The sequence below is a fragment of the Arvicola amphibius genome, chromosome 5 (assembly GCF_903992535.2).
Source record: "Arvicola amphibius chromosome 5, mArvAmp1.2, whole genome shotgun sequence".
In the NCBI taxonomy this organism is placed as follows: domain Eukaryota; kingdom Metazoa; phylum Chordata; class Mammalia; order Rodentia; family Cricetidae; genus Arvicola; species Arvicola amphibius.
Genome location: NC_052051.1, coordinates 122756467 through 122828101, shown reverse-complemented (window position 1 = coordinate 122828101; position 71635 = coordinate 122756467). Strand labels below are relative to the sequence as shown.

Below are 71635 nucleotides of genomic sequence, written 5' to 3'. Positions count from 1 at the left end.
CTAACCCCAGGAGCCTGGGAATCTAGCTGGAGGGGACAAGAGAGGTGCTGGCAGATGAAGCAAAGGCCACCTCTGCTCCGCTGTTTGAAGCTTGCCCTTGGTAGGAAGAGGAAAATGATTTAACTCCAAAGGAAGTCTTGCACAGTGTATGGGACTGGGCACTGTAATATTAGAGCAAGCCTATTGATAGGAAGCGCTCTGGGGTTCTCCTGCCTCCTCTTTCCTGGAGATTACAGGAATGTGCCACCATGCCTGCTTTAGGCAGTACTAGAATCAGATTCCTGAGCCCTGTGCATGCTGGGAAAAACACTCTACCAACTGAACTGCATCTTCAACCCACACAAATGGTTTTCATCAGCACATAGTAATTATAGAAAGAGGAGAATGTCTTTATAACATTTCCATTCACGAACATAATGTACTTGGATCGCATTCACCTCTGCTGTTACCAGCTCCTATTCGCCCCCTTTCCCTGCCCACACCCCTAACAGCCTCCCTTCCGGGAGACTTTAGGAAACAGGTTTCAAAGAAACAGTTGGCCATCTTCAAGCTTAGTTTCTTTCCTCCTTCCCTTCTTGCTTTCTTTTTTGAGACAGTATTTTGGTTTAGGTTTTGGTTTTTTGTTTGCTTGCTTGTTTTGTTTTGAAGCATCGCCTGTCCTGGAACTCACCGTGTAGATCAGGCTAGCCTTGAACTCACAGAAATATATTGCCTCTGCCTCTCAAGTACTGGGATTAAAGGCATGTGCCACCTCGCCCAGATTCAATTTTTTTTAACTATTTCCTACAAGTGTGCTTGTCATGTGTGTTGATTGTTCAGCACTAAAATTGACCTGCAAGTATGTTAAATTCAGCCCCTGTAATTATTTTTACATTTTCTAGCTATTTTTTAAAATAAGATTTTTAAAAAAAAATGATCACAAGGTGCATTTGGAAAGTTAGAATCCATTTCTTTCAGCCCGGGTGTGTGAAATGGGCTACTGAAACACAATTAAATTGCAATAAGTACGATTATAAGTAATAAACACATCGCGGAATAAGTGAGGATGTGGGAAAAGCCCTATCTGTGTGCATCTCGCTTCTGTCACCTTACAGAAAGTAGCCATGGAACCAGTAATATGACTCAGAGGGGGAAGTGCCTGTCATGTAAATCTGACAATCTGAATTCGAGCCTCAGTGCTCACCACAGAAGGAAAGCCTACTGAAAGCTGTTCTGACTCATGCACCCTGTAAGACATGCACACCGGCCATGTGCATGCACATGCACCACTAATAGTAAACAAAACAAAGTATAGAGGCATTGATGCAACTTTTAGGATTGTTGGGACAGTTAAAAGTAATCATACTGTAACTTGGAGTAAAGACAAGGTTCAACAAATCAAAGATAGTATTATTATTAAAATAGATGAACATAGATGTGAGAAATCTCACTTTATTGGAAAAAGTTACTTATATCATTATATCCCTTGTTCCTGTTATCAATATTGTGTAATGACAGGATTTTGAATATTATTTTTTAAATGTATTTATTTTAATTTCATGTGCATGTGCATTGGTGTTTTGCCTACATGCATGTCTGTCTGAGGGCATCAGATCCCCTGACACTGGAGTTACAAACAGTTGAGAGCTACCATGTGGGTGCTGGAAATTGAACCTGGGTCCTCTAGTGCTTTTAATCACGGAGCCATCTCTCCAGTTCAAAACATACACTTTTTTTGAGATAAGGTTTTTCTGTGTAACTTTGGCTATCCTGAAATTCACTCTGTAGACCAGGCTGGCCTGGAACTCAAGAGATCCACCTGCCTCTGTCTCCTGAGCACTGGGATTAAAGGCTTTCACTCAGCTACTTTTGAATATTCTTATGGAAAATGTATATTTTAAAAAATACATTTTTATGGAAATAAATTGAAATAATGTCCATAATTTTCAGGAATTTCAATAAGGCATAGTTTAAGTTATGTCTTAGTCAGTTTTCTATTCCTGTGAATAGATACCATGACCATGGCAACTCTTACAAAAGAAGGCTTTTTATTTGGGCTTACTTACAGTTTCAGAGATTTAGTTCATCATCATTATGGCAGAGAGCATGGCAGCACAGAAGCAGACATGGTGCTGGAGAAGAAACTGAGAGTACAGCATCCAGATCCACAGGAAGCAGGAAGAGAGAGCCACTGGTCCTGGTTTGGGCTTCTGAAACCTGAAAGCCCGCCACCAGCAGCATACTTCCTTCAACAAGGCTGCATCTGCCCCAATAAGACCACACTTCCTAATCCTTCTCAGGTAGTTCCACTCCTTGAGGACAAGGCATTCAAATATATGAGCTTATAAGTGGCATTATTATTCAAACTACCACAAGTTGTGAAATATTTATCATCAAAACACGTGAGATCTGGTTAGCACCGTCCCCCGTCATCAGCCAGTAAGAATGGAATAGCAAATTCCACCCCCTTTCGGGTAGTAAAATGTTACAATTTGATGATGGTACTTCCTTTAGTAAATAAGTAGGTACCTGAAGACTGATTGTCTTGGACTTGTTTGTACAGCATCTGTAGCGAAGGTCCAGATGTTCAACATGTCATCCTTTTTAAGATGAATTATCTTGGAAATTGTTCTCTCTCACTGGAACCTAGGGTCTGGATCCCTCAGAGCAGTTCTGGCACCCCTGAGCTGTGAGCAGGAGCCTTAGAAAATAGGATAGTAGGATGTAAGGATGTACAGTTCCATATTTTACTTTCTGCTACCAATTCCTTTCCCCTACCTTTTCTCTCCTCCTCTCTCGGTGTTATTACATAGCCCAGGCTAGTTTGTTTGTTTGTTTATAAGATTGATTGATTGATTGATTGTGTATACAATATTCTGCCTCCATGTATGCCCACACGCCAGAAGAGGGCGCCAGATCTCATTACAGATGGTTGTGAGCCACCTTGTGGTTGCTGGGAATTGAACTCACGAACCCTGGAAGAGCAGCTAGTGCTCTTAAACACTGAGCCATCTTTCCAGCCCCCAGGTTAGTCTAAAACTCCAAATCCTCTTATTTCTGCCTCTCAGTGCTAGGTGAGATTGTAGGTGTGTGCACCAGGCTTAGCTCCAGGATATATGTATATATATATGTATATATATATATGTATATATATGTATATATATGTATATATATGGTTCCTTGTGTTGATGGCTACATGTGGCTGGCCATGTTGATTGTATGTGACTGGCTGTGTGGAAGGCTACGTCTGTGAAAGCCCACTAGGCTTCCACTTGTGTACTTCAGTGTGTAGTTTTGCCGTAATTATAAAAGAAGTCAGTGGTTGCCATTTGCTTGTGGAATTAATTTTACACTATTAAACTGGGAAGATAATATGCAAAGCTCTATCCCTTGTAGTCTCAAGCTATGTTCAGCAAGGTTTTTTCTTTTTAACTTATTTTGTTATATGATTTCTTTCATGATCCCATTAAATCAATGAATACAGGATTTTTTTTAAAAAAAGATCTGTTTAATTATTATGTTTTGTGTATGTGTGTAGTAGCATGAGTTTTGTGGACCACATACAAGGAGGAGTCCATGGAAACCAGAGAAGAGTATAGGATCTCCTGGAACAGGAATTCCAGTTGGTCGAGAGCTACCTGATGAGGGTCCTGGGAACTGAACCTGGGGCGTCCACAAGCGCAGGAAGTCCTCTTATCCACCAAGCCGAATTTCTGGCCCCCAGACTCTCTGGTTCTCAGTGATGAGAAAGACACAGATGATGGTTGATGCTGTGATTTTCCTCTGTAGCTAGATGAAAGGAGATGCTAAATTTCAGTCAGAGATGTGAAAACAGCAGTGTGCGGTGTTGTGCGTCTGACAGCAGCTCTCTTCCACATTGCCTCTCCCGTTTCCATCTCCTCTGGTGTTTGATCCCCCACCCCCACCCCTAGTTTGGGCTCAGGTAAGCCCCAGGACACTCTCAGCTTTAGTGTTGTGTCGCTCTCTTCCTCAAACCCACAGAGATAGCAAGTAGTCTGAATGTGTGCAGGGCAGATAAATCCGACAGAAGAGAAGGTGGGTAACACAAAGCCCGAGCCCTCCCTCCGGGCGTTCGAATATAACAGTTGCTTCTCAAAAACTTACGGTAATGTTCTAACCAAGTAAAGATTAGCTCAGAGCTGGTCGGAGTGTAGCCAGTGTTCAATCAGCTGTCAGTTCTCCCCTGTCCCCTATCCGAGATCTCTGTAGAGTTTCCTGTGTGGAGAAAGTTCTTGCTGATCTCTGATTCAAACTACAGCTGGTTCTGAGGTTGGCACTTCCTGCTTCCTCCAGCTGGAAACCATCTGGCTTCTGTCTATGCTCCCTGAGATCTTGGTTCAAGTCTGTCTGTTTAGATTTGTAGCTCAGGCTACGTTTGACATGGCACTGCTGTGATCCAGACTTCCCTCTCCCTGACTGTCAAGCTCCCTAGGACAGGGAGGGCATTTACCCTGCTCCTCTCTGCATCTTCCTTAGCACCCTTGCTTGGTAGTCCCCAGAACTGGGGGCTCGGAAGACTCAGGGTATCCCTGCTGGGCTGACCTCTGCCTCCCACCACTCTCTGTCTTATACTATCCTACTACTGATGAGCTCTAATCTGTTTGCCACTGGAAATAAAACCCCAGTATCATTTTCTCTTCACTGGGGGCCTCATACGATAACCGTAAACCTTCCAGAAAGATGGTTGATGCTATGTCAAGTGTTCAAGGAATGGCATTCACTCCTTGGCTCGTTTATTCATATCATCATTCAAAGATTAGGTGAGAAGCGAGGCGGTGGTGGCTCATGCCTTTAATCTCAGCACTTGGGAGGTAGAGGCAGCCGGATCTCTGAGTTCGAGGCCAGCCTGGTCCACAGAGCAAGTTCTAGAACAGCCAGGGTTACACAAAGAAACCCTGTCTTGAAAAACAAACAAAACAAGAAAAGATTAGGTGAGAGTTTGCTGTACAAAACAGATCAGATTAGAAGTGGGTATACGCAAACCATGATATATGTTTTTGATGTGGTTTGTGGGTTGCTTAGGAATAAGGGGAGCAATGTCTCTATGAAAGTTGTGGTCCATCTCGTGAAAAATGGAGCTGTTCAAGTAGGGTTCTATTAATATGGACAGTCATCAGTACCCACAGACTTCTCTTCGGCTAGGAAGTTACATTTAATAGCATACAAAACAATAAGATCTTGCTGTATACACAACAATGTGACCTTGAGCAAATTCCTGAAGATCTCTGAGTCTGCCTTGCCATCTGTAAAACTTGTATGATAATGTCATCTACCGCCTAGTTGTTTAATAATTACTGAGATCAATACACGCCATGGTTTGAGAACGGTCCGGTGTAAAGGAGTCTTCTTGGGGTGATGGTCCCTAGAAAGGCCTTGAAGACAGAAGAGGCAGAACATCCTGGAAGAACCCATCTCTGGGGTCGCTGGCTTGCGATGTGAAGGCGTCAACACACATCCTTTCTAGGATGAGCTACCATTACCAGAGCCCCAAACCCGGAGAGGGCATCAGATCTTACAGAACCCCCAGAAACAAGAGCCAAAATATGCCTTTCTTTGCTTTAAAAATAACCTGGCTGGTGTCTCACTGCTGTGAAGTGAGGCGAATTAATACAAAGCCTATGCGGTCTGTAGCACGGAGTCCTGGAAACTGTAAGAAACGCTCTGTGAATATTAAAGCTCGGCTAAAACCCAGCATCTCTCGAACAGCTACTTCTTAGGAAACACTTGCCTCGTGTGAGGCACTGGATTGGGTCTTGAGAACATAAAGACGAATAAAGCATTAACTTTTTCTCAAGGTGCTTATGAAATAATGTTGTTTTTCAATCTGTGGAAAGGAGGTCCTGGGGAGACGTTTTCAAAAGATCCATTTGTTAGTCAGACTAAAGAATTAGTCTGTCTCAAACAGGCAGGCTTTATTTTGAAAGCATATATAGTAACTTTGAGATTTATAAGTGTTAAAATCAGCTAAGAGAACTGTATTTCATATTTTTTTCCTTACCTGTAATCTCAAACAATACTAAAGGACCATGTATGATCATGTGGCAGTACCAATTATTGTCTGCAGGATATTAAAATCACTTATTATGATGAAATTGGTGGATATAGTGGTTGAGTAGACCATAGCTTCTCATTTCTGCTTAGGTGTGAGGGAACCTTTGCTCCTGAAGACATTAGGGTATCAACATACAGCAGGGTAGAGAATTGTACTCAAGGGAATATTGATCTAAGAGCTTATAGGTAAATTTCAGGCAACTATAGGCTATTGAGTAAATAAAGCCATAGAGCATAAAACCAGAATTAAGAATAGACTACTCTGTTCACACACCACTCAGTACTCAGCCTGGACTAACCCCTTCCCCCATGGCTCAAGTATTTTCTTCCTTTCTTTTTTTAAATTTAACTTTATTTTAAATTTTTATTTGCATGAGTATTGTGCCTGCATGTATGTTAAGTTCACCATGTGTGCACTGCCACAGCAACCAGAAGAGGGCATCAGATTCCCCTGAAACTGGAGGTATAGATCGTTGTGAGTCACCATGTGGGTGCTGGGAAAAGCAGCAAGTGTTTGAAACCACCGATCTCTCTAGCTTATCTGGTATTCTCTCTCTCTCTCTCTCTCTCTCTCTCTCTCTCTCTCTCTCTCTCTCTCTCTCTCTCCCTCTCCCTCTCCCTCTCCCTCTCTCCTACTCCCTTCTCCCTCTCCCTCTCTCTCTCTCTCTCTCTCTCTCTCTCTCTCTCTCTCTCTCTCACACACACACACACACACGCACACACACACACAAGTTTCTCTGTGTAACAGTCCTAGCTGCCCTGGAACTCACTCTGTAGACAAGGCTGAACTCGAACTCACAGAGATCGACCTGCCTATGCCTCCCAGGTGCTGGGATTAAACACCGCCCTGTATATTTTCTCTAAAGAGTTCCCTTTATTAACTCACAAAGCTGCTGTGGGCTGATGGGCAATGATGCTTTCTAGTAGTTAGAGATACTTTGCTGCCAAACATAATGCAGGTGGACGCCGGCTTTGAAAATAACTAGATGGGAGAGCTCAAATCACACAGAGAGATTCAAGTGTCTTCACTACAGTGTGTCCCATCGGTTTGCTCGAAGAACTAGATGAAATGCGATCGAAGCTCCCTTTAGTCATCTGAAGCTTGTCAGGGCAGTGTTTGTCATCTCCCACCATGTTCACAGTGTTCACACAGTTAATGCTGTCTTTATCCCATTAAATTTTTTAATTTAAAAAAGCAATAGAATATCATTTACCCCGGTGATACAGTTTGAGAAGTGACTGTAATAAGATGAGTTGTAATCAGGTACAGGTGTTCCAAGCCTATTAAGACGGACTGCCTCAGAAAGACCAAGTGAGGCTCGGAGAAGCCAGCCAACTGCAAGCCACAGCGGGGGAGGCCAATCTGGCTTCCAGGACTCTAAGAGAAGAAAACCTTTCTGCTGTTAAGCCACCCAGCCTGTGGTACCCTGTTACAGCACTCCCAGAGAGTTAACGTAGAGACAACGTTCCCTAAATGAATAAATAGCCACAAAGGGCAGAGCACTGCTACCATCTACAATGCCACTCAGAGTCACTCACCGCTTAGTGTGCTTGAGAAAGCCAGGGTTGTTTGGAATCCCAACTGCTTCCCAGATGGGGAAGAGGGGAAGCCTCGTGTCTTCTCCATAGTTGCAAAAATTCTGTCAGTGACTTAGTCTGCAATATATGTATTATTTGTGTGTGTGTGTGTGTGTGTGTGTGCGTGCGTGCATGCATGCATGAGCACATTCATATGTATGTGTATATTCAAATACGTACTTAAAATATTTGTAATTCACATGTATTGACCAGATAAGGCAGTGTTAGGGATCCAAAGTGTCTTCTAGCTTCCCACTTAGGACCAACCAATGATTCAAACAATTTATGGGAGCAGAACAAGTGTTTGAGGGGCCTTCTAGCTAACTCTATCACCCAAGAAATAATAGGTAAGAACTGGACCCCTAGCTAGGAGACAAACAGACACAGAGCAAAGGAACAAGACAAAGCCTCCAGATGCCCAGTCAGTCAGTCTGATTCTCTGCCAGTCAGCAGAGAATACAGTGATGCAAATAGAATGTTCTAGAAACCTCTGGAAACTCCTAGTGCAAGCAGCAGCTCAGCTGTGGACAGAAAGGCCACAGTGACCATTCCCCAAGATTTTGGGTTTGGCTGTTTGTGGTCACTGTTTCTTTTTTGAGCAAGTCCCTTCATCTTAGGGGTTGCTCTGGCTATAACCCTCTTAGTTACATATTATGTTCGGATGCATAAATTTTGGTGAAACCTCAGCCTATAAATAGGCCTTTTTTTTCTTTCTGTGCACTAGGAGTTTGGAAAGTCTACTGAGAAGAAGACCAGAGTCCACCTCCACATTCTGGTTTCTGCTGTCCTCCTGCACCAGGAGGACTGTGACAGGAAAGCTTCGTAGTCCCTTTCCCAGTCAGGTGCTTCTCATAATGACGCAGTTTATAGGAAGCAAAGCCAGTCAAGCATCCCCTGTACTTCACACAAGCTTGCACGTGGGTGCAGCAACAACCAGTATTTGAAACGCCCGACTTACCTGCCATGTAGCTATTTATATCCAGGCACTGTCTTGTTTCTATTCACTTTAGATCAATGGCAAACTCACACCCTCAGAGTCTACTGTGCGCAAGTCCTTGCTCCCACCTGGTTCTGTCCCATGGCCTCAGGTCCTAGATCCATGGGAGGAGCAGTCAGATACAAAGGGGCTCCATGCAACATCTACCTGTAGTGTCTATTTGGCTCTTTTAATTATCTTTTAATTCTAATTTAATTTTATGTGTCTAAGTTATTTGTCTCCATGTGTATTTGTGCAGCATTTTTGTCCTGGAGTCTGCAGAGGCCAAAAGAGCATGTCAAACCCCCTGGCACTGGAGTGACAGACAATTGTGAGTCACTATGTAGGTTCTGGGAATTGAACACTGGGTCCTCTGGAAGGAAGCAAGAGCTCTTGACAGCTGAGTCATCCCTCCATCCCCTTTGTTTGGCCCTTAGAAGCAACTTCAATATTGACATTTCGTTTCTCCTTGTGATCTGTCTTCTCATCTGCTTTCTGTGTCCAGTGGCCTCCAGGAGAAAGATTTTATCTAAATTATATTATTATATAAACTATAAAGTATTATAAAAAAGAAAAGCACACCCACTCTTGCAAACACCCCACCGCTCTTCCAATATGTCCCTCTGAAGAGCACAGTCTTGTAGAAACTGCTCTTTTCTGGGTGCCCCGCTCTCCCAGGAAGGGACGGCATCTCTGTCAAGGGGCTCCAGAGGCAGTCCTCTTCCTTCTTTCTTGTCTTCTGACAAATGTTTTCTTTTCCTTTTCTTTGTTGTTGTTGCTGTTGTTTTAACAACAGAGGCTCACTACATATCCCAGGTAGGCTGGGAGCTTACTATGTAGATCAGGCTGGCCTCAAACTCATAGATTTTCCTGCCCCTGCCTCTTCTCCACCCCACAACCCCAGTGCTAGAATTAGAGGCGTGTATCACCATGCCTGCTCTCCTAAACAAATTTCCAAAACAACTTATTTGCTGATGATCTTCTGTCATAGAAAATCTAGTCACTTGTGGATAAGTTGTAGCAAAGAACCAACCTTCTTATTTAAAAGTAGCGGGAAGTCAATTTTTCTAGCCTTATTCCTACCCATTGATTGTCATTGCTTTCTATAATTACTGCCAACCTAACAGGGGTCATTTGCTCATTCCTGTTCAGACATTTATGGAGGAAGAAGCATTCTTCTGGGAGGGAATCCCTCTACCAACAAGTCACTAGAGGAACCAATGTGCGCATGCTAGGGGAAGGCAGTGACATAAGTTCCAGCCACCTGCTGAAGCTCCCAGTCCTGAGAGCCTGGCTGACAGCCTCTAATGTGGCCTCTGACCTTGCCACTCACTGGCACATGTTTCCCCACTTGAGGGTAGGCAGGACGGGTGACTTAGTACCAGCATAAAATGCAGTCGAGGTGATGAATTTCTACCTCTATGGTCATATTGCTGTATATGGTTCCATCCTGATGTCTGAGCCACTGTGGATCTGTAGCTGACTAAGTAGCTTGGAGCCTATAAAGTGCCCACGTGGCCAACATCTAAGGGCAGAGGGTCTCAGTCCTACATCTAACTGCAGTCCACCAACAATCTGTGAAGCTGGAGGTGAATGCTGCCCCAGTTCAGCCTCTAGGTAGGAGAGCAGTGGCTGGCATTTGGAGCAGAGCATTTGGATGTAAGAATAGAGAACTTTTAGAAACTTGAAATGTGGACGTTGTAAGGGAGCAAATGGCTGCTGCTTTTGTGATTATTCTGTGGTTAGAGAGTGAATTCAGAGACGTTGAACAAGCGCCATAGAGAAGCCGTATTCTGCAGGCTCCCGCAGCTGGTTAAGATGGCTGCCACGACCCAGCCTGAACACACCCCTTCGAAGACTTCCATCTAGAGCTCATCCGGGCAGGTACATATAGCATCTGTAGCTCCAGGCACTCCTTAAGATCAGAATGACTATAGAGAGTTATTTGAAACTAGACTCCAGACGAGGAGAGAACCCTGGAGTACTGCGCTAGTCCAGTGTGTTTCCCTGGAGAGGTCACAGACTTGTCCACACCCATTCCAGTCCCATACACTTCTGAGGATCTTCCTCTTAGACAGCCTACCCATCACAAGTTCCACTGTGAAACTTATTCTTCTTGAACAAGGTACGGGCTCCCAGCAGTCCATATAAGTCATGCAGTAATTTCACATTAATTAATTTCTTTCATTACCCTAACAGATTCCCCTATCTATGAAACAAATCTAACAACAGTGCCTATTTTATTGTTTTCGTGAAATGAGTTAATGTATGTAGATTGTGTAAGTAGCATTTGCAAAGCAGTGTATGAAATTATCATTGACATGATCTGTGGTGTTAATATTACTATGACTTAGACAAGAAGTTGGCCTTTGGAAATACAGAGATGTGTAAGATAAACACCTTGTCGCTGGGTCCTCATCTAGTTACTTGAACATTAAGTCCTGAATGGAGAAATCAGGCCGGGAAGTTAGATTAAGGGTTAGAAAGTAGGCATTTGAGAGCCCCGTGGAGAATGAAAAACACATTCTAGGTGGGTGAAGGCTAAAACTGGGAGTCACAAAAGACTGGATCCAATAGCAGCCTCTGTCTGCTTGGTGTTGCAGGAGTCAATTGGTTTGATGGAGAACAGATAACACACTCTACCCGTTGCGTCACATTTACAGGGTTGTGCCAGCTACTGCAATAAAAGTAAACTAAAATAAAAATAAAACTGTGTGTACAGTTGCCATAGCCAGAAGCAGCAGACACACACATGGTAGTAGAGAACCTAATAATATTAATGTATTGGCTTCAGTAAGACAGGAACTCATTGAGAAGTTAGCTGCGGCTTCTTTCAGGAGGCTGGTGGGAGCTCTAATGGGGCAAATGATCCCTGTTCCCCCAGAACACTGTTGCTTCTTACAGATGGAACAGGACACAGCAAAGACTTCTCGGAGCGAAAAAAGAAGTGGGGCGGTTGTTTAAAATTAATTTCTTGGACATCAGCCTAGGCCGTCAAACAAAGATGCTATTCAGAATTAAAGCCTGGGAGTTTCTTGTCCAGGATAAAGGTAATGTGAGCTTGGGGCTTGGGTTATGTTGCGGTATGATGGATGCCAGTGTGTTTCAGTCTCTGTGGCTGAACTCATAATTCCTTCTTTTCACCTCTGCCCTTAGAACGCCATCAGGAGATAACCTAAACATTTTCTGTGTGTGTGCTAATAGTAAATCACTGAGTGCTGGCTAATAAAACCAGGGAAGGAATGGCTAACTGTGCGAAGGGACAGCAGAACTCATAACACAGTGGCTCATGTGGGTTCTTGTATGGAGGGGATGTTTGGATCACTTCTAAAATAATGTGGTGCCAATAGAATTTCTATTAAGAAACGAGAAACTGCTCAAACCCTGTGCCTACAGCAATAACTAATTTCTTCCCCAAGCCCTCTTTCTAGCTAATGAATACATCTTACTTTTTGCTTTTCTGAATTGAAAGGATACAAAAGAATTCTCTCCCATGCTTCCACTGAGCTCCTCCGTGGAGCTTTACCAGTGAATGTTTCTCACGCGACTGCAGCTGTGTCCAGTTCTTGTCCAGGTCTACCCCAGGGTGTCTTGATTTCCATCATTGATACTATTCTCCAAGCTTGAGACCTTTATATATCAGCTAGTGATGCATAAGCCTACATCAAGTTTACTGTTTTATCCATTTCTCGGGATGCATCATCATGAGGTAGATAGGCCTGGTGGAAGGTAAGCCTTGGTATTTGCTACCCTGAATACGTTGTTTGAGAGAGGTTTCTGTCCCGCCTGGTCCCATAGCTGTTCAGTCACAAAGAAACAAACAGAGGTCTACATTAATCATAAACTGGTTGGCCTATAAGCTCAGGCTTCTTATTAATTAATTCTTTCATCTTATATTAACCCATTATTCTTGCCTGTGTTAGCCATGTGGCTTGATACCTTTCATCAGTGAGGCATTCTCATCTTGCTTCCTCTCTGTCTGGGTAACGACTGCAGACTGAACCTTTCCTCTTCCCAGAGTTCTCCTATTCTCATTGTCCTGCCTATACTTCCTGCCTGGTCGCTCCACCTATACTTCCTGCCTGGCTACTGGCCAAGCAGTGTTTTATTAAAATACAGGTGACAGGGTACAGACCATTGTTCCACAGCAATTGTTTGAATGCCCCTGAGTTTTAAGCCTTAAAAGAACAATATCTCTTCCCTCTAAAATAATACAAATACTTAATTGAGTGTGATTGCTTCGTGTTCGTTTGTGTAAAGATGATATTCTGTGTGTAGTACAGCAATCCATAATTATCAACTATTTATATCATAGTTTTATTTGAAGGCAGGCAAAGGAGAGTGGAAGAAGACATGCTGTTTAGAAGTGTATGGACAAGGGAGGGGCAAAATTTTACAAAAAGGATATAGACTGATTTCTTTGAATCATCATCTCTCAAAGACTTGATATTGGCTGCTGACAACTTGTGCCAATGGCTTCTACAAAAACATCATGTCTGTTCCCCATTCAATTTCTAGTATTCAGTGTTTTTAGAATACTTTATAGAAGTATTCAGGATAGTGGTTCCCCAATGATACAAATGTCCAGGTCTGCATGTGTGACTACCATCTATGGAAAAAGGGACTTCACAAACATGACCAAGATTCTGAACCTTGATATGATGCATTTTCCCTGGATTATCTGGAGAATCCTAATTTACCCAAATGAACCTTTAACAGTGGAAGAAGAGAGTCAGGCAAGAGGTACAGCAAGATAAGAAAGGAGAAATTCGGTACTCTAGAGGAACTCACACTGTCCATGAAGGCAGAGGAAAGTGGCCATCAGCCAAAAGAACGCTGGCAGGCAGTTTCTGTGGCCTGCATAAGGCCCTCAGCTCATAACTGACAGGGAATGGGAACCTCGGCCTGACAACTGCATGGAACTGGACCTGCCAACAACCCATATGAGCAAGGAAATACATTGCTCCAAGAACATACAATCCACAGAAGCAAGACAAAAAAAAACATTGATTTCACTCATTCACCTTTCAAATATTCTTGAAGCAACTATCATGAGAAGGTCCTGAGCCAAGGGCATGATTGAGACCCTGTTTGAGTTCTCAAAATATTTATAGGAAGATAATGGGAGAAGCAGGAAAAGGGTGCAGACTCTCAAAACAACATGTTCTGATTTAATTCTCTGAACTCCTCAAACTCTCCTCTTGCCTACTATTTCAAAACAGTCACAGAGGAGGTGTGTAATGTTTGCCAACTCATTGGCATGGATCTAGCGCAAGCCAAATAGAGAAAGACACTGTTTTTCCATCCTCGGTCTCACTCCCTTCCTGTGGGGCTTTAGCCATTTCATAAACACCCTCATCAGACTGCTGCTCCCCCGGGCCACAGTGACATCATTTCTGCTCAGAGGTGTGCCTCAGAATCATCTGGAAGGCTTATTAAAACACAAGTTCCTGGACCAATCTCAGAGGGCCTGACTTAGTAGATGTGGGTGGAGTCTGAGAAGTATTTCTTACAAGATCCCAAAGAACCCCTCCAATCCACAGACTGCACTCTGAATGTGTTTGACAGATTGTTCCTAGGTTATCAATAAATCAGCCTGATGGAGCATGATGGTTAGAAGGAGGCAGATCTCAGAAAAACATGTCACATGCTGAATCATTGGCTATGTGCTTTTGGATGTCTGAGCCCCAGCTGTCCTCTCTACTCAGGTCCTTTCTATATTTAAAAAGAAATTATTTTGTTTACTTTTCTTAAAAATTACATGTTTGTGTGTGTGTTCATGAGGCATGTGTACCAAGTGTATGCAGGAGCCCGCGAAGGTCTGAAGAGGTCATCAGATCCCCTGGAACTAGAGTTACAAACTGTAGTGACAAACTGTCGTGTGGGTGCGGAACTCTTAACCGCCTCTCCAGCCATCACCACCCAAGTTCTTCCCCACCCTTACTCTCCTCAACAACCTGGAACGCCCTGCAGCTTGCTGCAAACTCAGACCACTGAGAAAGACAAGCTATATGGGGTCTGGAGAGATGGAGCAGTAACTCAGAGCATTGGCTGCTCTTCCAGAGGACCTGAGTTTGATTTCTAGCACCCAGAGGGTAGCTCACAACCATCTGTAACTCAGGTTCCAGGGAAACAACACCCTTTTTGGCATCCCAAAGCACTAGGCAGGGACAGGGGGCACAAGCATACATGTAGGCAAGACATACACATAAAAAGGAGAGAAAGAGAGAAAGAGGGAGAGAGAGAGAGAGAGAGAGAGAGAGAGAGAGAGAGAGAGAGAGAGAGAGAGAGAGAGAGAGAGTAGAAAGGAAGGAAGGAAGGAAAGGAGAGAGGGAAGAAATGAGAGCATTCGTGGCCTTTCCTTTAGGCCCTAAGCACAGACAGAGTGGCCCAATGTCTTTGCCACAGTAAACAGCTTCCTCATGGTAAAAGCACATTTTCAAAGCCCTGAAATCTCTCCTTATGCAACTTGGCAAGAGCACAGAGCTTGTGTCCGACTGAGAGACAGGCAAAGGGATTACACAATGTGCTCTAGAGACACCGAAAACTTCAGGAGGCATTGCAGCCTCTCCCTACCCCCAGCCTCTGTGACTGTCCCTTTACCAAATCCTGTTGTCCTTTGTTTCCCAGTTGCCATCCTGTGTGTTGTATTCAAACCAAGATGACACATATAGGTATACCTTTGCTAAATACTGCATGATAAAACTGGACAGGGTACGTGGAAAAATTCTGAAATAGTCACTTTTAGACTCTCCTTAGCTTTTCCCACTGTGATGAAACTCTTGAGTCCAAAAGCTTAGGAGGAGGGAGATTTTTCTCGGACTCGATGTCTCTGAAGTTTCAATCTGAAGTTACTAGTCTGTCTTCTCTGGGCCTGTGAAAGGCAGAACCTCATGATGAAGGGTATGTGGTGCAGCCAAGGTGCTCACTACATGGCTGTGGGAATTAGAGAGAAACAGGAAGGAGCCAGGGTACCAACATCCTTCTGGAGGACGCACTCCAGAGACCCAGCTTCCTATTAGGCCCCATCCACTTCCTAAAGTTTCCACTCCTTCCCAAGAGTACCCTTGTCTGATCACCAAGCCTGTAACATACAGGATTCTGGGTAACATTCAGGGTCTCAATCACAGCCACATCTAATAACAGCGGTTGATACTTTTAAAAGCAACTCAGGAATTAGTATCATCAACTTCAACATATCATTAATATAGTAGAGTGGAGACTGTCAGAGGCATACACCACACTGCTGGCAATGTAATTCCATACCAGTTAGTGCAATGCCACATGCAGAGAGGCACTAAGCAAAGGTCACCAATTGAGTTACTATCATATTAGCTTTTGAAAAGACCTCACAGTCTTTAGTTCAGTGGGATCTAAAGGAAATGCCTGCTGAGGGTATTAATAGATGTTACTAAGTCGAAAAGAAGCCAGTGTTCATATGCTCATTATAAATGAAACAGAGCCATAACCAGTTCCGTTCCTTAGCCCTCGGTAGTTAACTCCTGTTCTGCCCATCTTTTCGCTCAGTTATTTGTGTATCGAGGAGTTCATGCACCCATAGAATATGTTTTGATCAAATTTACTTGTTTCCTCTCCTCCCTTATGCCCCATAACACTTTTCTCTCCCAGTTTATGTCTGTGTTCTCCCTCTCAGCTTCCTGAATGTGTCCTCTCCTCTTTCTCAACACTGACTGGGTCCACTTATTGTTTCCTGAATGTGCATGTGTGTAAGACCATCTACTGGAGCATGGGTAGGCTTGCAAGGGCCACATCCCTGAGGAAAACTCCATCTCCCTCCCTGCTCCATGCTGGGATTTTGTTAGGCTTGACCTTGCTCAGGTCTTGTGCATATAGTAGCAGCCACTGTGAGTCCTGCTGTGTCCAGCAAATACTGTTTCGCTGCAGAAGTTCTGACTCTTGGTCTTCCCACCCCATTCTATAATGACCTTGGAGAAAGGGGCATGAAAAAGGCATTCTGCTAATCTCCAAGTAAGAGACTTCATGTAAGAGATGTTGGTCACTTCTGAACTCATCTGCAGAAGCGCTGAGACTCTGTGAAGGTTGACAAGCTTCAGGCCGTGGAAATAACAATGCGCCTCCATTTCGGTGAAGCTAGGTATTTGAGCCTGCTCTCCTATGGACTCAAATAAGCATCATCAGGTCTTTGCTGAAGAATATGTGAGCATTTCCCCAGAATTTTTCATCTGTGGTTTGTAGCAGGGATCTTAGGTAAGTGTTAGGGCAAAATAGAAGTCATCCACCCAGACAAAACTTAATGGTCCCAATTTTCATGTCAGCCAGAGCCTTCAACATGAAAAAAAAAAGAAAATCTTGATTGCTGTGATTAATAAGTATCTGAAAATAAGAGCAGAAATAGGTTATTAACACTTAGTCTAAATGTAATTAACTTGAAAATTAAATGTGTCACTGTAGTTGTGTGTTATTTGTGTTTTAATAAATAAAACTTGCCTAAAGATCAGAAGACAAAGCAGCCACACTAGTCTGTCATACAGGCCAGGCCAGGCGGTGGTGGCACACACCTTTAATTCCAGGTCTTGGGAAACAGAGGCCAAGGGATCTTTGTGATTTCAAGGGCATCCTGGGCTACACAGATTGAATCTGTCTACAAATCCCTACCTGAAGGGCACTGTGAGTACACAGCCCCAGTCCACCTGTGTTTGTGAAGTCATCACAAACTACACCAGTATAACACAAACGTCCTAAAGCAAGCACGAAATAGCAAAGAGTCCTTTAGATGGCATCATCATCATGAGGGACACATCTTTGCTGTCACACTTTAAATCCTTGGTTCAATATACTGTGATATAGAAGCTGTGATGACCTGGATCTGAACTGTCTCCAGTGGCCATGTGCCGAAGGCTTAGATACCAACCGAAGGCAACACTGGGAGAGGGTAGGTACTTTAGGAGGTGGGGCTAGTTGGAGGGAGTTGGTGTCTGGAGATGTGTGCTAGAAAGGGGTATCTTGTCTCTGCTCCTCCCTTGCTCTGCTTTCTGGCTGCTGTAAGGGGAGCAGCCTTGACCCTCACATACCCTGCTTTATTGAAAGCCCAGAATCAACAGAATAAATTCACACGATGGGCAGAAGTCTCTGCAACCATGAAGCACAAAAGCCTTTCTTCCTTTAAATTGATTTTCTCAGGTGTTTTGTCACGGTAATGGAGCGCTAACAAAACAGGGCTGGGATCAATTGATTTTGAAACTTTATTTTAATGGGAGTTCTATCAGAAAGAAAAGAGACTGGCTTAGTAAAAACAACATAACATTTTCAAAAAAAATATGTGCATTTAGTTCCTAGAAGTCCACCCCTCCCCTTATGCAAAATACAGTAATTCTATCCCAGTAACCTCAATTCATTAGCATCAACTCTGAGAACGAAAGTCCCAAGTTGCAGGTAAGTATCACCTAAGTAAGACTGGATGAGGCTCAAGGTAAGATGTCGTATGGAACAAATACCTCTCTAACTTCATGTGTGACTAAGTGAAACCACGCAAGTTACATACAGCAAGACAGTGACGGGTCTGACCCATCTTTCCTGTAATATGCAATAAAACAGGGGTGGGCATGATACACCTTGCCCCAGATTCTGTTGCTACTAAGACTGTGTGGTGGTTTGAAAGAAAATGGCCCCCAAAGGGAGTGGCAATATTAGGAAGCGTGGCTTTGCTGGAGTGGGTGTGGCCTTGGAGGAAGTGTGTCACTATGGGGTGGGCTTTGAGGTCTCCTGTCCTCAAGCTACTCTCAGTGTGGTACACATTTCACTTCCTGTGGCCTGAAGATCAAAACGTTGAGCCCTCCGCTCTTTCTCCAGCACCATGTCTACCTACGTGCAACCATGCTTCCCACCATGAAGATAATGGACTAAACCTCTGAACTCTAAGCCACCTCATTGAATGTTTTCCTTTATAAGAGCTGCTGTGGTCATGGCATCTCTTCACAGCAATGGAAACAATAAAACAGGCTGAGATGAAGGACTGCTGTGGGAGCACATTCTGCTTCTTCAGCCAATAGCCTTTAAGATACCAGCCCACTGGGCGTGGTCTCTTATAGTTTAAAAAGCAGCGGGAACCATGTGCCTGCTCTCGCTTCTGAGTTTGGAGTCTTTACTGGGTGGGAATAGGGCATCATAAGGTCTCGCGTGGCTACTTCCTGCTGATTTCGGAGAGTTGAGAGGCCTGACCATGTACTGGAGTGTCTGATTACTTTTGTGTTTTTTCCAGGCTCTGTGGAACTGGCTAGCTGTCAGCACGTACCTCACAAGGATGTTGGAAAGGCAGAGAATTATGTCTGGAAAAAATTTTAGATCCCAGTGATTAAGGAAGGAGAGTCCCAAGATGGAAGATAGAGGGGTTTGGGGCAGGGAGGAGGAAGGAATTTCCCAGGAGTTCCTGGGACCAGGAATGATAAGAGAATTAAATGATACTTATTCTTGGCAAGTCTGGTCTGTTTAGATAGGTCCAATTGGCTCCCTGGAGCTTGTGAAAAATGTTTGAAAAGAAATAAATTTTCAACATATTAAAAGCTTACGATTACGATGATATTGTGTTGGAATGGAAGACAGTGGGGAGGATGGAGGAAAAGAAGGGGGAATTGTTGGAAAGGGGAATTATTAGACCCCTTAATGTTTCACCTGAAGCAAATCTTAAGGCACTTGTTTTCCTTTAGCATCATGGTATTACCTTAACACACAGGAGACACTGCTGCAGTCAGTGATAAACCTGTTATTTTAAAATCTGTTTTGTGAGGTTTTGGAGTTTGGGGCTGTGAATGTCTCCAAACTTATTATTGTTTCTTACCACCTGGGCTTTTGACACTCCTTGTACCTCTGGCTCTATGTTTAATGATGGTCCCTCTAATAACAGCTGAGTGGTTAACTGGAAATGTAAGTATGACATTGGAAATATAGAGAAGTTGGTAAAGCAGATAGGCGAAAGAGGAAGAGGGAGAGTATATGGAGTTTTTGGCACAGGAGGGTTGAGTGCGGTGATGAAACTTTTATTTTTCTGGACCTGAAGAAAAAGTGGCTGATCTTGGTGTCCTCTGGAACTTAAGGGAACAGGGCCCTGTTTAAGTTACTGTATACAAGAGGGTATCTTGAGCTGGAAGAGTAAAAGGGGACAGGTGGATCCAATGAGAGAGTCCCTCGAGCTTGGCAGCTGTGGGAGTTACAAGAATTACTTTAAAGGGGCCCTGCCATTTAGAGGAGAGAGTGAGGGGTGTTGGTCTGGGGGAGAGAATAGTACCTGATATCCTATTTTAATCAGCAGTGGGCATGAATTAGCACATGGTTGAGATAATGAGTAGTTGGTAAAATCCCACAATAGGGAGCGAAGATGGGATAACAGGGGAGTGAGCAGGTGATCAGGAAAGGGAGAGGTTTTATGTGAGAGGCCAGGGATTAAAACTAGCCACCCATACATGAGTTCAAAGGGCAATATATATATATATATATATATATATATATATATATATATATATATATATATATCCACTATAGCTTGTCCTTGAGGATTATAAGCTATTCCTGTTTTATGAGAAATAGAGAACTCAGAGCAAAATTTAGCAAAGCCAATGCTGGTGTAAGTTGGCCTATTGTCAGTTTTTTACAGTTTTTGGAACTCCCATGTGGGTAAAGCCTGGAAACAGTGGCTTTTAACATTCCATATTTTTTCTCCAGTATGGGCTGAGGCAAAAATAAGATGAGAATATGTATCTACAGTTACGTGTACATATTGCATACGCCCCAAAGAAGGAACACAGGTAACATTCATTTGCCATAAATGATTAGGATCAAGACCACGAGGATTAACTCCCAAATGGGGAACAGCTAAAAGTTCTGTACACAGAGAGCATTTTTTAAACAATATCAGTGGCCTGCTCTCGAGATATCTTAAAATAAAGTCTTAAAGATGCAGCAATGAGATGAAAATGATTATGAGCTTTATCTACAGCTTTATAAGATTCTTGACTAACTGCACAAATTTGGCGAGTAAGCTGATCAGCCAATGCATTTCCCTTGCTGAAGGGACCGGGAAGGTCGGTATGAGCCCACAAATGCCTACGTAAATGGGAATGGGTCAGGCTCAAAGCAATGTTTGGATAGCCAATAACTGCATCTGAAGTTGAGATACAGAGGTAATGTAAGCTGCAATTTCCAAAGGTGCAAGGATTTTGCTTACATATTGAGTGTCAGTAAAAAGGTTAAATAAAATATCAGCATATTTCTCTAGGGCCATTTGTACAGGCATCAATTCAGCCAGCTGAGCAGATTTAGCAATAACAGGCAGAATATCAAAGTCAGGAGGGGAGGCCCCCATGGCTCTCCTGGTGGAAGACCCATCAGTAAACACATTCTGTGCCTCTCTGCCAGAGGATGTAAAGAAATAACTTTAGGGAAGCATATTGGATGATTTTTGAAAAAGGTGACCAACTTATCAGAAAGATAAGGATTATCAAACCTGCGGGGCTTAGTGCATTTAAAAAAGGCCCTATATTCAGCAAAATTTTGCAGCCAAGTTATTTCTGCCTGGGTATATAGTGTAATAACTTTATCAGGTAACACTCCGCAGTGAAAACAAGTCCAGAACCTAGCTTCACCTTGACTCCCCCCTAAGGGCAGAAACAATTACTTGTCCCTTCACATGAATGCCATAAATGTCCCTGCAGAACCGGATATAGTCATTCAAACTCCTATTTCTATGGTGACGTATAGCTTACTGACTCTAATTGTTATCATTTTCATAGGCCAATTGCTTTATGACAGGCATAGCTGTGTCCACATCCCCCAAAAATGCAACTTCCCAGCTGTAACAGGTAGCCAACAAATTCAGGATAAGGTTCTGAGGGTCCTTGAAGGATCTTAGACAGTTGTTCCCCTGCTCCTTTATTAAGTAAAGCTATCCACACTTTACGGCAGGTATCTGAGCATAAACAACAGGGTCATAAGCAATCTGTGCTGCTAAACCGTTAACATGTCAAGGTCACACTGCAAAAAACCCTCCGCATCTGCACAATCCTCCTGCATTTCACCTATTCACAACAAGCAATCTCCTCCAGAAAGAGAGGCTCTGCAAAACTAGACGTGTTGTGGGTTTTTGAAACCTCAAAACTTGCCTCCAGTGACATATCATCTCCAACAAGGCCACACCTTTGTTGTGGGCCCCACGTTGAGGGCCATCTGTCATTGTTCCATGTTGCGGCAACATCATTTGGGGTCCAGCCTCGATGGGTTCATACATTCCAGGGTAGGGATATATGGATTATTAATGTTAGGCAGAAAAACAGAGCCACAAAAGAAGTATACAGAGTCACAGGTTAGAGTCGGGAGGGCAACTCAGTGAATCTGCCATTTCTTCCCCTTCACACTTCGTCAGGTCACAATGAGACAGCTTCTGATCCATCATCTTACCCAAACCTATCTATAGGTAACTTCCAGGGAAATTTCAGTAACAAAGTGATTTCTAAGCATTTGTTTTCAAATGCTCTTTTTCAGTGATGGAGTTTTTCTTCTTTTGTGATTGTAGTAGTCAGGGTTCACTTGAGAAACAGAACTGGTAGAAACACACACACACACACACACACACACACACACACACACAATTTATTCGAAGGACTGACAGTGTGTGTTCTGACTATTCCAACAATGACTGTATCCAAACAGAAGGTCCAAGAAACCAGTAGAGTTGTTCAGTCCACAGCTGGCTATCTCAGCTGGTCTTCAGTATATGCCAGAGTCCCAAAGCAGCATGCTTTAATGCCAGTGAAGGAATGAACTTGCCAATGAGAGCGAAAGCAAGCAGACAAAGGGCAAGAGCGCCTTTCTTCCCTGTCCTTTCCGTAGGCTGCCAGCAGAAGGTGTGGCCCAGATTTAAGGTGGGTCTTCTTACTTTGAGTGATCCAATCAGACAAAAGCCCTCACAGGTATGCTCAGCTGCTTGGGTTTTGGTTCATTCCAAATGTTGTTCAGTTGACAACCAAGAATGGCCATCACAGAGGTTAAACCATTATCTACCTTGAAGCAACAGACTGTGTGTTTGTCTTTTGGGAAACATTTGCTGGTTGGTACAGCACTGCCAGATAATGCGTCCTCATCAGTGAGGTCAGGAGCTTTGTGACCTTTGTTGTTTGGTCCTGTGTTTGTTTGTCATTCCTCTTTTCAACTTCCTTGCTCCGGAGTAAGATGAAACTGAGCAGAAGAGCTTTTGAGTTCATTTCTTCTCTTTCCACATAGCCTATGTAATTGGGTTCTGCTCTAGGTGGTAACACACAGGACATAGTGAACACAGAGCAGCACTGATGCTAAGCTGTCCTGTCTCCTTCCGGTGTTGTCAAGGTTCTCCAGAGAAGCAAAACCCATAAGGGTGTGTGAGAGAGCACGGTGGGTGTTAACTGGCTTGTGAGGCTACGGGTTCTGCAAGCCAAAACTCTGCAGAGTAGGGCAAGATAGAACTTCCAGGAGGAGTTCAGATTACTGTGTTGAGTTTAAAAGCAATCTAGAAACAGAATTCAGCAATCATTGGAAGGAACCCTTGTTCTTTTGCTCTCTCTCTCTAAAGCTTTGAGTCTATTAGATGGGGCATACCTATGTTATGGGATAATTGCCCATCAAACTCTTTCATTCCAGCGGGCTCCCAGGAGCAGCAGGGATACCCTCCACTGCAGTTTTGAGTGTTGTCTGGACTGTCTGAGGACGGCCTAGGAGACAAACCCAGGAACACCTGGGTTAGTAGTTTAATGACACGGACCAGTGATTGGGAACATGGTTCTTTTCTGAGCACTTGTTCTTGGCCTGAGACCATACCGATGAACTAAACAGATGAGATCTTGCAAAACTTATGTTCTGGTAGGTGAGAGTTTCAAAGTCTACAGATCAAACTCAGCTATGTGCTACAGAAGAGCAAGAGACCAATGAGGAAAGAGAGGGCCTTCGAGCTGGGCCTTTAAGAGCCCACACATGATTGGCAAATTCTGAAAGTTGTTGAAAGTACAATTTAATGAATCCTGTTGAACTACTTTCTAAAAATATAATAACAAAAAATTCTTTTTGCTATCAACTCATAGACTACTTCTTATGGCTTTCTATTTTATTCTGAGACAGTTCCATGTTGTCTTGATTCCTCCATAGTTTATAAGTATTTTATTTCTCTTTTAGCTTAGTCTTTTTTAATGAGTGTGTGTGTGTACCATATGTGTTCCTAGTGCCAAAGTAAGCTAAAAGAGGCTATTAGACCCCCTGAAACTGGATATAGACAGTAGTGAGTTGGCATATGGGTTCTGGGAAGCAAACTGGGCCCTCTGAAAGAGCAGCAAGCACTCTTAACTATTGAGTGTGCTCTCCAGTTCCAAGTATTTAAATTTTTAAAGCTACTAACCAGAATAGTTATATAAAATGCAATTATATGCCCTGAGTTTTAAAATATCTAACAGAAGATTATATCATTGAAGATACCTAGAAGATAAGAATAAACAATTATAGCATTTTTCTGACATTCAGCAGCACAAAACTATTTCATGCCTTAAAAATAACAGTGGTATTGATTCTATATGCAGAACCTCCAAATCAATGAGAAACTTAAAATAATTGGTAGCAGGTACTTTTTGACATTTTTCAACTTATTTTAATGTATACATAATGATACACATTTACAAGATTTACAGATTATATCACACAAACTGGGACATTGCACACACAGGATAATAGGAACTTTAATGGCCCTTTCCCCCTCTCTTCCACTTTAAAAATACGATTACGTCTACCCACTCATATACCCAGCCACTCTGAATAAATAAATTCTCTAATCAATGGCTTCCCTTGGGAGAATCCTGTTGTTGCTCTGAGAACACTTTTTCTCCATAAGCTGCTAATTAACTTGTTTTTTTTTTTTTTAAGGTTTCAAGCAGGAATTATCCAAGACAAAGCAGTTCTGATACAGTCAAGCCTACAGCCAGAGGAAAGTAAGAAGACATGTAAACATTGTGAGTCTCAGCATTGCAAGCTCTTGCACACTACATGCTGGTAACACAGACACTCTGTGTGTAACTCAGCATCTGGTTTGAGTTCTGCAGCACTTTGCCTTCAGTTAAAAACAGACACAACACTGCCAAAATTCTCCAAGAGAGATGAGTGTAGCAAGATTCACTCAGATGGCAGAAACAGCAAGCTGCCTTGACACGACACCTTTTTTTTATTTTATCAGTACATTGAAACGTGGAGTCTAGTACTTTGAAACCGGTTAGTAGCCAAACATTAGGAAATACAAAGGTCTGTTCTTCTTCTCACAGGACACTAACAACTCTTGCCTCATCCTGTCTTTCGAATTATCTGTGAAAATGACATACGTGTGTTGTTCCAAGTATGTCTCTGAGACAAATCTCAGTCAAGGTCATGTGAACCCACAGAGGAGGTACCAATGACCAAGTGTTAGGTGGAAAAGACTGAGCTGGGATGAAACGAGTTTACCCCCTTTTCTACAAGTTTTTCTGCACACAAATACTTAGTGATGGCAGGAACTTTAGAGCTCTGGTTCTTATCGTCAGAGCCCCTTCCTTTAGGTGGCTGTCCTAGTGACTTCTCTATTGCTATGATGAAATATCATGACTAAGACCGCTTAGAGAAGAAAGGGTTTATTGGGGGCTTGCATATAGTTTCAGAGGTTGAGACATGACCATCATGGCAGGGAGCGTTGCAGCAAGCAAGCAAGCATGGCAGTGGAGTAGTAACTGAGAGCTTACGTAGTCAGCCAAGTGGATTGGTGTTGGGCTTTGGAAACCTCAAAGCCCACACCCAGAGACACGCCTCCTCCAACAAGGCCACACCTACTCACCCTTCCCAAATAGTTTCCACTAAATGGGGAGCAAACATTCAAACATGAGTTATGGGGACCATTGTCATTCAAACTACCACAGTGGTCTTCCTTTTTGTTATGTGTTTCTCCTATCTTGATAACCAGGCTACAATCCACAGCCCCAGAGAAGCTAGGTAGCAAGGAGGACCCAAAGAGGGATGCACGAATTTCCCTGGGAAGGGGAAGTAGACGAGATCTCCTGGGTGAACTGGGGGTGGATTGGAGGATGGAGAGATAATAAAATAAGGGATTGAGTTTGTCAGGTTGGGATAGGGATAGAGGGGAAGAGTAATGAAAGAGATGTCTCGATAGGAGGACCATTTTGGGGTTAGGGAGAAGCCTGGTGCAAGGGAAACTCCCAGGAATCTGCAAGTATGACCCAGCTAAGACTTCTAGCAGTAGTGGGGAGCGTGCCTAAACTGACTTTCTCCTGTAATCAGATTGGGGACTGCCCTAACTGTCATCAGAGAGCCTTCATCCAGTAATTTACGGAAGCAGATGCAGAGATCCACAGTCAAGCTCTGGGTTGAGCTCCAGGAATCCAGTTGAAGAGAGGGAGGAGGGATTGTATGAGCGAGGGAGATCAAGATCATGACAGCAGCACCCAGAGAGACAACTGATCTGAGCTAGTGGGAGCTCACAGACTCTGGACTGACAGCTGGGGAGCCTGCGTGGGACAAACCTAGGTCCTCTGTGTGTGGGTGACAGTTGTGTAGCTTGGTCTGCTTGTGGAACCCCTAGCAGTGGGATCAGGACTTATCCCTGACCCATGAGCTGGCTTCTGGGAACTATTCCCCATGCTGGACTACTTCGCCCAGCCTTGGTGCAAGGGTAGGAGCTTGGTCTTGCCTCAACTTGAAGTGCCATGCTTGGTTGACTCCCGTGGGAGGCCTGTCCTTTTTCGGAACAGAGGAAGAGTGGATGGGGATGGGGTAGATAGGACATGGGGGAGGGAACAGGAGGATAGGAGGAAGGGGAAACTGACTGCTATTGGTATGTAAAGTAAATGGAAAAATTTAATAAAAAAAAAGTTTCCCGTATCTCACCGTGTCCTACTTTGTTGAGAGCAGTGAGATCCCAGATCCTGAATTTCTTGTAATCCCCTGATCTGAGTGCCTACAGCTGCTCTGAGCATGAGACCTTCAGGAGTTCCTGATGGCAGGAGAGTGGTTTCTGATGGGTTTGGCTGGGGCATGGATATCTCTATATAATCTGCTCCTGTGTAGTAAGGAGCAGACGGGCTGTGTCCAGCCACTCGGCTCCTGGTCACCCGGCTAGCTTTACCCCGAAATAATTACATGGAAACTGTATTCTTTTAAATACTGCCTGGCCCATTATTTTCTGCCTCTTACTCACATCTTGATTAACCCATATCTAATAATCTGTGTAGCACCACAAAGTGGTGCCTTACCGGGAAGTTTCTAGCGTACATCCATCTTGGGCTGGAGCTTCATTGCGTCTGGCTCCCTTAGGAGAGGTATAGCATCTGACTGAGTCATCTACCTCACTTCCTTCTTCCTGTTCTGTCTACTCCACCCACCTAAGAGCTGGCCAATCACATGGGCCAGGCAGTTTCTTTATTAGCCAATGGGAATCCTCCATCATTTCCCCTTTTTCTGTTTAAAAAAAAGAAAGGCTTTAACTTTAACATAGTAAAATTACATATAACAAAACAGTTATCAAGTAAGAATTAGTTATAATATTTATATCTACTTTATCTTTTATCATAACTAAGGAAAACTATAACTATCTATCTATTCTTCAACTCCATCAAAGACTCCAGAAGGATATAATATTACCTAAGTAAACAAGAAATAAGCAACTTCTAAACTCTAGAAATGACAGAGACATCTCGCTGCCTGGACAGTCACCCAAAGTTCTTTTGTACTGTTGGGGCATCCATCTTCGGCCTACAGGCCCATAAATATCCATCAGACATTTCTATGCAGCAGGAAATTTTGAAGGCAGTTCAGTCACTATCTGCTGTGTCCTTCAGAATGTCTCGCAGACTCTTTCTTGAATCAGGAACCCCAAAAGATCATCTCATATTTAGTCCTCTCTCTGTGGGTTCTTCGTGTCCAGTTTATGCCAACAGTTCAGGCAAGAGCAGTTTCTTGCCCAAGTGGCTATCAAACTCCATAAGGATCCTCTTCGATGCCCATCTTCCTCTTGAAGTAGATTGGTGCTGCCAGGAGCTGACGTGTCTCATTGTCATGAAAAGCCTTAAGTTATTAAAACATCTAAAATGCGATATTCTGTAGTCTTTGAAAGACATGAAGAATGCCTATGTAACTTAAATATATCTCTAAATAGCTAGAAAATCTAACTAACATAACTACAAGTTTTACTAATATTAATAACTATCCATTAACAACCTACATACATTACATTTTTCTTTTTTCTTTTTTTTTTTTTTTTGGTTTTTCGAGACAGGGTTTCTCTGTGGCTTTGGAGCCTGTCCTGGAATAACTCTGAAGAGCAGGCTGTCCTTGAACTCACAGAGATCCACTGTCTTTGCTTCCCAAGTGCTGGGATTAAAGGTGTGTGCTACCACACCGTGAACTCACAGAGATCTGTCTATCTCTGCCTCCCAGGCATTGGGATTAAAGGTGTGAGCTGCCACACCTTGAAGTCACAGAGGTCAATCTACCTCTGCCTCCCAAGTGTTGGGATTAAAGGTGTGTACCACCACAACAAACTACTTCCTTTTTTTCTTTTTCTTTTTTACTTTTAAGAACTTTAACCTTTAGCTTGAATGTATTTTTAACACATAGTAAACCATTTAGACATTTTCTTCGACTTTGAATCTTTCTTTTACTGTATATCTCTCTTTTTGTGACCACATGAGACTTTAATTTACGAAACAATATCCGTAGGACTAAAGCCATGACTTTGGTGGCTGGATCCAGCCTATTCCTTAGCTTTCATGCGATTCCAGCCTTGTGGCTGAGGTACTGACCAGAGCCATGTTTATCACCACAACTCTGTGGTGGTTCAAGGTCCCTGCCAGCAAGCAAGCTGCAACAGTGTTAAACAACAATCAACAGCTCCATAGTCAGGACCTCCTGCTTGAAAGAGTAAGAGTTTGCCCTGGCAGGACGGCCCAGAAAGCTGGCATTTTAAAACAGCACAGCTTTTTTCCTGCTACGGCTGAAAACCGAAAAACGAATGTTCAGACGCAAGAAATTGCTGCTGCCAAGAAGCCATGCTTTACTCTATTCTTTCCCAAGCTTTCTCAAGCTTTCTGTGGATTCAGTTATCCACGTGGGCGCCATTCTGTAGTAAGGAGCAGACGGGCTGTGTCCAGCCACTCGGCTCCTGGTCACCCGGCTAGCTTTACCCCGAAATAATTACATGGAAACTGTATTCTTTTAAATACTGCCTGGCCCATTATTTTCTGCCTCTTACTCACATCTTGATTAACCCATATCTAATAATCTGTGTAGCACCACAAAGTGGTGCCTTACCGGGAAGTTTCTAGCGTACATCCATCTTGGGCTGGAGCTTCATTGCGTCTGGCTCCCTTAGGAGAGGTATAGCATCTGACTGAGTCATCTACCTCACTTCCTTCTTCCTGTTCTGTCTACTCCACCCACCTAAGAGCTGGCCAATCACATGGGCCAGGCAGTTTCTTTATTAGCCAATGGGAATCCTCCATCACTCCTGAACACAACAAAGGGGGCATTCTTGGGGAATTCAAGGATGACCCGTGTCTCTGTCTCTCTGTCTGTGTGTCTGTGTATTTTAACCTCCAGCCCCTTGCCCGAATCTCACGAACTGGGTAAACGCGCACCGAACGCAGACACCAGGGCCTGGTGCGCGGCACTACTTCCTTGGTGGAAGTTGCCAGGAGGCCTTAAACTACACCAGCAACAGCACTTCAGTACACAAATGGGGTCAAGACTGGTTTGTTTTGGTGCTACCAATGGTGTGACTCTTTATATTTCAGAAATCTTATTTCACCCTCAGAAAACTGTAAACTGAGACCAAAATCTTGCTCATTGCACTAAGAGGGGTTTTACACTCACAAGCACAGCATCGATATTCACAATAGGCAACAGACGGACTGCCCCGGTCACCCACCTATGAAAGAGGAAGCAAGATATGAGGCGTGCCTGCAATGCAATATCATTTAGTATTAAAAAAAAAAAAAAGGAACCTCTGGTATGTGCTACAACGTGTCTGAATCTTGGGACATTACACTAGGTAATACAAGCCAATCATAAACAGACAAATACTGTGTGCTCCCATCAATAGGCAAGTACTGAGATAGTTCGTGTGAACAACAGACTACGAGCATCTAGAATACGTAAACAGTAAAAGAACAGCCCAATTAGGACATGGGAAAAAGACATGAATAGCATGTCACTGGTGAGGACGGATCTCCAAAGGAAAAGCAGCATTTGAAGACATTCAGCCTCATTAGCCTTAATAAAAATTAAAACCACAGCTAACTGTCATTACATGCCCATCGGAACAGCTAGAAAAAGAGTAATGAAAATCCCTAAAAGGATGCTGGAGTTGGGTCAACTGCGGGCAGAAATACAAAATGCCCCAGTCATACTGAAAAATATTTTTGATAATGTTCTATAAAATTAAAGTTTATGGCCTCATGATTATACTCTTGGACATGTATTTTGAAAGAATGGCAACGTGTGCTTACAGATAAATAAATAAATATGAGTATGCATAGCATTCTTTCTTTCAGAGTCAGAAAGCTGGATGTGTGGATAGTTAAATAAACTATGGTATATTTACACCAGGGAGTTCTATGCATAAAGTCACTTGGATGACTCCATGATATTACACTGAATGAAGAAGGGCCAACTCCAAAACATTTTTTCATTATGTATTTCCACTTACCTAACATGTTTTTTTTTTTCATGGTTTTTTTTTTTTATATTTAAAAATTTCCATCTCCTTCCCTCCTCCTCCCCCCTCCCTCCTCTCCTCCTCCCCCTTCCCTCCCCTCCTTCTCCCCCTTCCCTCCCCTCCCCTCCACCCATACCTCCCCTCCCTCCCTCTCAAGGCCAAGGAGCCATCAGGGTTCCCCACTCTATGCTAAGACCAATGTCCTCCCAACTCCCCCCAGGTCCAGGAAGGTGATCGACCAAGCTGAGAAGGCTCCCACAGAGCCCGTCCATGCAGAAGAATCAGAGCCCAGAATTACCTAACATGTTTAAAATGACTAGGTTTCAGGAATAGAAGACAGATTAGTCATTGCCAAAGCCAGAGGACAGGGAGGGACTCAAGAGCAGAAACATATTTGAGGAGTAGAAAACTTTCTTATGCCTATCTCAAACTTGGCTCAGTACTAGGGGCCCTGAAGACTCTGGAATCTCTCTAAGGAGCTGGGTAACCTTGGGGAGGTGTGTGGTGCCTGGCGGTTAATTTCAGCACCTCCAGAGCAGAAAAGAGGCTGTGGTGGTTGTTCTCTATAGCACCCATCTTCAGAGGGACCTTGGATTCCCAAATATTGTCAGAGAAGGTTTAAAAGAGGATCCACTTAACAGCTCCTGTCTACAGCTAGCATCTAGTAATCACTAGCATGGGACAGCAAGCAGAACTATCAACCGATTGCTACCTGATTATAAGTCCTGCAAGGATTCCTCTAGCAACCCAAGCAGATTCCTCAGATGCCACTAAAGGCGAAGCAGAGGAATGACTGTGCTCTGGCCATCGACCCTTCAGTGCTATTTATGAAGTTCAGACGTGATCTTCAAGAGTCTAGAGATTTGCAGTGTTGGCTTCGCCCCCAACACAACTGTATTCCATCATTCACGGTTGTCACCATTTTGACTATCTGGAGGCCACTGCTAAGGATCCATGAAATGCTCTCTTTCTAGAAGGCCACAGGCCACTTGACCCTGGACTCGTGTGTTTACAGAACCCCAAGTGCAGCTATTAAAGACATTGCTACCCATTTACAGACTGGCACTGGTTTGTTTTGTGCCCACATGTCTATTTAACCTCTGTTTCCTTTGCAGGGAAGAAAGAGAATTTTTTCTCTCCCTTTTCTTATTGAAATTCCAATTGCTCCCACAGAGAGATCTCTCTGAGAAGCCACAGGGAACAAAGGCAAAGTAACTCGTACTCCGTTGCTCTGTCTGTTCTGAATGGGCATGAAAAATTCTTCTCTTTCCTCCCTGGTCTAGATTTGGCTGAAAGTGTTTGCCAGGTAACAGGAAGCCTATGAGAAAATCAGAGGCTTCAGTCCCTTGTGCCTCTCCCAGCCCTCAGCTCAAAGACACTCAGGGCTTGAAATTTTTTTAAAAGCTCTAAAATTCAAGATCAGATTTAAAATTCTGAAATCAATATCATATTGCTGTTCTGTTCAATGTTATTTATTCATTTATTTATCTACCTTTTTAAATTTTTAGACAGAGTCTTACTACATAATCCTGGCTAGCTTGTTTTTATATAATCATTAAACACGTGGCTCATGGCTTTCTTTGAAAACAAGTATTACTGGAAAATGTGCATGTTTGCAGATACATAACATTTTGCTTTATGGTTTCAGGGAGTCTCAGACCAGCTAAACTGCCTCAGCCAACCTGGGGACAGCAGCTGTGAGTTAGAACTTTAATATTAGGTGATCAAGAGAAGGTAATAGTCAACTAAATATGTAAAGCAAAGAAGTGTCTGTCTTATGCTCCAAAATTCTGAAATAAATAAAGACGATTTAAAAATATTGTGCCCCAATATAGAAATAAAAGATTAATTCCAGTGAATTACAGACTGGATTTTTTTTCAGAAAGATGAAGTCAGAAAGATTCATATTCCAAACACATGATTGCTGACAAAAGACACAGGTCCCAGACATGCTATATGTCTACATGTATGTATTGTACATGTATGTACACCCACATGTATGTAATGAGATTGCTGAGAAAAGACACAGAGACCAAACATGCTGTACACTCACATGTATGTAATGGAGTTGTTGCAGAAAGAAAGGCACAGGGTCCAGACATGCACAGAGTCCAGCACCCATAGCTGATGCAGGAGGACCTGGAAGCCTCCAACAAGGCAATTTTCCAGGACTGGGAGGAAGAGGAGCCAAGCTGGTCATCGACTTCTAAGGTCTCCCCAGTGCTGTGAATCAGAGATAAACAGCAGTAGTGTTCCCAGACAGAAAAAGAGAGTGGAGATTCTTGGGCTGTATAATCTGCACAGGACCAAAAAGTTGGTGGTACCCTCAGGATGGAGGAGCATCTCCTTTGAAGTACTGCACCTCACTTCACAGGCAGTAAAGGAAGGGAGACTGGATGCTCTTAAAGATATACAACCAAAGGGTTATCAATGTCAAAAAGCCAAGGGAAAATCCAAGCAGCAGAATTATCCTCCAGAATTGATGTCAGAGAACAAAGTAAGATTTCTAATTATTATTATGATTTAGGCCAGGTGGTGTGGTGCAGACCTTTAATCCCACTCAGGAGGCAGAGGCAGGCAGATTTCTGTGAGTTTGAGGCCAGCCTGGTTTATAAAGAGAGTTTCAGGACAGCCAAGGCTGTTACACAAGTGCTGAAGATACAACAGAGGAAATAGACCTTCATGCTTGACGTTACACTGCCGACAGATGGTAGAGGGGCTCCAGGCCTCCTGGACTCCAGGGTGGCACTTTTAACCACTCTGCATTAGTGTTTCAAGTTTACCAAGTGCTGTGACCCCGTGCCTGCAGCAGGAAACACTACATGCATGGTCTTGCCTTTCTGAGGAACAAGGACCTCATTGGGGGAAGCACAGAAAATTTTAAATACATAGCTGCAGTTTCTATTCCACTGAGAGTTAAGTAGTTTAGCTCAGTTGATTAAAAAAGAATTCTACAGGGGCTGAGGGAAGATGGCTCAGTAGTTAAAAGCACCAATCACTTCCAGAATACCTGGGCCAGCATCTCCATGAAGGCTCGCTATTGGCTGTCGCTCAGACCTCAGGGTATCTGATGTCCTCTTCTGGCCTCCATAGGCACCAGCACACATATGGTGCACAGGCGTACATGCAGGCAAAACACCATACTCATAGAACTAATTGTAGTAGGAGGCTGTTTGTTTGGCTTTTGGCCATCAGACTCAGAAAATAACCACACAGAAACTGTATTAATTAAATCACTGCTCAGTCGATTACTATAGTGTATTTCTAGTAAGCTCTTACATATTAAATTAACCCATTTTATGACTTTATATTTTACCATGAGGTTTGCAGCCTACTGGCAAGGTTTTCGCTGACAGCTTGCATCTTTCCCCACTGGTGGCTACATGGTGTTTCCTTACTCCGCCTCCTTTTTTCCAGCATTTGGTTTAGTTTCCCTGCCTAGCTCTACTCTACCCTATCACGGGCCGAGTCAGATTTTTTATTCATTAACCAATAAAAGCAACACATAGAGGAAGGAATTTCCACACCATTTCTCCTTTTCTGTTTAAATAAAAAAGAAGGTTTTAACTTTAACATAGTAAAACATATGTATATATTACATTTAACAAAACATATCAAGTAAGAATTACATTTACAATATTTATATTGACTTTATCTTTTATCATAACTAAGGAAAACTATAATTATAACTATCTATTCTTCAACTCCATCAAAGATGGCAGAAGGATATAATATTATCTAAGTTAACAGGAAGTGCATTGTAAGTAACTTTTAAAACTCTAGAATTAATGGAGACATCTCACTGCCTGGACAGTCACCCCAAGTTTTTTTGTATCTTTGGAGCATCCATCTTTAGCCTACAGGCCCATAGTATCCAGTAGATTTTTCCAGGAAGCAGGAAATTTGAAGATCTGTTTTGCCTTATAATGATAAAATCCATTAGTTGTTTTTGTGTGTTTGGGTGTGTGTGTGTGTGTGTGTGTGTGTGTGTGTGTGTGTGTGTGTGTCCTGAAGAATGTCTGGCAGACTCTTTCATGAAGCAGGAACCCTGAAGGACTGTTTTACCTTCTTTAGGCAACTTTCATACTCATTTTTTTGTGGGTTTTTCATGGCCAGTTTATACAGCAAGCAGTCCAGGCAAGAGCAGTTTCTTGCCCAAATGGCTAACAAACTCCCTGAAAAGCCTCTTTGATGCTCATGATCCTCTTGAAGTAATTGGTGCTGCCAAGAACAGATAGATGTGTCTCATTTTCATGAAAAGTCATAAGTTGTTAAAACATTTTAAATGTCATATTTTGTAGTCTTTGAAAGATTTGAAGAATACCTATCTAACTGAAATGTAATTTTTTATATATAGAAAACCTAACTAACATGGCTATAAGTTTGACTAATATAGATGATTATCTATTAACCTGAAGTTTTAATTATGACTATAATCTTTAACCCCATCAAAGGCCTGAAAAGGGAGATAATATTACTGAGTAGTCAGAAAGTGCAATCAAGCAGCTCCCAAAATGTACAGTAGATGACAGAGACAACTGGCTGCCTGAGCAATTACCCAAAGTCCTATTTGCAATGTTAAAGCAGCCAACTTTGGTTCAGGCAATACATGCAGGCAAAACACCCTACACATAAAACTAATAAATACATGTACATATTTTTAAATGAGAAAAGAACCTACAGTCTATAGGCTAAACAACTGCAACAAGAAGAGCCTGGACTAGAACCAAAAAAAGAGGAATAGTTGTCTCCACCATGAGATGGGCAGTTTATGTGGTGAAGAATCAGTCTGACCTTTGCTCCCAGGAAATGGGCCTTTGGAATCCCCCATGGCATTGGCTTACCTGGATACCTTTGGAAGCAGTAGACAGTAACATGGTGGTTTCAACTCAACTTCTGGAAGGACTGAAAACTGAAAGTCAACCATGTGGACAGCCAACCACATCTCTGTGACCAAGTCACAGGCCAACCTCTGGACTTGCAGGATGGTGAGCTTCCTTGGTTGGCAGTGAACAGTGGATGCTGCCACACACTGTATAGGGGCAGGTAAGCTCGGTCCACAGCATCTCTGGTAGCTCCCCAGGCCAGCTCTCGTGGTCCATACGCTGTTTGGCAGTTACTAATCTGTAGTGTTTCACTGTGATGCCCCATAACCATGAGAATATCTGTCAGGATTTCATGAGTCCCTTGAATCTTGGAGGACTTTTGAATTTGAGAGTGGTTTTCATATTCCTTTTACACTTGCTGTGCAATGGTGTGGGGTTCTCTGATTGTAGTTCTCGTGGATAATTGTGGAAACTATGCCTTTCTAGTCTTCAATTTACCTCCTGTAGAAAAATGGGGACATAATCTAATCCTCCCACAGGGAACAGTACGCAGGGTAATACAACTGAAACAATGAATCAGCAGTCGTGTTATCATTGGTGGCAGGCTACCTGTTTTGAGGAGTTCCAGGGGAGTAATGCTTAGCTTATCCATAGAGGGTAACAATCCAGTCTTTGGACAATGCCAGATACACATAGCTTTGAGTTCCACGTCCACTAATAACTAAGGTTTGGGGGCAGATCATTTAATCTCTCATCTTTGTGAGCTTCACCTATAAAATAATATTTAGATTACATAGTGGATATAAACACTAAATTAGACTCCATTTAACTCATTTTTTATCATTGATTAGTTTTTACTGACATTAGTTTTTATTTTCAATCAACTGTGTGGAGAGGGTTGGGGCACATTAGCATATTTTTTACATAAAATCTCCATTTCACAAATCTTCTCATTTCTGCTCTGATAGAATATTAAGTAGCTACCTATATTAATGAAGTATGGCTTTAATACCTTAGATTTCCACATGGTTACCCTTAATTAGGATGGCATTTTTTCTTGTTTGGTCTCTGTTTAAACACCAATTGGTTGGTTGGTGGCTGATTAAGTCAATCATATCCATACCACTAATCACAAGGGGATTCTAATAAGAATTCATGATACCACTAATCACAATAATAAGAATTCATGAAATCATGTAAGACTAGAAATCAACGAGGGTTGGGGAATAGTGTAGCCAGTGTTGCCTGGGGAAGGCATGGCCCTGGTGCCGACAGCTGGTGAGCCTGCAAGTCCTCTTCTGAAGAGACTAGAGCAGTACCATTTCCAAGGCTGCCTCTGTGAATGGAGACAGCTAGAACATTTTCCAGCCACCCAGACCCAAATAATCACACAGAAACTGTATTAGTTACAACACTGTTAGGCCAACGACTCAAGCATATTCCTAGCTAGCTCTTATATCTTAAAGATAACCCATTTCTATTAATCTATGTATCACCACGAGACTGTGACCTCCCAGTAAGGTTCCCGAGGCGTCTTTCTCCCTTGGCAGCTATATGGCATCTCCCTGGCTCCACCTACTCTCTCTATTTATCTCTGTTCGGATTTCCTGCCTAGCGGTACCCTGATAAGCCTTGGCTGAAACAGCTTTATTCATTAGCCAATAAAAGCAACACATATACAGAAGGCCCTCCCACATCATCCCTCAGCCCATCCAGTGCCACACAGATTCTGACCTCCACCTACTCAATGAACTGTGGGCTTCTTATCCCAAAGTCTGACTTCACGGTACAGGCTCCTGATAATTGTATCCAGGTTAGACCTGGGTTGCCATAAAAGACATTCCCTTTCAGCTGGGTGAGTGTTCCTAAGAGCCAGTGGGTTGCATGTATTCTACCAAGCCTGAAATGAACATTGTTACCTCATCCTGCTGCTTAGGGCCAGATCTCTGCCCACAGTAGTGGTGACTGTTCTTATCTGCTGGCCTGGGAGTGCAAGGAATTCAAAGTGCCCAAGCACTTGGATCACTAGGATATTGGTACATGTCTTCACGAAACACTTTGATTATCCTTTAATATCAGGAACCTTAACCTTTGAGAACCCAGAGTTCCCTGGAAGGAGATTCCCTATGTGTCAATGGCGGTGGTGGCAAGTGGAGCCATCTTTCTCAAACGCACTATTGTTTGAAAATAGTTTAGGGATGCTCCTCTACTGGTCTTGTGTTGGAAACTTAGTCCTCAGCGTGGTGGTGTGAGAGGTAGTGGGGTAGTGTCTAGCAGGAGGTCTTGAAGTCATTGGGGCATAGATGGGATTAATGTAGTCTTTGTGGGACCTCCATCATGCCCTGGCTTCTTTTCTCTCCATGTGATACTTCTCACATGTGTTCCCACCATGATGCCACCTGCCACGAGCGCCTCATAACACCTGTGCCACGCCTTTTGGACTTTCAGCCTCCTGAACTGCTAACTAAATAAGCATCTTTTCTTCATATGCTTTACGGTTTCTGATATCTTGTTATAGTGATGGACATACACCCCTTGGGCATCAGGAACGTGTACTTCTTATAGGGGGACAGACAGCACCATATAAAGGCCCCTGGTTTAGTCTTTCTACTGTGTCTTTAAGGATGGCAGCATTTCTAGGGCAGTGTGCCCATAATGGCACTTCAGCTCTATCTGAATATGACCATGGCAATACTCCGTAAAGTCGGGAACTTTGAAATGGTGCTATAAATGGCATGGTATGAGTGGATTGCCCACACTCATGTCTACTTTTCTGTGAAATGGGTTCGGGCTGGGTACTATGCTCTCTGGGAACTTATGCAAGTAAACATTCTGTAAGTCCCCAGAGGGTGGTGCTGATTAAGGCTCCGAGAGCTCAAAAGGTCATTCTATACCTAAAACAGGCCCTTTCCCTACAAAGCTTAACTACTGGCCCTTCTAGAATGGAAAGACCCCTGCCTAGTTTTCTTTCCATCAGGTGATGGGTTGACCTCAAGGTAGCGCGTCATCCAACCTGGTCTCTGGTGATGACAGGTTAGACATTAGTAAATCAGTTTTGGTAACAGAAACATCATTGAGCCCATGTGTAGTCTTTGTCTCTGCTATAGTTCTCTCTTCTAGTTGCATTGATTTCCCTATAGGTTGTGACAGATGTGAGGGACAGCGCTACAAATACGGAGGTGGCTCCAGGGCCAAGGGAATGGAAGAGTTAGCCCTGACCCTCAGCACCTGCAGGACTTAAGAACCGGCTCCGCACGGCACCCCATCCGGGCAGCACACCCATCCGGGCAGCACACCGGAGCTGAGCCTAGCTTCAGGAATGCAGGTGAACCAGACCTGAGGGCAGGAGGGCAGGAGAGCTGCCTCTGCCCCTCCCCATCCTCCACGTGGTTGCTACCTGAGGGAGGTGACAGAGCTGGCCCTGGGGGACAAGAAAATGAGAGAGCTAGTCCTGCTCCTCACCTACTGCAGCATGCGAGAGAGTGGGCCCTGCACTCCACTTGGGCAGCACACCAGAGCTGACTCTGTTGTCGGGGGCGGGGAGGGGCACGGGTGAGCTAGCCTTGAGGGCGTGAGAGCAGACCTCCCTCCCCCTATCTCCATTGGCTCACCATAGCAATCAGGAGAGAGCCCCCCCCCCCACCGCCGCACCTGGCCTGGGCAAGACACCTGGTGGTGTGAGTGCCTGTGAACCAGGCCTGAGGGCCTGAGAGCAGGAGAACTGGCCCAGCTCCTTGCTGCAAGCCGCACTGGGTGAGCTAGCCGAAGCAGCGCTGGAGAGCTCATCCGGAGAGTGACAAGGAGGGAAAGCTAGGGAACTGACCTACCTAGCTAACCCCCGCCCCCGACCCACCCCAACATTAGCCTATCTATGAACTGATGGAGCATTGAAGGGACCAAACCTACACTTCCAAGACAGCAGGATCTCCATGGCACAGGACACAACAGGATATCCAAGAGGAGCCCCAGAGAAAGCCCATTATCAAGGTGTGGCAGAAACCAGAAGCCTCGAGCCAGACCAGTGACTCATAGCAATGAACACTTGCAAGAGGAATGGAACTAAAGGGTAAACTGTGTGCTCAACAGGCCACACTACAGCTTCCACGCAAGACTCTTCTCTCTCTCTCTCTCTCTCTCTCTCTCTCTCTCTCTCTCTCTCTCTCTCTCTCTCTCTCTCTCTCTCTCTCTCCCCCTCCCTCTCTCCCTCCCCCCCTCTCTCTCTCGATTTGGTATTTGATTTTTCTTTTAAATTGTGTTTTGTTTGGAGGGGGTTGCAAGGGCAGAGGTTAGATGCAAGCGGACAGGAATATAAGTGGGATCGGAATTCATGATGTGAAATTCACAAAGAATCAATAAAGTTAAAAGAATTAAAAAAAAAAAAAAAACCATGGGGGAGCCCTGAGCACTCAGGCTCTGGCATCTTACAGGTGGTCTCTGACCTGGCTTGGTTTTGTCAGAGGCCTCCCATTGCTGATGCTGGTCTGTTCCGTTTACTGACCTGGGTGGTTCTGAGAAATCCCAGCTCACAATGGGCAATCCTGTGATCAAGCCTTCTTCCTCTAAGGAAGCCCATTATCATGCCGAAATATAAGCTCTCAGAAGGAATCAAATGGGATTGCCTAAACATCCAAAGGCTTATAACTTTCCCATGTTGGCTTGCCACCTTGCAGCTTTCCCCATCAGTGACTTCTGCGACACCACAGGGTGTCCTGCATCTCATGGGCCGAGCTTCCATTAGTACTCTGAGCCCCAGCCAGAGCCGGGAGTGTTCTGTGCTGCTCTATGGACTAGTGAGGGTTTGCTAGGTGGGGAAGGGCTACCTCAGGACCTTAAATGGCTCGCCAAGTCCATGTGTGTCTATTTTTGTTAGAAAGGAAATAAGAATCGCAAACTCGCCTTTCCCTTTGGAGAGGATGGCCTGGCTGTCTCCTGACCACTGTACTTCTGCAGCTTTCTCATGTGCTGATCTCTGGGGTTGTCTCTTATGCCGGGGATACAGTCGCCTTGCCCAGGCTCTACCTGCCTCATAACCACGGTGCCCAATCAGTATGATGTCTTCAGTGCAGTGGATCAGTACCGTTTCCTGTTAGGTGTCTCAAGCCAAGAGTAGGATGGAGGATAGAGCTGAGTGAGAGCTGCCAATGGGGATTCTTGTAGTTGGAGCATCTCCCACCAGGCAGAAAGGGTGTGCTTCTAGGGGGTGGCTTCTGGGGTGCGCTGCTGTAAATCTCTTGGGGTGACAGCTGGAGGCTGTCAGTTAACATCTCGGCCCACAATAACAGAGGGCTACCCCTCCCGTGGCTGCCTCAGAAAGCTTCAGAGGGGGCGATGCATATTTCATTCTATGTGCTTTTCTGTATTCTCCAGATTTTCTGAAGTAAACAAGTAAACATATATTATCTCTGATATTATCTCTGATTTAGAAAAAAAAAACCCTAAAAAGTACACAACTGTGTCTCCACAGTGGTTTGGGGGGCCATCCTATTTCACAGCAGCATTCCGTGGGCATGCTCAGAACTGGGGGTTGGACCTAAGAGCCTGAACATGGTGAGCAAGCGTAGTACCACTGAGTTACACCTCAGTCCCAAGTGTCTGTGGCAGACTTTGGAACAAGTCTGACTGCTAAGTCTGGATTTTTTTTTAATGTTTTATCTAGCTTTTAAGTATATGTGTGTCTTACCTGTGCTTATGTTGATATATCTATCACGTGTGTGTGTGTGTGTGTGTGTGTGTGTGTGTGCACTGCCCACAGAGGCCAAAAGACGGCGCTGGATCCCCTGGGGGTAGAGTTAACAGTTGTCTTTGAGCCGACATTTGGGCACTGGGAGTCGAACCTGGTCCTCTGGAAGAGCGGAACCACTGAGCCATCTCTCCAGGCCTGGCTCCTAAATTTTTAAAATGATTCTGTAACATTTTAATCTTGTTTACAATTTCTAGTGCTGTGGTTTTGGAGAGGTTTCTGTGTTTTTTTTTTTTTCCTGACTGTTTAAATACTTTGGGTGGTGAGACAGACGGCTCAGTGGGTAAAGGTGGTTGCTGCCGAGAATGGCAAGTCAGTTGGATTGGCGGAGCCCACAAGGTGGGAGAAGGGGCTCCTGAGCTCTCTGTCCTCTGAGCTCTGCAGGCCCTCCTCCGTGAATACATTAAATAGAAAATATGGAATGTTGCATATTTTATAAGGAAATGATTAAAAATAATGTCCCTAACCCTAACACCCTTGGTCATATGTTGCTAGCATTTTGGAGTATTTCCTGCTATGTTTTCACCCTTTAACTGCTTTTTGTTTTTTTTAATCCCCTTAAAATGTTAAGATCAAGGGAGCCCATTCATCTGCTTGGCCTAACATTCCTCCTCAACCTTCTTCACTGAACAGGGTACTTTTATTTAAAAGAAGTATACCAGCCTGGCAAAAGGAAACGGGTATGGGCCTAGACGTTATCGACAGACACTTAGGTCTGAGAGTAGACCTGCTAGGCAGTGCAAACACTAAGATGGGAACCGTATGTCCAGGGGGAGTAGCTGGGGACGGGTGGCTCACAGAGGAGAAAACAGTGACAGTCCGTGGTCACACTGAAATCCTTCCCGTCTAAACAAAGGACACGCTCACACGCTCACTGTGGATGGAACACGAGGCTCTGTGTACATGTCACACATACACGTGTATGCGTCTGGAGAGATTTTCTTCAACATTCATTTCTTAGAGCCAGAATCACGTTGTGGCTGATGGTTGGTGCAGCGCGCTAACAACAGAGCACAGTCTGCTCAGATCCTTACAGAGGCTCCGTCTAGGGCTGGTGAGTGAGCACGGGCCACCCCAGGCTCTTCACGGGAGGCTAGCCTACTGAGAACAAAAGCTCTTCTCACCATGCCAAGGCTGGGAAAATTAAGGGCTCTGCTCTAGGTTTTCGTTTTGCTTTGTTTTAACTAACAATCAGAAGAGGGAGTTCTGCAAGTAAAAGTCAAAGCATTTACTGTGCCTTCAAGCAATTCTGAAGTATGGGAGTTACAGACTGGCCATGTGTCAATCATTGTTGGGCTGAGTGATAAAAAATATTGTGGGTTTTTTCCCATGCTTTGTACGCTTGACAATTGCATAATTAAAAACGTTCCATCTGTTTGTAGCACTTTTATCAGCTCATAACTCAGGAGTGCTGGGTCTTTTTAATCTGTCTTGATCAGCAGCTTGATCATGTCCAGTGTCTGGAACAATCGCTCCCCGTTCTATTCTGGTTTGCCAGCTTGGTATACAGTAATGCCTTTAAACAAAGATTCCGACTTTAGCTTCTCCCTGCCCAGTATATGCGTTCACTTTGGTTACTGGGCCATGTTCTTGGCCTAGCGTGGATTGTAAGGTGAAGCGCTTCTGTTGTAGTGACTTTTCTGTTCCTCATGAGAAACCTTCGTGTAGCAGTGCCCATTGTCACAGCAGTGACAAAAGAGGACAGGGGCAGGGACAACCGGGGAGGAGAAGAGCACAGGGAGTGCCCTGGGCCACCCAGGGCTCCTCCCCAACCTCCTCGTCACTTCATTAAAAGTGAAGCTATAACACATCCAAACTTGTACAAGGCCACCACAGTAGTCCTTTAAGGGGAATTTATAGCTGTAAATGCCTGCATAAAGAATGAAATCCTGCCGGGCGGTGGTGGCGCACGCCCCAAGCCACCTCACATTAGCGGAGTACTTTAAAGCATGGAAGAGAAAACTACACGTACAACAGGAGAAACAGTAAAGGTCAAGAGTGCAAAGACATGAAGCTGAGAATGAAAAACCTGCAAGTCTAAAAGCTGGTTCTTTGAAGAGATTCACAAGAACTGCCAACTTTTTAGCTGACTAAAAAAACAAAATAAAATGTAGGTGAAGAGGAAGAGGAGGAGGAAGAAGAGGAAGTGGAGGAAGGAGGAGGACTCAAATGGCTGAAACCAAGACCGCGTCAGTGGCCATCACCCTAGAGAGCACAGGAAAGGACTGGCACGAGGCTCTCAGCTTTTCGAGTCACTGAACACAGCCTTCCCATTCTAATGTCCCCTGGGCTATGTGGAGGACACACTGCAGAAGTTAACACACGCATTACCGGAATTACTAGTCGTCTATTGCTGAACCTTTGGAAGGGAAACCTACCTCCTCAAGCTGTTTCCATCTCCACAGGAGGGAAGAAATCGGTGCTGACAAACTAGAGAGAGCCAGAAGGAAAACAGTGGCAATTCTACAGACCACAAGCACAAACATCTATAAAAGTGACATCCTAGTGACCATTTGAAGGACGGCAGCAGCTGAGACCATGACCCCAGGCAGATGTTGATGATGCAGACAGCAGTTTAGCCTGCCGGAGAATGATGGACGCTCTGATCTTTCTGTGCATGGCACGTTGGTGATTTTTGTAGCATTCAGCAGCAGCTAGATGCCTGTGTAAGGCTCTCCAGTTAACTCTGACAAGTGGCTAATTTTAGATTATGATTACTCAATTTAGGAACCCTTCAGTATTTACTTAGGAAAATACGGCTGCATTATACATTGGAGAGACCTATAGGGATAAAAGGACCCCCCTGCTCAAAAGGCTCCTCAGATGCTCTTCGTGCTTGGCAAGTCTTATTTTATTTAAGTGCTAAGAGCTGCCTGTGGTCCATCATTTGATTGTCTGAGTGTACAGCACTGTCAGGGACCTTTAGTCCTTATGAGGCATGGCAAATCAACTTAAACCCTGTGCTGACCAGCTAGTTGTCTGGAAGAATGGACCCTCAGTTGAGAAAATGCCTCCATAAGACCTAACTGTAGGGCATTTTAGTTCATGACTCATGGGGGAAGGCTCAGCTCACCTTGGATGCAGCTACCCCTGGGTTCTGTAAAAAAAAAGCAGGCTGAGCAAGTCATGAGGAGCATGCCAGTGAGTCACACCCCTCCATGGCCTCTGCGTTTGCTCCTGCTTCCAGGTTCCAGCCCAGTTTGAGTTCCTGTCCTGACTCACTTCCTTCAACGAACGACCAGCATGTGGAAGTGTAAGCCAAGCAAACCCTTCTCCCCAACTTGCTTTTGGTCATGGTGTTTCCTCACAGCAACTGAAACCCTAAGACAGCCTCAGTCAGTCTTCTGGAAATCCAAACTCTTCCTCTAACTTCTGTCTGCACAGGCGTATGCAGGGGCTCACATTCAGTTGACTGCTTTCTCCCTGTGTTGAGATCTTCAGGCAATGCAGATGTGACAATCCCCACAGCAAGTCTTGTGAAGGCTTGTGAGATGACAGGAGTGGCACCAAGTGACACAAACCCGGGTGAAGAAGCTTCCGCCCCTAAGTCTCCTTCGCTCGCGTCTCTCCCTCACTCCCCAGTCTCAGAGTTTCTACTTCTTGCCCTCGTTTCAACTATGCCCCATCGTTCTTGTTTCTTATTGTCAAGAACTCTTCTCATACCTGTTTAGAAAAAGCACCCCAGTTGCAGAGGAAGAGCCTTGGCTCTTCTGAAGACAAGGCACCCGTGAATGACTCTCGGGCCTTTTGGGTGCAGCTTCAACTTGGCCCATGTGATGTAGGATTTTTGTTTTGAAAAAAGACACCTGTGACTGGCATGCAGGATTTAGTAGGATGATGCTGAGCCACTTGTCATCTTTCCAGGGTCAGTCTTTATCTTAAGGTGCACAGAATGTGGAGATCACACACACACACACACACACACACACACACACACACACACACGTTGATTAAATATCCACTAAGGATAAACCAACAAAAAGCAAATCATGGGGAATGGGGAAAGAGGCTAAGGAGTAACGATCTCCATGTTGGATAGTGGGAAAAGAGGAAAAAAAAAACTCGAAGTGCAGAGAAACAGCCCCTGGTGTTTAGAGTGACAGCACAAACCCCAGTATTTTCATGAACAGAAACAGCAATGTACCATCTAAGGGGAGGTAGAAAACTGGGTACTTCCAAACGGATATGGATAAAACTGGAGGTATTAGGAACAAAATGTAACACAAGAATAAAAAGTTGCCAAGGGCACAGTGTTTATGTATGCGCTATTAGAAAATCAGTTTTAAATCATAATGTGAGCAGAGCAGGGTGGCACTAAGGCAGGGGCATGGCTATTTCAAGGCTAACCTGGAATAATTAATGATAGCTATCATAACACATCCTAGGATATGATCTACATGAATTGTTTTTGTGGTCAATACTGGCACGGAGGGTGAGAAACGCTGAAGCTAGAATAAGATCTGACTGGCAATCTACAGGAACAGTCTCTTGTTTGCTGTTGAATACACCAGGCTAGCTGGCCCATGATCACGTTTCTTCTGTATTAACAATTTACAGTGGTAATGGGACAAATGTCAGCTAACAGTATAGTGAGGTATGCTGTGTAGAACAAGCTCCAGCAACGTGTTCTTTCCAGAAGACACATTGTCCTTCTGGGGAGAAAGACAATGTCAGTCCAGCACCATGTCTAGCTTCATATTACAAAATTAGCCTTTACAAAGAACTGCATACCCACCTAAAGAGATCCACCCATGAGAAGGGAGAACATGAGCAAGGAAGTCAGGACCGCGAGGGGTGTGTCTACCCACTGAGACAATGGGAGTCCACCAAGGCCAGCTGGATCGGGACTGATGGAGCATGTGATCAAACCGGACTCTCTGAATGTGGCTGACAATGAGAAGCCAAGGACAATGGCACTGGGTTTTGATTCTACTGCATGGACTGGCCTTGTGGGAGACTAGTCTGTTTGGATGCTCACCTTCCTAGACCTGGATGGAGTGGGTTGGACTGTGGACTTCCCGCAGGGCAGGAAACCCTGACTGCTCTTTGAACAGGAGAGGAAGGGGGGGGAGGGAGTGGAGGGCAGTGCGAGGGAAATGGGAGGAGGTGGAAATTTTTAATAAATAAATTAAAAGAAAATAAAGAGATCCAGTCATCAATGACCAGGAAAATTGAATTTGCTTTTCTTTCTTTCTGACTGGGGAATTTTCTTAAGCTACATTATTATGGGCTAATTGGGAAAAAAGAAAAAGGTGAATACTATTATTTTCATGTCCAGTCACCATTTAAAGGTGCCTGGAACAAAGCCTGAGAAAGCAATACTCTTTAGGGAGAAGGCACCCGAAGGTTGACCGGCAAGGTTTACACTCACTTCCCACGCAGCACGGGTCAAACTGCGGACCACCTACACCAGCATCACTTCAATGAGCGAACAGTAAGCTCATCTTAAGCACCAGAGTCTAATTTAAAGAAAAAGCCTCTCACATGATGAACTAAAAATCATCCAGTCATTTATTTTTGTTACATACCAGAGAGATAATGAACATATTAAAAGTAAAAAGTGTTTTCATGCCCACATTTCACTGGGCCTCTCTTCTGGACTCTGCAGTTCAGGAAACAGGGACTGCCTCTGCATTAAGCTGTGGCTCCTCTCCCTTAACCCACGCTGAGGTTCAGGAAGACTGTGTTTATACAATTATGTAACTAACTTTAATCCATACACAGCAATGAAATTATTCAAAGCCTCCATACAGTAGCTAACTTTTTGGAAATGACTTTTTACACAACCTACTTTGCAAAGTAAAAATGTTTTATGTGCTATTAACAACCACCTTCTCTATGCAAGTATCAGAACATATTTATTTCACTTTTTATTTTCAATTCTTGCATATGCCTTAGGAAAGTAAAAATTACATATAAACATTGTCAACTACTGTATTTCTAAACTCAAGATGATTATCACCTAAGTGTTTAATTTCTGCAATGGCTAATTTTTAAAACTCAAAATTGCTACTGATGTAATTTAAAAACTGTACTGCGAAATGCCTATTTATGGGTGGCAACAACATAAAGGCTAAAATGTACAGAACATGAAAAGTATAAAATGGCATGGCTCCATAAGTACAAAAACAGCTGCATTCTGACTAAAATGTGGAAATCTGACTCAAGTCTCAAGGCATAAGGAAGGGCCTGAAGCAGATGTGCTGGAACTGGGGTATATTCAGCCCAGGATGCTCAACAGGCAGAACTGCTGACACAATGAAGCATCACAAATGGAAAGGCAATCTCAACAGTGCACACTGCTCTACCCCTAAGTTCAGTTACATAGATAAGAACAAAGGGTTAACATGTCACTTACGATAACATCTTTGGTTTTCAAAGAAATATAATACTTTAAAAAATAAAAATACATCAATCTGCTTTAACAAGTCATACTCATGCTAAAAGAAGTTTTACTTAACAGCTGAAGGTCAAGATCCCAAGTATGCAAAACTATCTTCAGAAAACTTGGGATGTAGCATGCTTAGGTTAGCTTAGATATCATCAATGTCTTCATCATCATCTCCAATATCATCAAACTGGATTTCATCATCATCCCCAGGACCAAATGTGTCTGTTTCATTGATTTTCGCATGTTCTGGAAGTTCTCCATACGCCTTCAGACTTCTTGCTTCATCTGCATTATACTTTAAGATTACATCAGCTTTGTTATCTTGATAGTCTCGTAGACCAATCAATATAATGTCTGAGGTATTTATCCAAACCTTTTTTCTCAACTTTCCTCTGATGTGGCACAGCCTCCTTACACCGTCGAAACACATTGCTTCCAACCGTCCATTTCCCAGCATTTTGATCACCTGGGCATATTCTTGCCCATCTTCTTTAAACACCAACTCTCTTTTTTCAGATTCATTTTCATTTTTACCTCTGCGCCTGTTTTTGCCTCCTTTGCCTTTATTCTTCGGCATGATGGTAAAGGCAACTGCAACAGTCGAGGTGAGAGACTCCTTATTGCAACTCCTCTCCAAGAGGAAAGGATGGGCGGCAGGAAGTGTCTGACAGTGGTAGACTGGAAGCAACTGTGCGGCTGGAGCTTTCTGGTAAACTGTCAGTACAGAAGATCCACAGGCAGCAGAAAGTGTTCCAGAGTCCTGGCTTCTGCTAGCTGCAAAAACAAAAATATTTTTAGTAAAAGTTCCCTGTAAATATGAAGTCACCATGGAGAACAGGCTGGGTCAGCTCTGGGTTGCACCGCGTTGTTTGGAATATTGACTTCTAACCTCTGCCCAGCCATGGCTTGCTCTACCTAATGAAGCAACAGCCTTGACCTGAGCTACTCCATTTTCAGAGTAAGTGCCAAGAAAGAATGGCTCCACATCTTGTTTACACGAGTAAATACCAACATCTGCTAGCTCATCAGGAGACAGATTGGTATTTTCTGCCAATAAACAGTGAAACCTATCAAATTACAAGACACATGAGCTTACCAAGCACACAAAAGGTACCCTCCCCACTGGAGACTGTACCAGAAGGCCGAATGTAGCAGAATGACGTCTTTGCACTTGAATAGCTGTGGTCTAGTGCCGTACAGGCCTGCCCCTGTTCCTCCAGTAGCTGTCTGCCTTCAGAACAGCCCCTCTACAATCCGAACACAGGCAGCCTCTTTGACCCCTTCTTAAGGAAGACTCTGCAACCCACCATACAGTGAGGTGCAATGAGTGATCTGGGAGTTAATATCAGTAATTAAGGTTAAAATAAAAGACCCTGTAATTGTCAGTGATCAGCTAGCAAGCAAATCTGGCTTTCTTAAATCAAGTAAAATTAATGTGGGTTTATGAATTTATTGTATTCGATAAATTCTGGCATTGTATAACGACACAAGCATGTCCATCTATGCTCCTGATAAAACACTCAGAAAAGATATTCTTGACGGAAAGACTGTTTAGTCACTAAAAAATTCAAATATTGTACTTTTGATAAATTTTCTAAGTTTTTGTTTCAAATTTAAACTACTTTTGTGTGTTTGTATTTTGTGTACATACATTCGTGTGTGTGTGTGTGCATATGGACATCTTCCTCACTCTCCATCCTTTTCTTTGAAGCAGGATCTCTTACTGACCTGAAGCTCGCGGATTCAGCGAGTGGGGAGCAAGCCCCAGGGACCCCAGTGCTAGCACGCTGGGAGAGTGAGCCCAGAGCGCTGGGGAGCAAGATTAAGTCCTTATGCTTATACAGCAAGCACTTTACCAACTGACCCTCCCAAGCCTTCTTACTTTTCAGTTCTTTCGGGAACTTAGATATAATGCCTTTTTCTTTTTGTTTTCCTATATACCATCCATAGACCAATCAGATAGAATTAACATTTAATTAAGTCTAAATATCTTAAATTTTCGATTTCCTTTATGTAGATATACTTTAAATTTCTCAATTTTTTGCAGAATTTATTTCTGAATTTTTAAATTTTTTGAACTAACCCAAAAATGTCATTTAAATATTTTAGTATTTTGATATTTACATAAAGATGTCCAGTGCTTTTACTAAACTCAAAATTCCTGTCAGTCCTGAGTCTTTTTAGGGAGAGCAGGGTGAATAAATACAGTAATTTTCTCCCTGGCTTTTCAAGCTCAGGACTTTATTTCTTATCGCCAATATTATATTGGTTAGTTTTCTGTCATTTGTTTTTAATCCCAACAAGCTTTTCATTTTTCTTTTTATGGTTTACAATTTTTGAAAATCAAATTGTATATTATCGATTGCCAGGAATTTATTGTCCTACTAAATTACTAGTACAGTTTTGCAAACATTTTGTTGTTACTAGGTTAATTCAGCCACTCATTTCAGGTACATACTCAAACGTATAAACTAGGCTCTACGAGCATGCTTTCTTAGGACTGTGGTATCAACAGCTAGTCCACTTTTTAGCAATCCAACTGAGACGCAGCACATGTGAGACCAGCAAAACCTGGGGTGATTTCTCTCTAACCCTTCAGTCATGATTCAGAACCCCACTCCTTTCTTTCCCTTTAAGTGTCCTTACATTACCATAAGTGACCACATGGATTTGAGGGTTAATTGGTGCTACAATCCTTGCAAACCTATAGTTAGGTCTTATGCAGAGCACTAAGCGATATTGTCTATATTGCAACTACATGCATAATACATTTAGAGCCATGGCTGCTCGTGAAGTCTGGCTATTTCATGTCTCCTTTTCTCTACTTATGTTCTCTAGGGTGCCATCAAAATAACCCACATGAGACACTATTTTAAAAAGCATTATCACTGCAGCAGTCAAGTTCCACAGCTACTTGATTTCTTAATACCTTGTCATTTCAGGTCATCAGTAGTGGGAGTTGAGCAACAGTGCCCATTTCTCTACGTATTCCTCAAGTATTGCACAACACAATCTAGGGTCTGATACTGTTTCAAAGACTCTGCTTTGATTTCTGGGGCTAGTCACAGGGTTCACTGGGTAAAAAGATGGTGCAGTCATGTTGGGTAATTTGAAGGAATGTTTATAAACATGCAATAGCACACCACACCATAAAGAATAGTGCAATGCTCAGTTGGGTGGTGGTGGCGCACACCTTTAATCCCAGCACTCGGGAGGCAGAGACAGGCGGATCCAAGTTTGATGCCCACCTAGTCTACAGAGAAAATTACAGGACAGCCAAAGTTACACAGAGAACCCCTGCCTTGAACCCACCAACCCCACACAAAAGAACAGCACAATTCTCTAGTACTATAGGCAATAGCTTTGTATTTAGGGAAAGAGAGAACAGTTACTGGTACAAGTTTAAGATATTTGGGCAAGAAATTCTGACACCCTTGTTGAAACCTGTTTCTTGACACAACTGTCTGTAGCTACAAGGCTTTAATTCCAGCCTCTCAATTCTGGGCTCTCTGGATTTGTACATCTGTCCTAACGCTAGAACCACATGCTGTGTAAATTCCTGCAGTAAGCTTTAAAATGATGAGGTATGACTCACTAAACTTTGTTCTTTGGGTTTTTTTCTTTTTGACTGTTTGAGGTCTTTCCACATCCATATGATCAATCTGTCAATTTCTACAAAGGTAACTTAAATTTTGGTATAAAATGCATTTGATCTAAAGTTAATGATTTAAACTTTTTCATATATACACGATATGTATTTGCCCCACAAATACAAGGTTATGTTTAACATTATTTACATTATTATTTGTGACATTATTAACAAAATTTCTTAGTATCACATTGTTAGAAAATGACTACAACAGAAAACAAACTTTGGTCTTTTCATTTCCGAATTTTTTTTCATGGTACCGTGCTAGCTTTAATAAAAACATGTTCTGATGGTATAGTATTTTCTTACATAATCTCTTTACTTAACAAAGGTTGTGTATGTTAGGAATGTAACCCTGTACATTGTTCCTATTATCACAAGCCTGGAGTCTGCTTTATGTTATGAGACTTGTCTTCTCTGCACAGTGGTCTGTGTCTCGGGGCAGAAGGTTTGTTTCTTACGTCTCCACCTGGAAATGGAAGGAGTATGATAGCTGGATGGAGAACTATGTTTTAACTTTGACCTTTGGCTTGTGCAGTTCATCTCCCCAGCTAGGGTGGAGGAACCTAAGAGACAAAGACAAGAGTCTTATTCAATTTGTGACACTGACAGCCCTAGCCATGTTTTTCCAGGGCTCAAGAAGAGCCAAGCAAACAAACTTGAGAAAACAAGGACATCATACTGTTCACAGCAGCAACAAGGGGCCAGTAAATAGGGAAAGATGCCCAAACTAACTACTGGTCAAAGAGATGCACGTGCATTAAGAGATTTCTTTCAAGCTATACAATTAGTGTAAGTCAATAACTGTGAGTTGGGGAAATTGGCTTTCTTGATCAGCTCTGCTGGAAACAGACCTGGTGGGTATGAAGAAGCAAACTGTGAACATGCTTGGATACCACAGCTCTGCACTTGGTAGTAAGTGCAGTAACGTTGAGAGGCTGTGTCCATGGGCCGCTTGTCTTCTTCTTCCATTGTGTCAAGTCTGAAGCAGCCTGACTGCCCTTCCTGGGGCTTTGTCTTGGTCATGTTTTGAGCTGCTAAATTTGAGAGTTAAGGCATCAATCTTAACTCAGATCGAGAGCAGGCTTACTTTAAGCTTGCGGTAAAAGCAGTGGGTTGCCCATTCAGTGGGCAACCCAACCCCACTGTTTGCAGGAGTCATCTAAGCCTGATCACTCTTGCAGGACTTGATGGCAAGAAAACTCAATAAAAATATTTGACGTTCATGCTGCCTACTGTGGAATGAGCAAGAAAGTCTGAAAAAAAAAGTTAACATTTCAATTTTCTTTTTCTTTTTTTTTTTGAGACAGGGTTTCTCTGCAGCTTTTGGAGCCTGTCCTGGAACTAGCTCTTGTAGACCAGACTGGCCTCAAACTCACAGAGATCCGCCTGTCTCTGTCTCCAGAGTGCTGGGATTAAAGGCATACGCTACCACCGCCTGGCTTAACATTCCAATATTCTATGAATAATTAAATTGGGTCTACTGAAACTAATACTTAAGCAGCACGGTGTACAGGCGCATGCCTGTAATCCCAGCACTTGGGAGGCAGAGGTAGATGAGGAGTTTGAGATGACCTGATGTACACAGTGAGAGCCAGTCTTGTTTACATGGAGAGACTCAGGGGTTAGGGGAGCTTCAGCCAAGAACTGAGGACTTCCAGTGTAATGGCTTCAAAGTAAATAAAGAACACCCATCTCAACCCCTTAATTTTCAAAAAACCTTAAGAATAAAGAGTGTAGAATCCCAGTATTAAATATTATTTCAAACCTTGACTTTACCATTATTAGTTTTACAACTTTTAATTTCTCCATGTATTTAAAAACAGTTATGTTTGTTTATGCCGAGATATATGTGTCTTTGTGTTTTGCTTCCCTATGACTTCTATGGGTCCGATGATCAAATATATCCGAACCCATATGAAAAGAACAGTTAATGTTTCGGAGCTTGCCTAGCGTGCAAAAGAGCCGCATTTCATCCCAGCGCCACAAAAGCAAACTGTCCTTCACATAGCACTTAAATAGTGTTGACGGAGCCGACCACATGCTTCTTGGTGATGGCATGACCTTGAAACTCCATAGAGTTCTGGCAATAAACACGGCTCCCACCAGTACCTCCACCACGAAGCTAGACTCTCAGAAAGCTAAGGAATGGGACGGATCCAGTCAAAGCCTCGGCTTTAATCCTAGCCACATCGCTTAGTAAATTAAAGACTCATGTGGTCAGAAAAGGATACAGTAAAGTTAGATTTAGATGAAAAAACCTCTAAATGGTTTAGTGTGTGTTTAAATATATATATGTATATATATAGAGAGAGAGGGGGGGAGGCTTGGAACGCAAAAGAAAAAGAATAAAGTCCTTAAAAAAAGAGAGAGAGAAGTTGGGTGTGGTGGCACACATCTTTAATCCGAGCACTTGGGAAGCAGAGGCAGGTGGATCTGAGTTCAAGGACAACCTGGTCTACAGAGTGAGTTCCAGGGCAGCCAAAGAGACACAGAGAAACCCTGTTTAGCAATTTAATAATTACAGTATTTGTCTGTAATTAGATTGATGGGGAGCACACTGGAACTACTTAAATATGCTTTATGAACTGTCTTATGCTGAATAAGGAATGGATGTGGCTCCACCTTAAAGGGATGTCTAACAAGCACAAAGACCACTTCAGCTGGGAAGTGGGGAAGAATGAATACACAAATGGGCATGAACTGGCTCCCTGAGCCCAGTGGAGAAAGTACAGTGACTCTCTGAATGGCAGAAGTTGCTTCAACAGACCTCAAAACACACACACACACACACACACACACACACATATACATACATACAGTGGCCTTCCAAAGGACACTCACTCTTAACTGGGCTCTTCTGAGTTGTAATGTCCCTCACATAGGCTGTCCCAACCCCAGGGCCTATATGAGGCTAAAAGACATTGTTTATTATTATTCTTTCCACTGTTACTGGATGCACAGGACAGCTCATGTAAATCCTCAGCTACGCCCAAGAACTTTCAGCTGCTTCCTACCTAGAATACAGACTTACAACTACCTGTAGCTGTCAATGTGGTTTGCTTTCCAAGACATATGGCACTTTAAATAAAGATAACCAATCACATATGATACAAAGCAGTCTAGTAAATACACCGTTTAAAGCATGCATACCACAAAAGTCAATTATTTACAATGATTAAAATAGCATTACCATGTATATCAAAATAAAAGGGGAAGATTTTTGTGCACTATATTACACAATTATTATTCATCTTCTCTATCATTCTATAACATGTCTTTAACTAATATAGTTGGGCACTCATTATGTGCCAAATACAGGAGCAAGAAGAAAGTGATATAAGGGGAGTTAGACGGTGTCTTTAGAGGATTGGAGTAACTAAAGGAAGAAAGTGTCTTACAGAACGGAGGAAAGCACCATGAGTTACACTGAGCATGGGGTCTAGAAAACAGATCATGATTCATAGACTGAAATGACTGCTTTAAGCACCCCACCCCAGCTGAAAGGATGCCCCAGCCTCTTCTGTGTCTGCCTCAGGTACTGCCCCCCACTTCGCTCGCCTGAGCATCCCTACCTTCATTCAGTCACAGCAGGCTAGTTTTTCTGCGCCTCTGCGATGACTCAGAACCTCTCCATCCCAGTCACCTTGCATCAGCAGACACTCCCATCAGCCACCTAGTCAACCACTGTTATATTTTTGCTAATGACTTTTTTACATAGATTAATCTTACTTCCCCACTTATACACCTCAATCTAATCTAATGGAAGCCAGAACATTCCTTTTAACAACAGAACTCCAACTAGGTCCTTTTGTGGTTCAATTTCTTTGCCGGTTCTTCACCGCCCTAGGAAAAGGCTTACATTCCTAACATAACTCTGTAGAAGCAGCTGTTGGTGTTCTTTCTCCATTACCTAACCACTCCCCACTCTCCCTTTTGTTGGTCTGGTGATTTTGAGCGAATTCTGCTCAAATGTTTTAGCTGCATTACTTCTGTAAACCTCGTAAAGCAGAACAAGGCAGCGCCTGTGCCTGTGTAGTAATCTGAAAAGTGAACAGCACCACCTGGTGGCCAAAGGCTGTTGGGGCAATGAGGTTTTCTGAAAAAAGGCAGCGTGGCTCTCACTACCTTCAATCTCCATCTTGCTACACAGAGCCTTCCAATTGGGGGTTTAACATACTGGCCCTTATAGAGAAACCCTACCTAGAAAATTCAAAATAAATAAATAAAAATAATAATAAAAAATACTGGCCCAAAATATCAGGCTCGTAACACCAAATTTTAATTCTGCCGTGTTAAGGAACTTCTACAGAGACAAGCAATATGGTCTACCATACTTCCTGACGAGTTAACCATCCAGGAATTGACTGGATTCCGGGCTTTTAGAGATTTCTTCCGTAGCTGCCATTTCAGCTCCTGGTTAGCAGTTTCTGGAACGAGTGGTTTTGACCCTCTGCTTTTTCCTAGACAAAAGTGCCCTGTCTGACAAAGCAATGTCAGGGCTTCCTTGTGGCTGTGTTCTCTATTCAGGATCAGACATGTGTCACACACATGAAATTCACATTTACTGTGGGGAAATTACAGGCTGTAGAAGCTCTCAGAGATTTAGGAATATGGGCTCCAAGCATCTGTCTGTCTGTCTAGCTCTTGAAACAGAAATTATGAAAAGGGGCTGGGCTGACTGCTGGCCCAGTGGGCTAAATGCCCGCTGATCAAGCACGAGGACCTGAGTTCAGAACTGCAGAGCCCATAAAAAAGCCTAAGGGGGTACCCTGTGCCTGCAACCCAGAGCTAGGGAGATAGGCAGGAAGATCCCTGGGCTTGCTAGCCAGTCTATCTAGCCCAATCTGTGAGATCCTCGTTAAGGTGTTTCCAAGCCCAAGCGGAGATCAATAGGAGGCACTTGATTATCAACTGCTGTCCTCCACATCTGCATGAGTGCTGAGTATTGGGTCCATGTGACATTTTCTTTTTTTTTTTTTAATTTATTTATTAAGTATACCGGATTCTGTCTGCTTGTATTCCTGCAGGCCAGAAGAGGGCACCAGACCTCATTACAGATGGTTGTGAGCCACCATGTGGTTGCTGGGAATTGAACTCAGGACCTTTGGAAGAGTAGGCAATGATCTTAACCGCTGAGCCATCTCTCCAGCTCTGACATTTTCTTAAGTATGAAAGATATTTGACAAGTTTTTACTAAAGAATAATCCACTAAACTCATGAAATATGGTCATGTCCCTTATATCGTGTAACAAATAACCATAAACTCGGTGACTTAAAAATAACAAACTTATTCTGACAGCTGAAATGAAGGTACTGGCTCACTCTGTCTGGAGGCTCTGAAGAGCTTCTCTCCCAGCTTCTCAGGACTACGGACAAGTTCCGGTGTTCCCTGGCTTGTGCACACACCACTCAAACCTATCTGTGTCTTTACATTCTTCTGTGCGGCTTTTCTCCATCAGGTTACCATTCACTGTACTTAGGGCTCACTCTAGATTTAGGATAATCTCTTCTGGGGATCTTAATTTAACAATAACTGCAGAAATCCTACTTCCAAATGAAGCGATATATACAGGGACGGGAATGAGGTCTTGGAATTGTATCTGAAGGTATACAACTCAACCTATCACACACAGTATGTCTGAAAATGAGACATAATTACATCAAATAAAAAGGATAGGAAAGACATTGCTTTATTACTTTTATGAATCTAGACTCATAGAAAAGCCTGAATCTCACCTCCTTCAATCTGCTATGCTATGTTGACTGAAACACATGAAAAATCCAGCCTCAAAAACTACAAACCCTCTGAAAGATCTTCAGAAGATACTCTGAGAATCATGCTCCACAGTAAATATTCTAAGGTACATTGTACAGTATGGTATAAAATTATGCAAAGTGGGGCTGGAGAGACTGCTCTTCCAGAGGTCCTGAGTTCAATTCCCAACAACCACGTGGTGGCTCACAACCACCTATAATGAGATCAGCTGCTCTCTTCTGGCGTACAGGCAAACATGCAAACAGAATACTGTACACATAATAAATCTTAGCCCGGCAGTGGTGGTCCTCGCCTTTAATCCCAGCACTCGGGGAGGCAGAGGCAGACGGGTCTCTGATAGTTCAAGGCCAGGCTGGTCTGTAGGGTGAGTTCTTAGGCAGGCACTAAAGCTACAGAGAAACTGTCTCAAAAACAAAACAACAACAACAAAAACACAAACAAAAAAATTTTTTTTAAATATGAAAAAGTGAAGCTTCCAGGTCATGTATGTATTCCATAGTATACACGTATCTTTCATGTTATTACACGTTAGGCTTTCCCCAAAGTTCACATTTCTACTAGCAGTGCACAGCCATGTCTAGCATTGTTATACTGTAAAAATTCTGCCTGTCTGGTAATATTTAATTGCGATTAAAAGTGATATTGCGCCGATTTTTATTACTTTTTTTGATATTACAGTTATATAATTTCCCCTTTCCTCCATCACAAACCCCTCATACTGTACTGAGATTTTAAATCTTACTCCTTCTTTCCTATTTATTTGCATTGTCCTCTTGGGAAGAAACAAGGCAGACCGGTCTGGGTGTGTCTGGGTGTGTCTTAGACATCCCCTCCACCCCCCCCCCCCCCCCCCCCCCCCCCCCCCCCTGCAGGGCTGAAGAGTCAGCCTTGGACAAGCTCTATTACTGAGTCATATTTACCCGCTCATTTCTTTTTTCTTTTCTATTTTGTTCGGGTTTTTTTTTCCCCCAAGACTGGGTTTCTCTGTGTATCACTGGCTGTCCTGGAACTCACTCTGTAGATCAGGCTGGCCTCCAACTCAACAGAAATCTGCCTGCCTCTGCCTCCCTGAGAGCTGGGAATGCTGCCAGAGGTTAGTTTAAAAGAGCTCTATTACCTCTCCCAGCTCAGTCAGAAAACAGAACCTACAGTTTTCACTGTCAAATTCAGTTTTACTTTCACTTGCCAACAAAATAGAATTTGTTTCTGGCCTGGTTCTCAGGAAGGTGTAGTCTCTCCCCAGTCTAGATGAAATTAAGACTGTGACCTCTGGCCTTCATTCCTTTGGCCACCGCAGAAGCTCTGGGTGCCCCAGGCCATAGAGACTTCCGTCTACTCTCCTTTTATATAACCTACCCCACCCTCACTCACAAACTGCCTTTTTCTAAAAAAAAGAAAAAAGAAAAGAAAAAAAAGGAAAAGAGAAAGAAAAAAAAGCACCTGACTGGCAGACGCATGGTAAAATGTATTAAGAAGCGCCATGTTGCTCATAGGCAAATTAGTAATTCTGCTGTAATTTTGCTGTCGGATTCTCAACTCCCTAATCAGTACAAGAGACACAATGACCACTTACTCTGGTGGAAGGACCCTGAAAAGGGGTACGGGCAGCTAGTGCTCACCACGTGCCAGCCCCTCCTCTAGAGGCCCTTCCCAGATAATGAACCCGTGCAATAATCCGTATTTATGAGCACCCTTTAGATTAAGGCAGAGAGTTTAAGCATCCAGGCAGAGGTCAGAGGGCCGGGAGGTAAAGAGCAGGGATTAGAAATGCGCTCTTTGCCTAAGATGCCTCCACCAACACCATTATAATTAATAAGACAGCCTCCTGCAAACCAGAAAGCGCTCCGCCACCGGCGATGGGTCCCCGCTCCCCGCCCCAGTGAGCTCTTCAGAGTCCCTCGGAGCGTCCCCAAACTCGGTACTCACGGTGACAAAACGCAGGGGAAGCCCTTCACCACCGCAGCCCAGCGAGCAGCGAGACCACGCGCCCCTCCTAGGCAACGGCCGGCCACGCCCCTTCCGTGGAGTTCCCGCGCGGCCCCGCCCCTCGCCAAGGAGGCCGCCCCCGCAACGCCGAGGCCTCGCGCGCTTCCACGTCCTCACTCCAACGCCTCGCCCGCCCCCCGGATATCACATCCGGGTCGCTGGGGCCTGCCCCGGCCCCGCCCCTTCCGCCGAGGCGCCCGCTGTACTTCCGGTCAGCGAGGCCTCTTCCTCCGCTGGTCTGCCGGCTGTCCCTCCGCGTCCCTCGGCTCTTCCCGGAGCGGCGCCGGTTCCGGCAGCGCGTCTCCTCGGAAACCCGCGCTCGCTCCCGGTCGCACGCGTCGCTGAGGCTCGCGGGTCGGCGGGGGCCGGGCCTGCTGCGCGCGTCGAGGCCCCGCAGCTCCGTTGAGGCCGCCGCGCTGCCGGGATGATGCCGGGGTCGGCGCCGTCGCCGCGCTGGGCAGCCGCAGCGGGCCGTTGGGGATGTAGGCTGCTTCCGCTGCTGTGGGGGCTGCTGCTGCTGTCGGGCCCGAGCGGCGCCTCCGAGATCACCTTTGAGCTGCCCGACAATGCCAAGCAGTGCTTCTACGAGGACATCACTCAGGGCACCAAGTGCACTCTGGAGTTCCAGGTACCCCCGGCTCCAGCCACTGTGGTTGGCCTAACCTGAGTCACATCGGTTATGGGGGCAGGGCATTGTGAATTTCGGAAATGCTTCCTGTGGCTGTGACATTCTCCGGTGTCATTCATTGAATTTAAGCCCTATTAAATAACTTTCTTTTAAGAAATGAAGGTTTTTTTTTTTAAGTTGTTACTGCACATAAATGCCCAGCTCCCTACTCCTGTAATCCACAACTCTAGTGTAATCGGATTTAATATAACTCCATGATCTTTTAGGGTCTTGGGCGGGGGGGGGGGGTTATGACCCCGGACTCTTGGTTACTGCAGACGTGGTTGTAATCTCTCTATTAGAGGATTTTTAAAGATCATCTGTCAAGGGTGTTGTAAAAAAAAAAAAATGTGATTACACCAGAGGCCCTTTCTCATTTTGGGGACAGTGTAAATCAGGAACTTTTCAGTGTGATTTCTTAAAGTAGACTAAAACAGTCTGCCGTTTTTGTTCGTAGGCTCATTTACCATTCCAGCAATTCTGGAGTGCTAGGTGGCTCCTAGTCACCTGTAACTGGAGCTGCATCCCTTTGTTACCAACAACCTCTGCCCTCAACTGGCACTCATATGCACTCACTCTCTCCCAGACACACCCATACACATAATTGGAAATAATAAACGTATATTTTTTAAAAGAAGTGATAATAGCTTAGACTAGGTTAGCATAGTGCGGAAGGAGAAAAACGAAAGGTAAAATCAACAGTACTTGGCAATTTGTGTTTATATTGGTGGTAATACTTGATGAGGGAGGGAGAAGAGACTAAGGATCAAAAAAGAATTGAGGATATTTGTGTGTATCAATTCTCAGCATATATAATTACAAAGGAATTGTAAGATGTAAGTCAGAATTTCCTTTGAGTTCAATATACGTTTCTTGAACTTTAGATAATATGCTTGGTGCTATAACAGTTCAAAAAAAATCTCCTATGTATACAGAATGCCAAATGTTTTATAGATGTTCTTTCTCAAGAAAACTATGAAATAGAGACGAGTTTGTATTCTTTTCAATTGGTGAAACAGAATCCAAGGTGGGCTTAGATCCAAGGTCACCCAACTTGTAAGGAATAGAAATGAGTCTCAAGATGAATTCTATTGTAGTACCACCGTAGAGTAGACACAGTCTGGATATTAAAGTGCGGTGCTACACGGGCAGAATGCTGGCAGGGGACAAAGTGCTCACCAGGGGAAACGTAGTGGAGCAGTGAGGTTTGAGCTGCCTGTGGAAGGATAATTAAGGTTTGGTCTGCAATTAAGCAGAGGAGGAAAGGGCACACTGAAGAGATAGTTTGAAAGTTCCAGCAGGCCTGGCATTAGGCTAAGCTCTGGTACTAAAGTCTTAGCAGGTGGCACTGAAGTAGTAAGAATAGGTTTGCTTGGCCTGGAGAGATGGCTCAGAGGTTAAGAGCAGTGGCTGCTTTTCCAGAGGTCCTGAGTTCAATTCCCAGCAACCCCTGTAACTCATAGCCTTCTATGATGAGATCTGGTGCCCTCTTCTGGCATGCAGGCAGAAAACACTATACATAATATATATTTTTTTAATATTTTGCTTTATGGCTGTGGGGGCTGAGAGTTCTAGGAGGTGATTTTGGATCAGATTGTCCTTTTTTCCCCTGTAACTAACATGATTTGTATTTGGTCTCTGCTCTCCTGTAGCCCAGTTCCTGACTCAGAGCTCTGCTCTAAAGTTTAGTTACCTGTGCCTATATGGCCAGAAGACAACTCAGACAAAACTCAGCTCTAGGTTCTCTGGTTGCAAGGTGTTCCTTTCACACTTGAATGGTCCTGGTCTGAGTACATCTGGCCCAGGTGGCAAAAGGGAAGGGCAAAGAAGGCCCATACCTGATCTCTCCAGATCTCTGTGAGAACATTTGGCAATGATGTTTTGTATTACATTTTCTTGTAATAATCTAGGTTTATAAACATTTGCAGTGTTAGGTCCTGTGATATGTTAGCAAACAAATTCTGTTGAACCCCATTGTCAGTAGAGATGTAAGGCAGAGAGCTTGTGAGGTCTGGGGGTGACAACAGGAAGTTGCTGAGGCAAGAGGTGTTAGGAGGGAGTGCGTGCTGATATGACAGATCTCGACTCTGATAGGGTATAGTGAGTTTTCAAAAGATTTTAAGTGAGGGATTTTTTTTTTTTAATTGAAGGATAAAAATAGATAGGACATTCCCACTCCCACCCCACAAGGAGAAATTGCAAGTTGTGGTGTGCTGCAGCTGACATCAAATATACTGAGACTGCAGAGAGATTAATCCTAAATGTGAATGTGGTATGGTGCCCAGAACAATACAGTCCCTACTACCAGGTTGGGAAACCCCATGTTAGAAGAGATTAGATTTGAGAACCTTTAGGCATTTGGGACCATAGTATATCATGGATTAGTAATGGACCGTTTAAGCCGGGCGGTGGTGGCGCACACCTTTAATCCCAGCTCCCAGCACTCGGGAGGCAGAGGCAGACGGATCTCTGTGAGTTCGAGGCCAGCCTGGTCTACAAGAGCTAGTTCCAGGACAGGCTCTAAAAAACTGCAGAGAAACCCTGTCTCGAAAAACCAAAAAAAAAAAAAAAAAAAGAAAGAAAGAAAGAAAAAAAAGAAAAGAAAGTAATGGACCGTTTAGGATGGTCAAGAAAATGTTGTGATCTTGTGAACAAACAGATGGTGGAATTTGAGTTTGAGATGATACCCAATTTTCGTTGGAACGGGTGAACAAATTTAGAAGAGGTACTGTTAACTAAAGTAAGGTTGCTTATTTGATAGAACAAATGTGGCTGGTTTTATTCAGAGTCCTGTAATCAGGTATGAATATCTAGATATGTTAGAATGAAGACATTTTTCTCTTAGAAGAAAGGGTATTTACTTTTAAAGAGAAGAGTAAATGCACTGTTTATTAAAAGCTTTTTAAAATTGTAGCCCCAAATGTTTTATCTGACCATGTGTGCTGGCATACATGTAATCCCAGCTTCTTTGGAACTGAAGTGGTGAGTTACAAATTTGTAGTCGGCCAAGCAGTGGTGGTGCACGCCTTTAATCGCAGCACTTGGGAGACAGGCTGATCTTGCTCTGGTCTACAGAGAAAGTTTCAGGACAGCCAGGCCTCAGAGAAATCCTGTCTCCAAAAACCAAAACATAAAACTGAAAGGAAAAAAAACATGTGCTGGCTGGAGGGAGAGTTTACCCATTAAAGGCTTGCAACCATATCATGTTTGTAGTCATTCTGATCAGCTTAGCAAGATCTAGTCCACAAGCAAAATCAGGCAAGGCATGTAGCTCATTGGTATAATATTTACATAGATTGCACAGCCCTAGTCTTATCCAACGGGTTCATTCATTCATATTTGTACTTATACGTGTTTGTGTGTATAATATATATGTATACATTATAGCTCTGCAAATACAAATTATATCTCGTGTGACTATTGAAACAAAAGGTCATATAAGTAATAGAAATTTCTTTGAAGTCTAACTTAGACCTCTTTGTCTTACTGATGTATAATGTCATGGTATGTTAGTCAAGAGAATTAAAGCCTGAAAATAACCTTTCTGTACCATCCCACCCACTTTCGTGGTTAGAGATTGCCAAAACTGTTGTCTCACCATGCAACCAGTACAGTTGTCTGAATGGTTGATATGATTAGATTTCATCTCTGCTGTTAGGAGGGGACCTCTTCACTTTCTATAAAGCTTTAGTTGAACTGAAATTTTAACTCTGTCTTTAATCCACTGGTAAAAATCAGGGTCTGTGAAGTTGTGATAGGAAGACCTCTGTCAGTCAGCCTTATTGTCATTTTAGCAAGAAACTTGGTTGATTTTGTTTTCAAATGTTAGCTACCGTGATCACTGTAACTCTCTTCCAGGTGATCACTGGTGGTCACTACGATGTAGATTGTCGACTAGAAGATCCTGACGGTCAGGTGTTGTACAAGGAGATGAAGAAACAGTATGACAGTTTCACCTTCACTGCCTCCAGAAATGGGACATACAAATTTTGCTTCAGCAATGAGTTTTCTACTTTCACACACAAAACGGTGTATTTTGATTTTCAAGTTGGAGAAGACCCACCTTTGTTTCCCAGTGAGAACCGAGTCAGTGCCCTTACCCAGGTAATAAAAAAGAGCTGAAGAGCATTGATTAAAAGGCGAAGAGTACATAATGTAATAGCATGTATTCACTCCTTGATGAACATTGAATTTTGAAATGATTTAAAAATCTAAATTCCTGGGGCTGGAGAGATGGCTCAGAGATTAAGAGCATTGACTGCTCTTCCAAAGGTCCTGAGTTCAATTCCCAGCAACCACATGGTGGCTCACAACCATCTGTAATGAGGTCTGGTGTCCTCTTCTGGCCAGCAGGCATACACACAGACAGAATATTGTATACATAATAAATAAATAAATATAAAAAAAAAAAAAAAAAATCTAAATTCCTGCAGATTAGAATTTAGATAATGAGACCTCTATGGTGCAACTCCATGTTCAAAGATGTTATGAACCCTTAAGTGTAGAGAAAGGAAGAAGTGTTAACGCGGGTGGTAGTTCACAGCTCGTTTCCCATTGCTGGGACAGAGAGCTGAAGATAACCAACCCAGGCGGGGAAGGGTCATTCTGGTTCATGTGTCTTAGTTTGCAATTCTGGTCAGCTAACCTGTGGAGAAGTGTAAGACTGCCAGGAGTGCGCAGTAGAGGAAAGTTGCTCACCTTCACTGCAGCAAAGGAGAGAGGAGGGCCAGGATCCTAGTATACTGTTCAAGGTTGAACCCCCAACGACATAACTCCATTCCAGTAGACATTGTCGCCTAAAGATTCTCTCTTCTCCCATCAGTGGCCAGTGCTTTAGCATATGGCCTTTTGGAACACTGGGGATCTATACCATAGCAGCCACTAAGATAGAAACATTACTTGTTAGGAAATAGCAAGGCTGATAATTCCAGTGTTCTAAAGCATCTTCTTTCAGCTGTGAAGGAATGCTACAGTGTCTTAGATGGCTTTAAATGTGGATGGAGTGTTGGCTTAGCAGTTAAGAGTGCTTGCTGGTCTATAGAGGACCCAGCAGTCATCAGTAACTCTAGTTCCCCAGGATCTGATGCCCTATTCGGACCTTGGTGGGCATACATACATGCAGAAAACACTCGTGTGTGTGTGGGTGTGTGGGCATGTGCGCGTGCATGTGTAAATGAAGAAAAAATCTTAATAAAAAGAACTGCTCTAAATCATTAGAAAATAGAAATAAAGATGAAACAAGATCAGCCATGCATTAATAAATATGGATATGGGACTCACTATTTTGTTCTTTGAATATATATGAAAATTTTCACTTTTAATGATTTAAAAATTAACCTACATCTCAAGAATTGTAGGAATGAATTTAACTTAATTGCAGTAATTTTCTCCAACATAACAGTTCTCTGGTTTTTTTGTGGGTTTTTTTTTTTTGTTTTTGTTTTGTTTTGTTTTTGAGGCAAGGTTTCTCTGTGTAGCACTGACTGTCCTGGAACTCACTCTGTAAACCAGGCCAGCCTCGAACTCACAGATATCTGCCTGCTTTTGCCTCCCAAGTACTGAGATTAAAGACGTGCACCACCACAGTAACAAGTATAACAGTTCTTAATTCGTGCTCCCTGACATAATCCAGGGGGTTCTTACATGTTAATTGCTTATATTGCCTATCAGAAGGTCTTGTTCTATAGTCCAAGCTAGTCTGCAACTCACCACATAGTCCACTTTGTCTACTTGTGCTTGGATCTTCTTGTCCAAACTTGCCTGGTTTCATATTATAGGCATGCATACCTGGCAGTAAAATTTGAGTAAATAGGTTATTTCCTAATGTCTGTGTATTAATTAAAATTAAGACAAATTAGATGTGTCTTTTAAATTTTTCCTACATGGTTTGTGAGATAAAATAGTAATGAATTGTGTATTTCATTTCCAGGATTAGGTTTTTAACAGTAGAATATTAAACCCTGCTGTGTGTGTGTGTGTGTGTACGTGTGTGTACGTGTGTGTACATACATATACATATTTAAAAAGTATAACCATTTTTAAATCAGATAACAATCATACAAAAAGTAAAGTGTCATCCAAGTGGAGGACCGCAAGCCATTTAATAGTGACGCTGAAGCTTGAATATACTGGGCATGTACATATTGGTTTAGTTACTGACCTGACGGAGATTTATTTATCGAAGAGGTAGCTGTTTAGGAAAAGATCATTCTGGGCTGGAGAGATGGCTCAGCGGTTAAGAGCAATTGTTGCTCTTTCAGACGACCCAGGTTTGGCTCCCAGCACCCATGTGGTGGTTCACAACTGTCTGTAATTCCAGTTCTGGGGATCCAGTACCCTCTTCTGGATTCTTCTGGCACCAGGCATGTACATGGTGTACATGCACGTATGTCTGCCAGACATTTCATGTGCATTAAAAAAAACCCTAAAAACTAATGTGAGTAACGGTCATTCTCTTCCCACTGTCAGATTCAATAGTTAGCTATAGATGTTGATAATACTTTGCCTGTTTAAAGTTTCAGATAACTTTGATTAGTTGGGTTTGGGTCTTTTGCATATTTGGTTTATTTTTTAGAGTATGCTGGTTGTGTCCTCTGCTCCCATTATTGGTGAATTTACTAACCTACTATTGTATTCTTTTAGTTCTTAAGAACCTTTTGAAATTTAATAGCTACTGACCTTAACTAAAAAAGGAAAATGTTCACCTTTGTTAGTTTGTGTCCCATCAGCTGCCTTAGAAGTGTGACATCCTGGTTGGGGGCAGGCCTCACAGTGGTTGGTCTAGAAGAGCATCGCTGCCAGAGCAGCTCAGAGTTAGACCAGTGAGAGACTGAGATTAAAAACAGCAGCAGCGGATGCTAGGTGTGGAACTATGGAAGACAAAACTGACTGGAAATGTTTCTGTTTAGATGGAATCTGCTTGTGTTTCCATTCACGAAGCTCTGAAGTCCGTCATCGACTATCAGACTCATTTCCGACTGAGGGAGGCTCAAGGCCGAAGCCGAGCAGAGGATCTAAATACAAGAGTGGCCTATTGGTCAGTAGGAGAAGCCCTCATTCTTCTGGTGGTTAGCATAGGGCAGGTGTTTCTTCTGAAAAGTTTTTTCTCAGATAAAAGAACCACCACAACTCGTGTTGGATCATAACTACGCTTTCAGATGCACCATTGCCACTGTAATCACTGTCCTCTAACCCTAGGTACTGAAGACTTAGCATTGGCAGCATTCTAAAACCCTTCTCATACGTGTTGGGAGATGTGTACGATGCAGATCCCCATGGGGAGAGGACATCTTTTTTTATTTGTAAAGGTGGAAAAACTTTGGACCTTAATGCAGCTATTCATATGAAATACCTAACACCAATGATCTACTTTTTCTTGGTTTATATGTACTCTTCATACACTAAACTTTGGTATTCTGATTCCTTTTAACCATTTAAAAGTCCTTTTCTTAATAGGTAGTTGAGACTTTAAAATACAATCTTAGATTTAATGTCTGTGTATTACAGAGGAAGAAAACTGCCTTTTAATTGTTTATAGTGAATAAAGTTGTGTTTTTAAGAAAACCAAAAGTGATCAACTGTAGCCCAGCCCTATTCTGCACTGCTTAATTTTATGGGGGAAAATAATCTGCCATAGAACTATTAGTCAATATTGATACAATCTTCATTGATATATCATGATATAATTTATTTCTTGCTAGTTTGAAAAATGTACAGGTTTTTGGTTTGTTTGTTTTCTCATTCTATGATTTATAACTAGCTATGTTATTTGTTTAGAGGTGTTGCCACCACTCAGAAAAAATGCATAATAGACCTTAAAAATCAGACCATGTAACTTAGGATAAAGAAGAATATGAGACACTACAATGTGGGTAATGAAATAGAGACATTTTTAGTGAGTTGTCGGTGACATTGCATTTCCAGGGCTTTTACAAAGAAAAGAGGGGATCTGAGTCGTTTGAACGTTCTGGTAAACTGGTTCTTGTCACGTCATCCCCAGCTTCAGTCTACAGTTGTGACCTGGTACCACATAGGTACCATACTCACCATGTGGTGCACTGAGAAGTCAGTTTTTCTCTTCATTTCTGTCTTGTTTTTACAGATTCTGACTAGCAGCCCTAAAATTACAAATTTTGAATGCTGTGAATGTTTCCTATTTTAAAGTCTTTAGAATTGGTTCTACTGTTTGTGTCTTACACCTTGTGTGGATTAAGCTGACTGAAATGAGATTTTGATCCAAGTATTCAGAATAGAATACATAATGATGGAAAATTGTGTAGGTAGCAGGCTTCTCTTCTGTTAAAAAGAGGACAACCATGGCAGTTCTTTTCAGTCATGCCTCTTCACCACAGGTGATGAGAATCAGATGAGTCTCATGCTGTGGAGACTTTAACACTTGACATCATAGGACAGTGACTGACTAGCGATTCTAGTTTCTTACCATTACTGATTAGAGAAGTTGACTCTTAAATCTAAGGCATCTTAAGATGCGTGCGCGCGTGCACACACACACACACACACACACACACACACTTCTGCATGCAAGAGCAAAATGAGTTCAGGTTGTCTTGCTTACTGATTTCAGATGTCCCAGTGTAGAAGGAGTAAACATGTTTTCAATCTCTTAGGGTCTTGAAGACTAGACCACTACTCCTTAAACAGACTTTACAAACAGATTAAGAAGAGTTTAAGATTTTGGAGATTTATCCATTTGAGTTCTTATATTGAAGTTGTCCTGCAGCTTTTTAAAATGTCTCATCTACTTAGCTGTGAATGTTTTAATCACCAATGTTAATGTGGTTACTCAGCATGGGCACATATTAAATGCCATATCTGGTTGCCATGGGCTCTTCAGATACTTTACACTGTAATTAAACAAGAGTCAGGTATAGATTCTGCCAGGTTTGTCATAATAATGCCATCACTTAATCTGTGCCTCTCAAAATGTCATGATAGTAAACTATTACTATAAATCATTTTTAATGAAACCATGAGTCAAACATGAAATCAGAAGTTACCTAATGTCAGAAATGGTATGAATTTAGTTTCATTTCTTAATAGCTGGCTAAATTTTGACAGCTATCTGTTCAACTTGGTATGAATATATATAAGAAAATACATACCCAGCATAAATGCTGTGATACTGTTTTCCTCCTATGATGTATTTTGTAGCTTGTTTTTTTTCTGTAATCTTTATATAAGTTGTTGCAGGAGTTTGAATTTTCCAAATATTTTTTTTGTTTGGTCATATGACTAAATATTTGAACATCATAATTGTATTAATTTTAAAGTAAATAATGGAAAGCAACTTGATACAGAGTTATTTCAATATGAAATATTGAATGAAGATATGTTTTAAGATATTGCTTTGCTAATCTAAACATTCTTTTGTTCTATTAAAACTATAGTTTGTGGCTTGCAACTTTTCCTTTGGGCTCAATTATCACCTTTGAAAATACAGTGGACTGAAGCAGTTTACTGAACGGTTCCATTTATGCCTATGCTATCCATCTTTTCTTTCAATTTCTTAAATGTCTCATTTATAGTTAAATAGGATAAAGCTATCTATGAGTTTTGTTTTCAAAAATTAGGCAAATTAATATATAAATAATACAAAGGATTTTTGTTTACTTTTGAAAAAGAATTTTCTCTAAAGATGGTTCCACAGGATTGCACCAATCAGTTTCATGTAAAATAAAAAATTTAAAAAAAATCAGCAAATTGACTTCACTTGTTTCTATCAGAATTTCTTTCTAAAACTCCTTAGAAATACACAGCTCATAGTACTGTTTCAGACTGAGCAGTATTAATGTGTTAAATGGTTTCAGAGGGGAAAGAAGGACAAAAGAGATCAGCCAGTGTATAGCAACTGGCCAGGTGTGGTGGCATGCAGCACCTTTGATCCTGGCACTCAGGAGACACGGGCAGGCAGATCTCTGAGTTTGGGGCCAGCCTGTCTACAGGGTGAGTTCCAGGACAGCCAGAGCTAAACAGAGAAACCATGTGTATTTCAAAAAATGAAGACAAAGAACAAAAATAACACAGCTCATAGTATTGTTCTGCAACAGTAATGTTTATTTTTCGCTTCATAAAGGAGAACATAGGAGGAACTAACGAAAATAGTATAAAAAGGGTGCAACCACTGCTTTGTTTTTTATCCTTAAAATTCTTAATGAAAATGTTCATGGAAGACATTGATACAATCAGTTGCTCTAAAAGGTATAATTTTTAAGTCAGCTAACTTAGATTGTTTAAAATTTAGTAGCCTTAAGCTGGGTGGTGGTGGTTTGGGAGGCACAGGCAGGCGGATCTCAGTGAGTTCAAGGCCAGCCTGATCTACAGAGTGAGTTCAGAACAGGCTCCAAAGCTACACAGAGAAACCCTGTCCTGAGGGGAAAAAAAAACAAACTTAAGAGTTGACTTGCCATCACCCCACCCACACAGACTAACAAGACACCTGGTTCCTGGGCAGGTCTCTGCAAAGAGGAAACTTACAGTGTATGCAGACTGGCATTTGTTGAACATTTACTCTGGATTGTGAAGGACTGAAAAGTCCTGTTTTTTATCCTTTTAAAAACTTAAGTTTGGGGCTGGAGAGATGGCTCAGAGGTTAAGGGCATTGGCTGTACTTTCAGAGGCCCTGAGTTCAGTTCCCAGCAACCACATGATGGCTCACAACCATCTACAATGAGATCTGGTGCCCTCTTCTGGCATGCAGGCATACATGCAGACAGAATACTGTATACATAATAAATAAAGCTTTAAAAAAAAAGTTCATGTGTGTATGACTAATTTAACATCTTCAAACAATACATGTATGTGTTGTGGTGATTGATGCAACATTTGAAGCAATTTAAAAGAGTGGGAAAGACCGAGTCGGTTTGCCCTGGACGGTAATGACATTTAGCTCATTGGCGCACTTGATGTGTCGAATGGGGAAGTAGGTGTTCGTTAAATCTGTTATTAGTTTGAATGTTTTGGAGGAGAGACAGGTGGAGCAGTATTTATTGATTGAAGTTCTGTGATTGCTAGAGTGGTAAACCTTCCAGCTACCTACATTCAGCATCTTCACCTTACAGCAGGAACGCATGCAAGAAGGTGAAGTTATTGGTATCAGATGGCACTGCTTTCCTTTTTGTCGTGTCCTTAATGAGCTAACCCTTCCTATTGATTACTAAATGGCCTAGCCGGACAAATGATCAGCCTCACAATCACAGTTCAGCCATTATTTTAACTAACCAATTACAACAAAGACTGATTAAAAACTAAACCTTGCTGGTTCCTTCATTGAGGGAAAACTGGGGACATGCTGCTACAAAGGTTAATTTTCCACTGAGAACAAAAGCAGAGGTTTGCAACATTGTCCAAGTCACCACAATAGAGTTTAAGATCACACACACCAGGGACTTAGAGATGCTGGCTTTACTGCTGCTTCTTCGCAAACAAGGTTCTCTGAATTTCTGGGAATGGTCTGGGAGAACCAGAGGAAGAATACTGACCCAACACTAACCTGAATGCATACAGTTAGATTGATGATGTGATTATACATTGTCCACAAGTGGTACACATAAGTAGTTTATAGTTTACTAGAGAAGAAAAGGGGCACTGATTCTAAAAACTTCAGAGGAAGAGGGGCAAAGAAAGGAAACAGAGAAGAGGCGAGGAGAGCACAAAGGCCAAGTGTGGCAACACCCAAGGCAAGGTCCTAAGGAGCTGCAGGGCAGCAGTCTGAGTAGGGACTATCTACTGGCTCCCAAGGTCAGTGGTACAGCCAGTTGGCTGCTGAGAGTGGAGAGTAACTGGGAGGTCTGCGCTGTGTGCCTCTGACAACAGGCTTCCAAGCCCAGTTTGCAATCCGTGGGCTTCCTGGGTTTGGTTAAATTCCTTTCCTCGATAAGCAAGTGGAAATTGTCAGCCAGGCATGGAGGCGCACACACTTTTAATTCCAGCAGAGCCAGAATCCCTAAATTGAAGGCCAGTTTGGTCTAGGTTAAATCTCAAACCCTGGGACAAATGGCTGGGGTGCCTATTTAACATGTCAAAACGAACCTGGCTGCCAGATTCTCGCCGCACCCCTCAAGACCTACCCTTCCCCCAGAGACTCTTTCCTATATAATCCAGATCTTTTGGTTACTCGCTCTTTTACCTTTTGCTATCTCGGCTGCTGCACCTGGTTCCCCTCTTCCCCACCCCACCCCACCCCCGTCCCTCTCCTCGATGTCCCTGCCTCTGACTATGCTCTCCCATATCTGCAGTA

At 43.1% G+C, this 71635-nt stretch overlaps 2 protein-coding genes and 3 long non-coding RNA genes across 5 annotated transcripts in view; 4 read left to right on the top strand and 1 right to left on the bottom strand.

Annotated features, from left to right (window-relative positions):
- LOC119814363 overlaps positions 1-1534 on the top strand; it is a 4537-nt gene extending 3003 nt beyond the window's left edge. The window contains exon 2 of the long non-coding RNA XR_005285396.1: positions 1-1534. This exon is cut by the window's left edge and continues 1494 nt beyond it. This is a non-coding gene — a long non-coding RNA (uncharacterized LOC119814363).
- Positions 1535-2882: 1348 nt separating this feature from the next.
- LOC119814364 lies at positions 2883-5794 on the top strand. The gene is made up of 2 exons (XR_005285397.2): positions 2883-4760; positions 4932-5794. It is a non-coding gene; the product is annotated as an uncharacterized LOC119814364 (long non-coding RNA).
- A 16463-nt stretch (positions 5795-22257) lies between these two features.
- On the top strand, positions 22258-26411 carry LOC119814365. Its single transcript, XR_005285398.1, has 3 exons — positions 22258-22723; positions 24515-24600; positions 25910-26411. It is a non-coding gene; the product is annotated as an uncharacterized LOC119814365 (long non-coding RNA).
- Positions 26412-46395: 19984 nt separating this feature from the next.
- LOC119815106 (eukaryotic translation initiation factor 1A) lies at positions 46396-58763 on the bottom strand. Its single transcript, XM_038331288.2, has 2 exons — positions 58653-58763; positions 46396-48072 (listed from the first exon to the last, which is right to left on the bottom strand). The coding sequence occupies exon 2, from the start codon at positions 47873-47875 to the stop codon at positions 47441-47443; it is 435 nt and encodes a 144-aa protein (XP_038187216.1). The 5' UTR covers positions 47876-48072; positions 58653-58763; the 3' UTR covers positions 46396-47440.
- Positions 58764-58956: 193 nt separating this feature from the next.
- Tmed7 (transmembrane p24 trafficking protein 7) lies at positions 58957-69094 on the top strand. The gene is made up of 3 exons (XM_038330496.1): positions 58957-59340; positions 63238-63483; positions 66288-69094. Exons 1-3 carry the CDS (start codon positions 59137-59139, stop codon positions 66522-66524), a joined length of 687 nt encoding a protein of 228 aa, XP_038186424.1. The 5' UTR covers positions 58957-59136; the 3' UTR covers positions 66525-69094.
- The last annotated feature ends 2541 nt before the right edge of the window (positions 69095-71635 follow it).

Excerpts from the sequence above, each read along its gene's own strand:
- LOC119815106 (XM_038331288.2), bottom strand. The coding sequence starts at position 47,875 with ATGCCGAAGAATAAAGGCAAAGGAGGCAAAAACAGGCGCAGAGGTAAA.
- Tmed7 (XM_038330496.1), top strand. The coding sequence starts at position 59,137 with ATGATGCCGGGGTCGGCGCCGTCGCCGCGCTGGGCAGCCGCAGCGGGC. Across the intron at positions 59,341-63,237 it reads AGTGCACTCTGGAGTTCCAG|GTGATCACTGGTGGTCACTA; the intron begins GTACCCCCGGCT and ends ACTCTCTTCCAG. Across the intron at positions 63,484-66,287 it reads GAGTCAGTGCCCTTACCCAG|ATGGAATCTGCTTGTGTTTC; the intron begins GTAATAAAAAAG and ends GTTTCTGTTTAG.